Source organism: Salvelinus sp. IW2-2015, linkage group LG26 (assembly GCF_002910315.2).
Source record: "Salvelinus sp. IW2-2015 linkage group LG26, ASM291031v2, whole genome shotgun sequence".
Taxonomy (NCBI): Eukaryota; Metazoa; Chordata; class Actinopteri; order Salmoniformes; family Salmonidae; genus Salvelinus; species Salvelinus sp. IW2-2015.
The window spans coordinates 16,676,976-16,740,543 of record NC_036866.1 but is presented as its reverse complement, the minus strand read 5'-3'; the positions used below and the strand labels follow the sequence as shown (position 1 = coordinate 16,740,543).

General features: G+C 43.0%; 1 protein-coding gene across 1 annotated transcript; it reads left to right on the top strand.

The window, feature by feature from the left end:
- The first annotated feature begins 6,245 nt into the window (after nucleotides 1–6,245).
- On the top strand, nucleotides 6,246–32,911 carry LOC111952507 (large neutral amino acids transporter small subunit 1). Its single transcript, XM_023971240.2, has 10 exons — nucleotides 6,246–7,046; nucleotides 10,171–10,296; nucleotides 20,539–20,644; nucleotides 21,865–21,909; nucleotides 23,224–23,347; nucleotides 23,564–23,667; nucleotides 23,961–24,057; nucleotides 24,286–24,435; nucleotides 30,081–30,258; nucleotides 30,370–32,911. The coding sequence occupies exons 1-10, from the start codon at nucleotides 6,485–6,487 to the stop codon at nucleotides 30,423–30,425; spliced, it is 1,548 nt and encodes a 515-aa protein (XP_023827008.1). The 5' UTR covers nucleotides 6,246–6,484; the 3' UTR covers nucleotides 30,426–32,911.
- The last annotated feature ends 30,657 nt before the right edge of the window (nucleotides 32,912–63,568 follow it).

Genomic DNA, 63,568 nt, shown 5'->3' with positions numbered 1-63,568 from the left:
GCTTTTGCACAGATTGGGCTCCATCCATGGCGGGACGACATGCAGGCGTTTGCACTCTAGTTATGAATGTGTCTCCCTCTGCCATATGGACGCGTTGTATGACATGCCGAAAGCAACAGTCGGCAAAAGAACTGAGCACATAACTCGGCGATATACGGGAGCAGGTAAATTTGATTGTAAACTACATTAATCCACATCCACTGCGTACACGACTGTTCACACATCTATGTGGAGATATGACCGATTCAGCGGAAATAATTCTTATTGGATAGTTTTTTTTTCAAAAGCCAACCATGCCCCCTTCCTCCTGCAGTACATGTTTCGAAAAGAAAACAGCATCAGTAAATGTCCCACACGAGTGATGACTGCTTACCTCCAAAGCTTGGAAGAGCACTTTGGGACCTACTTCCCAGTGATCCTGGCTCAGTTAAAATCGAACAGCTGATCGAGCTGTCATGTGACCAAATGCTGCAGACAACGCATTCACGGGTCACTACGGATGAGTGTTCGCGGTCCAAACACTTAAAAGACACACCCTATCCCCTCAGCCCTCAAATTAAGTGGAAACTTCTGATGACGTTGCATGACGTCTGACGAGTATACACTTGCAGGGCGAGGGAGGAAGGAATGATTTTTAAATGGACCACCCCGAAAATCTCCCCCCTGCCAGAATTACCCCTTCTAATTTCCTTCATTTTGTGGCTAGTCAAATACTTTCTGTGACACACATCAGTCAAATACTTTCTATAGAACAAACTTCACGTCAGGATAGGCAACCGAAATTAATAATTAATGTATGTGTGTCATATTAAACATAGAGGGAATAAAATGATGGCAAGCAATAAACATTTCAGAACAACTATGGCTGAATTATTATCCTTACACTTTCAAAAACACTAGTCGAATAAGACATGGCAAAGAGATGTATTTATAGACTAATACAAAATCAGTAGCGGATTTAAGTACGGCGGCATCTTGACCGGGTGCGGGCGCTGAAGGGGGGGTTCGCCCAGGGCGCCATACAAGCTAGAACCGCCACATACACTTGAAACAAATTGCCAAACCAAAAACTGCAGACAGAAATGCTTTCTGCAACTAAGATCAGTGACATGCAGGCTAAACTAACAACGGAGTGAAGAGAAGAAATCTCAACGAGCAAGCAAGTCGCAGCAATGAAGAACGTAAAGGGGGAGTGATTCTGGCAGGGGGGAGATTTTCGGCACAACACCGGAAATTCGTCACTAGTTCATCCAGCAAAGATTGTGTTTTCAGCCACCGGTAGCTTGTGAGTGCTTTATATACGCTACAGTCAATTACGAGCGCATATCTACTTATATTAAATATATAATTATTAATATACGTCTACTGTATGATAGCTAGCACATTTATTACCTAACTAAGGTTAGCCTGCCTAGCTGGAACTTCTGAATATTTGTTTTTATTTCTACAATTTCCAAAAAATAACCAAACATAACCAAACTGAAATCTCCGACTTCAGTGCGTTCAAGACAACTGGGAATCCGGAAAAAACGAGCGCCAACTGGGAAAAATCTATTTGAACGGTCATCCAACTCGGAATTCCAACTCGGAAACTCGGGCCTCTTTCTAGAGCTTTTTTAAAATTGTATTTATTTTTATTGAATCAAATATTACAGATAATCTGACATCATTGAGTCAATAATTAACAAGAACCTAAAGGACAAACAAAAACAGAAAAATGTGTTATGACAGCATAAGAGAATGAGACAATATGACTTATTCAGAAAATAATTAATTATAGAATACAACCGTAGACAAGCTTTTCTTATTATATAGTAATTTCAGAGACTCAATTAGAAACAAACTCTCAAAAACACTTTAAAACAGTTTTTTTTGGGGGGGGGATATAAAAATGTACCAACCAAAATCATGACATTAGTTATACAGTTCAAAGAGTTCAGAGTACAGTAAAAAAAATAAGTTAATAACGTCATTGCATTTAATATCAATAGTGTGACCAGTTTTACTCAATATGTACTCTTCCATTTCTCTCCCAAATCTAATAGTGTACAAACAACTGTATAACAAATGTATAAGCGTTTCAGGTCCATCACTGTAGAAAGTACATGTCATGTCTGTAAAACGTAACACCATTGTGTTGGAGGGGTATATATTGTGCAAAATCTTTAGGTGCACCTTTCTTAATAGAAATAAAAATAAATTAAGATACAAAGCCGTTTGCCATGAAATGTCTGATAGTTGTAAATTCCAAAAGGGTTTCCCTCTTATGTGTGATCTTTCTTTTGCTAGAAAAAATATTATCTTATGTGTTTATTTGTACACTTGGGACTTTTGAGTTCAATACCATTAATAAATAGACTAGGTTCTATTCAATGTGTATCTTGAAAACACATATGACTTTTCATTATCTGGGAAATACCTGAGGACATAGCATTAACCACAGAGCGATATTCTTTGTATGTAACAGGAAAGGCTTTGACTCTTAAAAAGACCTTGTAACTTAACATTTGGCCACCACTATCAAACATGTCACCTACAAAGATGATATTTTTAAAATAAATATGAAAAAGTAATTGAAAAATAATTTCCATGCCATAAAGGCTTGCTGATTACATTTTGATAACATTAGTGGCAGTTTGGTTATGTTGTAATTACAAGACAACCAAATTGTGAACCCCCAATTTTCTTACAAATATAATGAGGAATAATGAACCTGTCACGTTCCTGACCTTATTTCCCTTGTTTTGTCTTTATTTAGTATGGTCAGGGCGTGAGTTGGGGTGGGCAGTCTATGTTATTTGTTTCTATGTTTAGGTTTGTTCGTTTGGCCTAATATGGTTCTCAATCAGAGGCAGGTGTTTGTCATTGTCTCTGATTGGGAACCATATTAAGGTAGGCTGTTTTCAATGTTTGTTTGTGGGTGATTGTTGCCGTGTCTGTGTTTGTTCGCCACACGGTACTGTTTTCGTTCGTTTGTTGTTTTGTATTTTGTCAAGTGTTTTTCGTCTTCGTTGCTATAATGAAAATATGTATTCAAACCACGCTGCGCTTTGGTCCGATCCTTGCTCCTCCTCAGACGAGGAGGAAGACGAGCGTTACAGAACCCTAAAGATTCTATGCATTTTTCAAACACTTCATCTTAAAGATATTATTCATATCGACAAAATCACATAACTCCAAACCTTTTTTTCCCCTAGTTGCCCTAATAATTCCCCTAATAAAATAATATCTGCATTGCTACGTCTACTGTAAATTAAAATTGCTTTCCTTTTAATGCTGACGTATTCCTCTAACATTGAGTGAAGTTACTTTCAAAGAACTGAATTTGGAAGTCTGTCATAGATTAACAAAATATGATTGAACTAGATGTCTGTACAACAAATTAAGGATTGTAACTCTGAGATAATCTGAGATTAAAGGCATTTGCGAGAATAGAAAAAAACTCTGAAAAAAACGAGGTACCACATATAGACCAAAAATTAACCATGTAACAAAATGGTCATTATCAATGTGAATCTTGCCTGTCTGCGCCTGCTAGGTCATCCTGGGTTGGTTGGATCTATTGCTGAGGTCGTCAAATTATCACGTTCTTCCCAACGATTATAGGCGTATCCAGCCCTTTTCCCTTCCTTACGTGCCTTATCGACCAGTGGCCATAGTTTGTACCTTAGCTGCCTCAAGATGGAAGATCCTTCCACACAAAGCTTTCTCTTTCAGGATTTCTGCGTCACGGAATGCTCTCCACATCTTGTTTCTGAATGTGCGCATGGTGTATTGCATGATAACTGGCAGGGTTGTCTTGTCGTTTCGGGGGTATCCGACTCTGTGCACAGTGTCCACCAGGAATCCAAGTTTTTCCCTGTCTTTGGAGCGATCTTGGCCAAAACATTGAAAACCTCTTTCCTCACATCTTCATTGCGGGTCTCAGGAAGGCTGTATAGAGCCGTAAATTCCACCTCCTACTGTACCTTTCAGCCTCCTCACTTCTTTCTTGCAACTCTGTAACACGGCTTGTAATTTTCTTCACATTATCCTAATTTATGTTAACTTTCACCCCTTTCAGCTCATCACATATGTTGGTAATAGCCTCTGTTCTTTGATATCTTTTGTTTGAGGGCTGTAAAATGGGTCAACAGCGCCGTGGCCGCTTTCAGGATGTCAGCATTTGAAACGGTATCCTTCATAATCTCGCCCTTCTCCCTTGTGCAGCGCACTTTCGTTGGGTTAGGACTCTTGATAGGTGTGTCAGTTAAAGGAGTACAAAGTCCTTCAAAAGCAGCTTTTCTGACCTTACTAGAATCCCTCTTTGGCATTATCACTCGCAAAGCTAACGTTAACTAAACAAATAGCTAGCTATTTTTTTATAGTACAGGCAGTAATTTAGATATCTAGCTACTTGGCTAACCAGACAGATGCACAGAGAAAGTTTGCTTTTGGGTCTCAACCAGCACTTAAATCTTATTGATTTTGGTTCAAAAGTCACATTGTTAAATTCCTTTCATAATGTAAATATGTTTGTGGTTCAATAAATCAATGAAACATGTGGTACTCCATAACTGTCTCAGAGTTCACAGGGATGCTGCTGCTCTCGTCGCCATCTTGTGCGACCTCCTCCTAGAGCTTCAACTTTCCGACCTGTAGATCACTGAAATCATGATTTGACTTCGTATTTTTCTGAGTTCCCATTTGTCTTGAAAGCACCCTCAAAACGCATGGTACCCTTCACCAGCTCATATCTGTGTGAAGCTGGATTCAGTGCTCTCAGCTGCATTAACACCAGATATCAAACCAGGTTGGATGTGACAGCAGAGATGAGGTGAACACTGTTGACCAGGCCCCTTGACTTTGAGAATCTCCGAGGCGACATACATCAATCACACCCATCTCATTAGTGGTGGTGAGAAAAGATACATTAATTCAGACTAATTAGCAATTGACTGTTAGAGCCCCACATTAACATTATGTTTGAATACTGTTTGAATGTGTTTCAATTGACTGTCATAGCCCAAGTAAAAAAGTTCACATTGGCTGTTAATTATCTTTTTAAATTCCACATGGTTGGGGTTGAGAACATTTTCAGATATCAAAATAGGGTCTTGGGACAAAAAAGTTTGCGAACCACTGCTATAAACTTAGCAGGTACTTCTATGCACACAACGCGCGAGTTCACACAACATTAGGCCTACCTGACAGAGCCAGAAAAATAAAAACATGTACAGATGTTATCGCAGGTACAGCGAAATGCTTGTGTGTCTGGCTCCAACAGTGCAGTAATAATAGCCTACCGAGCAATACAAAAAAATATATAATCCAAAAAGTTAAAATAAATAAATAAGCTATCATGCACACATGAAGCACTCCAAACCAAAGACAATTAAGAAATGGACAGAAAACTGGTAAATATAATTAAATAAACCTTATCTCCTTTCACACAAGTGTAGCACAGTTTGTGAGCTATCCAAATAACGTGTCCACTTAAAGAAATAAAGCCATAGTGTAACGGCTGTCAATGTCGTTCTCCTCAGACGAGGAGCATGGATCGGACCAAGATGCGGAGTAGGAGGTATTCATGATTTTAATGGCAAACCAACAAACACTACAAATAAACAAAACAACAAACGTGACTAACCTGCAACAGTCCTGTGTGGCCCAAACGCTAACACAGGAAACAAACACCCACAAAACACCAGTGAAACCCTGGCTACCTTAGTATGACTCTCAATCAGAGACAAACGATACACACCTGTCTCTAATTGAGAATCATACCAGGCCGAACACAAAACCCAACATAGAAATACAAAACATAGACTGCCCACCCAACACTCACGCCCTGACCAATAAAGACATACAAAACAAGAGAAAACAGGTCAGGAACGTGACACATAGGCTAAATTAATGTAATAATATGAACTATGAGAAATGACTGGAAATGGCAAAGATTAACGGGATATTGGTTAAACATTAATAAACAAAGGACAAACAATTCACACCATGGAACAATTAATTCGCACGGATTGGCGGGAGATAGTGAGCGCATTTGTGGAGAAAGAGGCACGTACTGTTTCTTCGCCACAATGCCCTTTCTAGTATTACAATTCACTAATGCCTTGAGGGTACCAATAAAACCAGTTCAGCTAGTCTGGCAGTTTGGCCCTGTCTGAGACATCCTTTGAGGCCAAAGCATCACTAGAGGGCGCAAAAACTTTGGTCTCGCATTGAGCAGTATGTGGGGTGGATTTGTGACGCTGTCATGAAAGGAGAAAAGGAAGAGGCTGTCCTAGACAGACCATGAAGCTTTATACTAAAATCCTTTATACACAGAGTTCCGTTGACACAGCACAGAGCACGTGTTTCTGTGTCAGCATCGTGTCTTTGCGCTTCAGGAGCGACAGACAGGATCATAAACATTACATCGGAGAAGAAAAAAAAAACAAGGAGAGACACAGACACCAAGCAAAAAGCCGTGTCCCCACAGGAGCGAGCAATGTCAAGTTTAAAGAAAAGATATTCGAATTCGTCAGCCGAACGGGATGTGGAAGACAAGGAGGTTACGGAGAAGATGCTCTCTCCAGTCGGAGGAGAGAATGGAAACTCAAGCCGGATGGGAAGCCCGGATAAGGTACCCGGGGAAGAGAAGGTTGTCCTAGAAAGAACCATTACCCTGGTGAATGGCGTAGCTATCATAGTGGGTACCATCATCGGCTCGGGTATCTTTGTGACCCCGACTGGAGTGGTGAAGGAAGCCGGGTCCGTCGGACTGTCCCTTGTCGTTTGGGCAGTGTGTGGCGTGTTTTCAACCATAGGTGCACTGTGTTATGCTGAGCTGGGCACCACTATTTCCAAATCAGGTGGAGACTATGCTTACATCCTTGAAGTGTATGGTTCCCTGCCGGCTTTCCTGAAACTGTGGATCGAGTTGCTCATCATCCGCCCGTCATCGCAGTACATTGTCGCGTACGTCTTCGCTACCTACCTTCTCAAGCCAATCTTCCCTGACTGCCCTGTACCCGAGAATGGAGCGAAGCTGATCGCCTGTCTTTGCATCTGTAAGTAGCCATTCTGATTCAATTTACTATTCGCAAACTCAGTGCTACTATATCAGGTGGTTGATACACACGTTGCATCCTCCTTTACGCATGGCGCCACGTCAGGATTTCGTAGTATGCAAATGTATCTTCCAACAGACACTGTTTTATAAAAGTATTTTTAATGAAACTTAATTTTGTAATTTCCTGGACTATGTTGATATATGGTGCCAAAATCTTGAAAACAGGTAGCCTAGGCCTACTCACTGCGACACTGTTCTATTGGCAGTGCGCACGCCACTCACCCAAACGGAAACTCTGTAGGCTAGGTCTACTGTAGTTGAATGGAACTGTTGAAAAAATAGCGCGTTATTTCATCATCTTTGGTTGGTAGAGGTCGGCGTTTTGGCAGCATTACCCAGGCGCCATATGGTCTGATCACACTCACATGGACATTTTATTTCTCTCCAGATAATTAATAATTAAAATTAAAATAAGGAAAATAATGTAAATACAATACAAATATAAAACATCATCTACAATAAATGATTGTTTCCCCATAATATGCAAATAACATTAATTCAGTTACACATCTTGCGCACAGTATTCTCATGGACCCTTATTGCGCGGGGTATAAACGACAGTAATTATAAAATAAAAGAAAGGCGTGTGATGTGACTCACTATGTTCAATATCAGTATGATGAAGGGATGTATTAAGTTTTGACACTATACTTTATCACTTTGTTGATATCATATGCTCTGGTATACAAATAAGCAATCTTGTATTCTCCAACGAACCAATTTGGACAGCTTATAGGCCTACACATTCAGTAAGAGTTGTTCTATAAATGCTTTTGTGAGTCAGGTGGCACTGTGAAGTTCAACACGTAGATGATCCAGTCTGAACTGTATGATGTTGTAGTTTCCAACAGGCCAATATTCTACATAGTTTAGCGCATAAAACGCATTTGTAGTCTGTGTTTATTTTATGCCTGCTACGGAAGAGGCAGAATAATGCACGATCGTGAGGGGATAGAGAGAGCAGCTGTTGCTTCGCGAGGTACAGTATCTCTACCTGAAAATACATGATCTAAGTGATTAATAGTTGGCATTCAGCGGTCATAAAAGCAGGCCTTATTTACTTTGGAGTACTACAAAATAGTGATTTTTGTCAAACTGCATATGCAGCAGCTCTATAGGGATGAGATGACTTGGAATGAAATAAGAAAGTCATCAAATAAAACAAATGTAATACACACAACAACTGAAATATTTGATTAAAGTAAAGTAATGTGAATAATGATGGTTAATAAGTGATAAGCAGCGGTGAGCAGTCACTACCATCATGGGACTTTGTTTTATTGTTGCATTCTGTGTTACAGCATTCAACCCATATAATAGAAACCTATAATCGAACCAAAACCGAACAGACCTTAAAAAGCACTTATCGCTCAGCACTACTGTTGTGCAGTGTTGGATAGTAGTTAGCCAGTTGGGATTATGGGTGGATTAGTTTGAGCTCTGCATTAATTAGCCAACAAATCAAAAACATTCTCACATTGTGGAGATTGCTAGTTATCTCAAGCAGACTTTTCTTTCTGTGCTCCAATTCCATCTCTCTGTTACAGACTTTTGCCCCTTTTGTACCCATCTCTCTTGTAGCATACATTTCTCTGTTGGGAGTATGAATCAGTGGAGGCTGCTGAGGGGAGGACGGCTCATAATGAAGGCTGGAATGGAGTAGAATGGATGGAATGGAGTGAATGGTATCGAACACATGAAAACCATGTGGTTGATACCATTCCATTGACTCCATTCCAGCCATTATTATGAGCCGTTCTCCCCTCAGTAGCCTCCACTGGTATGAATGCCTGATTAAGGTGCAGGAATGTGTGTGTGAACGTCATATGGTATAGTGCCTGCTCTAGTCTCTAATCCCTTTTCTGAGCGTGTAATCCCCAACAGTGACCACATGATACAGACTGAGATAGAGTGGCAGCCAAGCCAGGGCACATATATAGATTAGAGATAGGGTTGAAGCCAAGATGTTGTTGGTCTAGACTCTAGAGTTGACATGGTCAATCAGGATAGCTAAGCTTCTATTATCCACAATACTGTTCCATGCAGTTTTGCTAATCCATTGAGTTGTGCTAGGCTAGGATGTTTGTCTGACCGTCTGTGTTATTGTTCCAGTGATTGATTTGGTGTTTAGTAGTTATTAGGTCGCCGTGCTTTAGTTTAATGTATAGTTCCACAGTAGTGAGGTTTAACACAGTGGCCCCCTGGCTGGCTCTGTCTGGCTTCTTTAGCGGGTTGTGGGTTGAAACCTCAGGTTCAGTCCATGTCATTTGTTTGGGAGGCTGAGACTGAAGCCTTTTTGCCTTGGTAGTCCCTTTACTCTGATCCCAGTGGCAGAAGGTCTGCTCTCTCATTCTCACTCTGTGTGAGTGTGTGTTTTCATGTCTGTGTGTGTGCCATTCTACCCAATCTATACTGTACTCCCACACAGGCCCTCTTTGTTCTGTTTGGTTCCCCATTGTTGCCCAGGCTGATTTTATTTATGTTTTTTTGAAGTGTTCGTTAGTTAATCTTTTTTAATGGGGAGTCAGAGGGACAGGGGGAGGGCCTTGATTTTATTCCAACAAGAATCTGTTTACTGGGTCTCTGAACTATTCCACCCTCTGTGCCACATGACACACCTCACAGCGGTCCAGCGCACTGATCATTTACATTTTAGTTATTTAGCAGACGCTCTTGTACAGAGTGACTTACAGGAGCAATTAGGGTGAAGTGCCTTGCTCAAGGGCACCTCAACATATTTTTCATCTAGTCGGCTCTGGGGGTTCGAACCAGCGACCTTTCGGTTTACTGGCCCAACACTCTTAAACGCTAGGCTACCTGCCGCCCGATCACATATATCATGTGGGCTGGGTGCTGGGGTTTCCCAACCCTAGCCTCAGGGTCCCGCTGTGCGTGCTGAGGGGATGCTACGCGAACATTTAGTACCTTCAGCAGGATTTATTGGGCTTACTGAGCTTAGAAAAGGTTGGAGAATTTGTAAAGATTTTATTTAGCTCATTCATGTAGACAGTAATAAAAAGGCATAACTCTCACACACTGTCTCTTTCTCTGTCTTTCCCCAGTGCTGTTGACTGCTATAAACTGCTACAGTGTGAAGGCAGCCACGCGGGTCCAGGATGCCTTTGCAGCTGCCAAGCTCTTTGCCTTGGGCCTCATCATCATTATTGGTTTTGTGAAGATTGGCAAAGGTAAGATACAGCCACACAAAATCACTAAAACACTCATCATAATGCACTTTACAGGAGGAGGTACACAGTGAAAACTAAACAGACAAGCCATAAAGTGCCATGCGACGGGAAAGGAAGTGGTCATTTGTAGCTCAGTTGGTAGAGCATGGCGCTTGTAACGCAAGGGTAGTCCGATTCCTGCTTCGGATAAAAGTGTCTGCTAAATGGCATATATTGTTATATATTATAAGTCAGGCCCAATAACGATGTGTCAGGTGATCCAGTGCAGGAAGTTGGCGTGGCCTTCATTGCCAATAAGGTGTTTCCCCATATATGGAGGGTGTCCCCAAGAGAGTGAAGTAACTGGCTTAGCCCAGGGCCCAGTTTTTCTAAAGTTATCTATCCGGAAATCGGCTATCGGATAGGATTAAATGTATAGAAATAGAATGTAAAGAACATGAGTCCCCATTCAAGTCAATGATTCATCCGTTCTATTCATTCTATTGTTATGCATTTAATCCTATCTGATAGGTAACTTTTAAAAAACTGGGAGCTGGCAAATAGAAGTCTTCTTCCTGTTGACTAGCAGGATCAAGCATTATCATGATTGATTTTATTTCAGTTTCATATGAGCTTATAAAACACTATATCTTGAAGAATCATGTGCACAATTTTTTATTTATTTTTTTAAATACAATTGACATGCATGCAAAATAATCATAGCAACATTATAGCAATCATAGCAACATTATACAAAATGGTAGCTGTAAAAAAAAATTATGAGCAGTATCAAATACGCCCTATAATTTCTAGACGCACAAAGGCAGCTTCATATCTCAGCAGCTTAAACATGAGTCAGTCTTTGAGAGCACAGGATGCTGCTGCTATCACAGAACCAGGAAAAACACCTCATGTTGCACTAAGTAAGAACAGAATGGATAAAAGAAATGGCAAACAAATAATCAATATTATACCCATCCTGTTCCCAACTCAAGGGTCCCAACTGGGGTCCTAAGGAAAGTTATCTTCATAAGATTATGATCATTAACTTTTAGCGATATAAGTCAAACAGACATCACCATTCAATCCACTAGTGTTTTGGTTCAATTAAGATGTTCAGCCCAAATGAGAGGCATAAAAAACAACGTTATCATGTTCCAACAGTAAAACACTACTCCATTGTCCTGTGGGAGGAAGGAGAGCTGAGGGCCAGTCAGTACTGATTGAGAGATCAGTGTGGACTGATTCAGTGCCCAGACTGGGCTTATGGGCCACCTTGAAGGAAAACAAACAAGTCTTCCAGTCAGACTGATTTAATGTTATGTAAAAGTAATTATGTTAGAATAATAGGTACTGTTGAAGTGCAAGGAATTGCACTTTTTAAAACCTTTGTCCTGGAGATGCTCGAGATTTTGTAACCTGATGTTTTACTGTAGCAAGTTAGCAAATGAGAATTCCTTTACAGAAGTGTGTGGTTAGTGCATGGGAGCAAATGAGTGATTCAAGCTTAACTAAACAGCTTCCAGAGAGGTGCCACCCTACTTACCAGAGGCATGCCCCCCCKCCCCCCCCCCTTCAGRGTACCAKSACTGCAATGTTTAAGATGCATACATTTGCAATGCTGCTCAGGGAACTGTTTCTGAGACTGCTAACCTTTCCCAGGTAACCCTGTGGCCTTAGAGGCCAGATACCCTCTGTTGGGTGAATATGTGTAGTCATGGCCTGCTGTGTAACCATGGCTGGTCCTGTTCTTTCCTGTTGGCCTCCTTGTTATCACATCTCTTTCCCTTCTCCTGGTTGTATATTTGGATGCATTTGAAGTTGAGCTGGCACATGAAGTTAAGGGTGAAGTGTATGAGAGAGAATTTCTTTGCAGGCCAGAGCACTGGGAAAAAACTGGTTTAATCAACGTTGTTTTCATGTCATTTCAACCCAAGAAATCAATGTGATGACGTTAAATCAACGATGAAAACTCATTGGATTTGTAAAAAGTCAATGTAAGGGCATTTTGTGTTCTTTTTCACCCAACTTTGAACCTAAATCCAACGGCATGGTGAAATGTTTTGTTGATTTCGCATTGAATTCACATTAGTTGACATCTCAACCGAATGTAAATCAAAACTAGATGTTGAACTGACATCCTTGTCCAGTGGGGGAGCTCTTGCTTAAAGCACCAGACTAGATTGAATCAACCGTAACATTGGTGGTGGACTTTTAGCTATTTTTGTCAGACACTATAATACGGCTAGGTAGATTTAATACTATCAATCATTCAGAGTTAAATATGGTTCCCCGGCTCTCTATCTTCTGTCTTCAACAGCAGCCCCACTCTCCTCCCCTCCATCTGCATGGTCCTGTCTGACTCTGCCAGTGGTCACAGACAGATGAATGGCAGGCTCTAAGGGGGAAAAATATATTTAAATAAAGAAGAGCTATGGGTGTCTGTGTCTGCAGGGTCAATATGTTAGTGCTGGGTGGGAGTGGAAGTTGGTGAGGGGCTTATGTCAGATGGGCGTTTTCTCACAATGCATTTGTAAATTAATCTCTTGTAGGCCCCAATGATCATTGGTTACTGTCTGCTTTTCACAAAAAGTTTCACAAAAAACAGCAACTTTAAACACTTAATTGTTTCTTGTTCATTCTTACACGGACTGATCTTTCTAATAGAGGACATTTTTGATGAAGGTTTTACTTGCAATGATCATGGTAGTGGTTGTCTTTACTTGAATGAACTTGTTGTAAGTCCCTATGTGTCAGAGCATCTGCTAAATTACTTAAGTGTGTCTATATCTGTATTTCTTTGTCTGTCGGGATGTGTGCGTGTGATAGTTTTATTGCCCTGTGACAAACTCAGTGTTGTGAAATAGCATGTATCGAATTATCACGGTCCTCCTGCTGCCAGCTCATGGCTGTGGTATGGAGGAGGCTCTTCCAGAGCTGGACTGCTCTGGTCTGGTCTTGTCTTATCTGGGTGGGACGCCACTGGGTTGGAGAGATACATCTAACGACAGAGGTCAAATGAACGCTCCTCTTGTCCTTTTTCTCTTTTCCTGACAGAGACATGCTCACTTCAGTGCATTTTAAACCACCTGTTGTCTATACTGGGCAGTCACCTAGGGTAAACGGATTAAGTATAAGATTCTGGGTCATTCCTTCATTTGGCAATAGGCTCAAGCAGGTTAATGGCAACACAATTGTTAAAAACTAATCTGATTAGGCTACTGCAATAGTCCAGTTCCTTTTCAATCAAAAGTGTTTTTGTTTGTCTTTTGGAGCCAGTCAGGAGGCTCTGTAGGGACATTCCTTGTCTGCGTGTCTTTAATGTGTATTTTTCATGTGTACATCTCGGTCTCAGTGCATCTCCCCTTGGCTGCTTATGAAATAGGCAGCACTGCAATAGTTTTGCCATCACATTTCTTTCTGCTGGCTCAGTTGAAGGAACGGTAGTCAGTATTGTAACGGGATCTCTTAATGGTTTATTTACAACCTGACCCAGCTGCTCATTGTGCTGCTGTGACCAACTTTAACCCCTCCCCAAATACAACACACATACGCCCACTTCCTGGCGGGTAGGAGCGATGGGCCAGTAACCAAAAGATTGCTGGATCGAATCCCCGAGTTGACAAGGTAAAAATCTGTTGTTCTGCCCCTGAGCAAGGCAGTTAACCCACTGTTCACCAGGTGCCGATGACGTGGATGTTGATTAAGGCAGCCCCCCGCACCTCTCTGATTCAGAGCGGTTGGGTTAAATGCAGAAGACACATTTCAGTTGAATGCATTCAGTTGTAAAACTGACTAGGTATCAAATCATAATCAAATTCCCACAGTCTCCCTGTAGCTAATCACGTAACTGCCAATCGTATCTACCTGTCAAGCCACTCCGACATTGCTCGTCCTAATATTTATATATTTCTTAATTCCATTATTTTACTTTTAGATTTGTGTGTACTGTTGTGAATTGTTGGATACTACTGCACTTTTGTAGTTAGGAACACAAGCATTTCGCTACACCCGCAATAACATCTGCTAAATAAACTCAGTAAAAAAAGAAACTTCCCTTTTTCAGGACCCTGTCTTTCAAAGATAATTTGTAAAAATCCAAATAACTTCACAGATCTTCATTGTAAAGGGTTTAAACAATGTTTCCCATTGAACCATAAACAGTTAATGAACATGCACTTGTGGAACGGTCGTTAAGACACTAACAGCTTACAGACTGTAGGCAATTAAGGTCAGTTATGAAAACTTAGGAAACGAAAGAGGCCTTCCTTCTGACTCTGAAAAACACTAAAAGAAAGATGCCCAGGGTCCCTGCTCATCTGCGTGAACGTGCCTTAGGTATGCTGCAAGGAGGCATGAGGACTGCAGATGTGGCAAGGGCAATAAATTGCAACATCTGTACTGTGAGACGCCTAAGACAGCGCTACAGGGAGACAGGACGGACAGGACGGGGTTTGTAGATCGTCCTCGCAGTGGCAGACCACGTGTAGCAACACCTGCACATGATTGGTACATCCGAACATCACACCTGCGGGACAGGTACATGATGGCAACAACAACTGCCCAAGTTACACCAGGAACGCACAATCCCTCCATCAGTGTTCAGACTCAGCAATAGGCTGAGAGAGGCTGGACTGAGGGCTTGTAGGCCTGTTGTAAGGCAGGTCCTCACCAGACATCACTGGCAACAACGTCGCCTATGGGCACAAATCCACTGTCGCTGGACCAGACAGGACTGGCAAAAAGTGCACTTCACTGACGAGTCGCGGTTTTGTCTCACCAGGGGTGATGGTCGGATTCGCGTTTATCGTCGAAGGAATGAGCGTTACACCGAGGCGGTGTGTCACAGCATCATCGGACTGAGCTTGTTGTCATTGCAGGCAATCTCAATGCTGTGCGTTACAGGGAAGACATCCTCCTCCCTCACGTGGTACCCTTCCTGCAGGCTCATTCTGACATGACCCTCCAGCATGACAATGCCACCAGCCATACTGTTCGTTCTGTGCATAATTTCCTGCAAGACAGGAATGTCAGTGTTCTGCCATGGCCAGCGAAGAGCCCAGACCTCAATCCCATTGAGCACGTCTGGGACCTATTGAATCGGAGTGTGAGGGCTAGGGCCATTCCCCCCAGAAATGTCTGGGAACTTGCAGGTGCCTTGGTGGAAGAGTGGGGTAACATCTCACACCAAGAACTGGCAAATCTGGTGCAGTCCATGAGGAGGAGATGCACTGCAGTACTTAATGCAGCTGGTGGCCACACCAGATACTGACTGTTACTTTTGATTTTGACCCTCCCTTTGTTCAGGGACACATTATTCCATTTCTGTTAMTCACATGTCTGTGGAACTTYTTCAGTTTATGTCTCAGTTGTTGAATCTTGTTATGTTCATACAAATATTTACACATGTTAAGTTTGCTGAAAATAAACGCAGTTGACAGTGAAGTGACGTTTCTTTTTTTGCTGAGTATGTGACCAATAAAAAGTTGCTGTTAACTATCCACTGATATTGTATTAAGAAGTTTTAAACTATTAGGCCACTGTTTTATCTTGACCAAATAATAGCTGGCTCCAAATTAGGAGAACCTAGTGCTGTGGGCCAAGCCAGTATCTCTCTTGACAAAGAAAACAAAGAAAAGGATTCCAATGTTAGCCTTATCTGAGTGGGGTTTGTAGATGTACCTTTTCTAGTGATAAAGATGGGGGCAAATAGTGAAAAACCATTTGGCAGTATGTCCAACCGGATTCACAACCGCAGACCATGCGTAACCACACCAGCCCAGGACCACATCCAGCTTCTTCACCTTTGGGATCGTCCGAGACTGTGGGTTTGCACAACCAAAGAATTTCTTCACAAACTGTCAGAAACCAGGGACCTGACCTGACTGCAGTTCTGCATCATAAACGACTTCAGTGGGAAAATGCTCATCTTCGATGGCCGCTGGCACCCTGGAGAACCGTGCTCTTCACGTATGAATCCCGGTTTCAACTGTACCAGGCAGACGGCGTGTATAGCATCGTGTGGCAAGCGGTTTGCTGATGTCAACGATGTGAACAGAGTGCCCCATGGTGGGGGTATGGTATAGGCAGGCAGGCAGGCATAAGCTACAGACAACGAACTCAATTGTGAATTTTGGTGCCATCCTTGACGATGCCTACTTCCTGCCATGGAGAGAGGAACGCCATGGGCATAAGGATTGTACCAAACTTTCTAACCTGCAACTCGGGACACCTGCATTTCACTATGGAACATGACGAGGGAGGTCTGAACTTCCTGGATGTACACGTCCACAAAACAGGTGTAGACATTGACCACAGTACCCCTCACCCTGAGGACCAACCTGTATAGTCTACCACACTCTCATTTGCACCACCAGCTGAATAGCGTTTTCTTCCTAATTGTCTTCCCCACGCCCTTTATGAACTTGTCCAATCCCTTGTTCTGATTATTCTGCTGAAGGCCATTGAAGGCCGAAAAGTTTATTTTAACCTTGCTTAAATAAAACAATGAATTCTTAATGGTGAGCGAGCGTTGAGCATTTTCCATTTCAATTATGAATACATTATTTGCACCTTGACTCACGCTGGTAAGAAGTGGAGGCCGCGCAACCAATATATTTGTGTCATAGAGTTTCAGTGGACTAGCTGACGTTGCAGAACTTTGGGAAGACCCTTACCATGTTGGGACGTCATGCAGGCTTTAGGCTTAGAGTTGGGGGACAATAAAGGTGGTAGGTCATGGTCCTACACGAAGAGGGACATGGGGGTTCTCACGGCCCAGTGTTTGTCCTGGTTAAGCATGGGCCCCTGTCTGAAACAACACTCTGGGAATTGTTTGTTCACAGAATGTCTGGCTCTTTGGGCCAGCTAGTACTGTTGGAATGTCCATCCCTGGTGTGTTCCCTCAGGCATACGCTTCACGTTTACCTTTTTTTAACAGGTAGCCCCCTGAGTTGTGGAATCAGTGAAATCCCCATTACTGTTGACGGTAGGGGATTAAAGTAGAGGTCGACAGATACCGATTATTGGAGGACAAAAAAAAAGCCGATACCGATTAATCAGACGATTTTTCTATATATATATTTATTTGTAATAATGAGAATTACAACAATACTGAATGAACACTTTTATTTTAACTTAATATAATATGTAAAATCAATTTAGTCTCAAATAAATAATGAAACATGTTCAATTTGGTTTAAATAATGCAAAAACACAGTGTTGGAGAAGAAAGTAAAAGTGCAATATGTGCCATGTAAAAAAGCCAACGTTTAAGTTCCTTGCTCAGAACATGAGAACATATGAAAGCTGGTGGTTCCTTTTAACATGAGTCTTCAATATTCCCAGTTAAGAAGTTGTAGTTATTATAGGACTATTTCTCTCTACCATTTGTATTTCATACACCTTTGACTATTGGATGTTCTTATAGGCACTATAGTATTGCCAGCCTAATCTCGGGAGTTGATAGGCTTGAAGTCATGTGCTTCAAGCATTGCGAAGAGCTGCTGGCAAACGCAGGAAAGTGCTGTTTGAATGAAAGCTTACGAGCCTGCTGCTGCCTACCACCGCTCAGTCAGACTGCTCTATCAAATCATAGACTTAATTATAACACACAGAAATACGAGCCTTTGGTCTTTAATATGGTCAAATCCAGAAAAGATCATTTTGAAAACAAAACGTTTATTCTTTCAGTGAAATACAGAAAAGTTCCGTATTTTAACGGGTGGCAACCCTAAGTCTAAAGGACTATTTATGACAAAACCTTCTATTATGACACAACCTTCAATGTTATGTCATAATTATTTAAAATTCTGGCAAATTTAGGAAGAAATGGTCTTCACACAGTTCGCAATGAGCCAGGCGGCCCAAACAGCTGCATATACCCTGACTCTGCTTGCACTGAACGCAATTTCCCTAGTTAATATTGCCTGCTAACATTAATTTATTTTAACTAAATATGCAGGTTTAAAAAAATATATATTTGTGTATTGATTTTAAGAAAGGCATTGATGTTTATGGTTAGGTACATTGGTGCAATGATTGTTCTTCTTTCACGTACAGTGGGGAGAAGAAGTATTTGATACACTGCCGATTTTGCAGTTTTTCCTACTTACAAAGCATGTAGAGGTCTGTAATTTRTATCATAGGTACACTTCAACTGTGAGAGACGGAATCTAAAACAAAAATCCAGAAAATCACATTGTATGATTTTTAAGTAATTAATTTGCATGTTATTGCATGACATAAGTATTGATACATCAGAAAAGCAAAACTTGGTACAGAAACCTTTGTTTGCAATTACAGAGATCATACGTTTCCTGTAGTTCTTGACCAGGTTTGCACACACTGCAGCAGGGATTTTGCCCACCCTCCATACAGACCTTCTCCAATCCTTTAGGTTTCGGGGCTGTCGCTGGGCAATACAGGACTTTCAGCTCCCTCCAAAGATTTTCTATTGGTTCAGGTCTGGAGACTGGCTAGGCCACTCCAGGACCTTGAGATGCTCTTCTTACGGAGCCACTCCTTAGTTGCCCTGGCTGTGTGGTTCGGGTCGTTGTCATGCTGGAAGACCCAGCCACAACCCATCTTCAATGCTCTTGATGAGGAGGAGGGTTGTTGGCCAAATCTCGCGATACATGGCCCCATCCATCCTCCCCTCAATACGGTGCCAGTCGTCCTGTCCCCTTTTCAGAAAAGATCCCCCAAAGAATGATGGTTCCACCTCCACGCTTCACGGTTGGTGGTGTTCTTGGGGTTGTACTCATCCTTCTTCTTCCTCCAAACACGGCGAGTGGAGTTTAGACCAAAAACTCTATTTTTGTCTCATCAGACCACATGACCTTCTCCCATTCCTCCTCTGGATCATCCAGATGGTCATTTGCAAACTTCAGACGGGCCTGTACGTTGCTGGCTTGAGCAGGGGGACCTTGCAGGGCGCTGCAGGATTTTTAATCCATGACGCGTAGTGTGTACTAATGCGTTTTCTTTGAGACTGTGGTCCCAGCTCTCTTCAGGTCATGACCAGGTCCTGCCGTGTAGTTCTGGGCTGATCCCTCACCTTCCTCATGATCATTGATGCCCCACGAGGTGAGATCTTGCATGGAGCCCCAGACAGGGTGATTGACCGTCATCTTGAAACTTCTTCCATTTTCTAATAATTGCGCCAACAGTTGTTGCCTTCTCACCAAGCTGCTTGCCTATTGTCCTGTAGCCCATCCCAGCCTTGTGCAGGTCTACAATTTTATCCCTGATGTCCTTACACAGCTCTCTGGTCTTGGCCATTGTGGAGAGGTTGGAATCTGTTTGATTGAGTATGTGGACAGGTGTCTTTTATACAGGTAACGAGTTCAAACAGGTGCAGTTAATACAGGTAATGAGTGGAGAACAGGAGGCTTCTTAAAGACAAACTAACAGGTCTGTGAGAGCCGAATTCTTACTGGTTGTAGGTGATCAAATACTTATGTCATGCAATAAAATGCAAATTAATTACTTAAAAATCATACAATGTGATTTTCTGGATTTTGTTTTAGATTCCGTCTCTCACAGTTGAAGTGTACCTATGATAAAAATTACAGACCTCTACATGCTCTGTAAGTAGGAAAACCTGCAAAATCGGCAGTGTATCAAATACTTGTTCTCCCCACTGTATGCGCATTTGTTAAATCATCACCCGTTTGGCGAAGTAGGCTGTGATTCGATGATAAATTAACAGGCACCGCATTGATTAAATGCAATGCCGGACAAGCTAGTTAAACTAGTAATATCATCAACCATGTGTAGTTTAACTAGTGATTATGTTAAGATTGATTGTTTTTTTATAAGATAAGTTTAATGCTAGCTAGCAACTTACGAGTGCAGCAAGGAGCCAAGGTAACAGGTGGTCAGCCTGCCACGCAGTCTCCTCGTGGAATGCAATCGGCCATAATCGGCATACAAAAATGCAGATTACGATTGTTATGAAAACTTGAAATCTGACCAAATTAAAATCGGCCAACCTCTAGATTAAATTTTAAACCACGCATGCTCACAGCCTTTTGAACAAGCTCTAAATTATATTAGTGATATTTTGTCTGCGTACATATATCTAGCCCTGCACTATTTGAACGGTTTCAAGTTGGTCATGGTGCATTTGTTATCTAGTGTTTTATCATTCCAGGACCCTGCTCTGACACAATTTATAGGGATACTGATTCTGTCCACTTTGTGTTCAATGATTCAGTCAACTTTGGTCTTAACTTTCCAACTCCCTTTCTCTCCTTCCAGGTGACACAGTGAACCTCCTACCAGAAAATTCTTTCAAGAATTCAAATTACGACTTTGGGAACATTGGTCTGGCCCTGTACAGTGGTCTGTTTGCGTATGGGGGCTGGTAAGTACAGAGAACTAGAACTTGACTGACATCCAGGACTATTGAACACTAGGCCAGCATTGTCCATTCTAATCCCATTGTAAACACCCTCTTAGAGTTCTTAAGTCAGTCCTCCTAAGTGAATTGAAAAGTCTGTTCAGACTAATCCCCATGCCTGGTGTTCACTCCCTCTTTCCCCGTCCCGCTTTCTCCTCACTAGCTCCCATCCAATTGGCAACATTTGCATGCAAATATTCTAAAATCTGCATAAATGAAATATGCAAATTCTTCCACAAGTGGTGTGTTTCCACTGAACTTGAATCTAATGTTCAATGTGTTTCCATTTGTATTTTCAACTCTACCGATAGTTTTAAATAGCAAATGCGCCTTGGTCTTGGCACAAAGCTCCAGTCTACATGAACTTATTTTAATTTAACTAGGCAAGTAAGTTAAGAACAAATTATTATTTACAATGACGGCATAGGAACAGCAGGTTAACTGCCTTGTTCAGGTGCAGAACGACAGATTTTTACTTCGTCAGCTTGGGGATTCGATCTAGCAACCTTTCGGGTACTGGCCCAATGCTCTAACCACTAGGCTACCTGCCGCCCCTGTAGCCTGATGGATAAGAGCGAGAATATTTTTATTTATCAAAATGGCAGTCAAGCATTGATCATCATGTCATCAGAATAAGACCCTTGATATGTTATTGGAAAGGAGCATCAAGCTCATATCTTGCACTTTCACCACCCTGTAAAGGTCATTACTTGTATAATCTGCATCCTACTTTAAACTGCATGGTTTCCCAAGTCGTAGTGGGAGGAACACACACCATGTCATCGTGTGGTTTCAAGTTGACTTCGATATGGTAGCGTTTACATCAATATTTGCGCATAAAGGCATTTCCACCGCCATTTCTCGCATAATTCATTTTACAGACAAAGATCCCACTATGTCAAATGAACAAATTATCTGCTGGCATTTACCAAATTGTACCAAAAATTCCTGTTTCCATCACAGCTTTACTTGCATAAAAACTGTGGATGGAAACTTGGTTACAGTCTCACTCTTTACTCCCGCCTGGTCTTTTTACCACTTATGTTTTGTTCATCTATGGTATATGAAAGCAATGATTTAATATCCTCTCACCCTCAATGAAATCACAGCGTGTCTACGTTACAATAGATTTACAGTGTTCTGTTCTGATTGTGTATCTAAACCATGTCTTCTTTATCTTGCAGGAATTACTTGAACTTTGTTACAGAAGAAATGATTGAACCTTACAAGTGAGTGTCCAAACTGTTCCATGGCTGCTGTCCAAACACTTAAAAGATACACCCTTGTCCACTTACCCTCGCCTTATGCCCTTGGGGGAATCCCCGTCACCATTTTGGAGGGTGGTCCAAATGATTAGCCAAGCAAGGGAAGTTTAACGTAAGACCCTCAGCCCTCGTTTTTAGTCGGCTTTGCGAGTGTACAATTATGTTCACGCCGGGCCTGAAACTCCCCATTATTCAAACCACGACAATTGTACATACGCTAAGAAAAGTCTGCGAAAACTTAATGGAGAAGTCAACAAAAACGAATGCAAATAAGTTAGACATTTAGCTACTACGTAAAAAGTAAATGTGTTTTGGAAATTGTAGAAATACATTTTTCCTTTTTCAGAAGTTCCAGCTAGGCAGGCTAATGTTAGTTAGCAAATTAATTTGCTAGCTATCATACAGCAGGCGTATATTAATAATTATATATTTAATATAAGTAGACATTGTCACAGGCCGGCTCATAGCCTGTGGCAAAAAATGAGGGGACACGAACAGGTATAGGCCAATCAAAAAGGTTCTTTATTATAAACCAAAAACTATTAACTTTAAACAAAGAAAAAGGAATGAGGTGTGAAAGTATCATAATGTAGGGTGTATGTAAAGTGCAGGGATGCGTGAATCTGTGTGTGTGAATATGACTGCGTGAAAACTATGTAAAACTACAAAGGAACAAACAAAACAGGATCATACCTGGAGGAGCAGAGAGAGAGACAAAAGTGGTTAGTGAAGCAGCTTAAATACCCTGAGCACAGGTGGCTCCAATCACTAACAACCCTCCTCTGCCTGCAGGAGGAACCCCCCCTGCAATGCAGAGGGGCCGTGACAACATGCACTCATAATTGACTGTAGCGCATATAAAGCACCCACAAGCTACCAGTGGCTGAAAACACAATCATTGCGGGATGATTGTGTGGTCCACTTAAAAATAATTCCTTCCTCCCTTGCCCTGCAAGTGTATACTCGTCAGACGTCATGATACATCATCAGACAGACAGTGACAACTTAATTTGAGGGCTGAGGGGATAGGGTGTGTCTTTTAAGTGTTTGGACCGCAGCCCATGTTCCTTGTAACATACTATAGGTCAAGAATGACTACCTATTCATTTTGAAAAGAATTACTGGTACATGCATGTTTTATGTTAACACGATTCCTGTGTCAGCCCGTTTCAAAGTTAGAATTACTTCAGATTTTCTTCCGACGTAGGTAAACAAAGGAAGTATTGTCAGAGGTGGCGTGTTAAACTCTATAACTCACTTCCCCCCCCACACCCACAGGAACCTGCCTCGTGCTATCATCATCTCCCTGCCCATCGTCACTGTGGTGTACGTACTGACTAACCTGGCCTACTTCACCACTCTGAGTCCAGAAGAGATGCTCAGCTCTGAGGCTGTGGCTGTGGTGAGTTCTCCCCCATACTGAACCGGCCTGTATTAGTCTCTCGTGACGGATTTATGGTGTCGAGATTAGCCTGTACATACAGTACAGAACCGTCTGTCTCCACTGGTACACACTCAATATCAGGTTACGTACATCACTGTATGTCTCAGTACACACAGCCCAGTGACTGGTAGACAGACTTTGTTTGCTGATATTGTTTGTGTTTCTGTCCTTCAGGACTTTGGAAACTACCACCTGGGCCCCATGGCTTGGATCATCCCTGTGTTTGTGGGACTGTCCTGTTTCGGCTCTGTTAATGGCTCTCTCTTTACATCATCCAGGTAACTCACAAACACACACACACTTACACCAGTGGAGGCTGGTGGGAGGAGCTATAGGAGGATGGGCTCAGTGTAATGTCTGGAATGGAATTAATGGAACGGTATAAAAAGTATAAAGCCATGTTTGACTCCATTCCAGACATTACGATGAGCGCGTCCTCCTATAGCTCCTCCCACCAAACTCCTCTGACTTACACTAATTAATTCACACACCAACTCCAATGCTATATACAAGTATGCTCTTTTGGTTTGTGTGTATGTATAAATACTATAACCCCTGTTCTCTTTGTCAGGTTGTTCTTTGTGGGCTCAAGAGAAGGCCACCTCCCCAGTCTGCTGTCCATGATCCACCCCGACCTGCTGACCCCTCTGCCGTCACTCATCTTCACAGTACGTAACCTCTCTCTGACCAGGTGCTTCTCAAAACTGCACCACCATCGAGGGCTCTCATCATTCAATATGCTAAGTAAAACATAATATTGGAACTTGTAGTCAAACATTGAGCCTGAGGATTGAAGCTCAGTATTATGGTCATTATTAGCAATTTTTCATGCCTGTCGACAATAGTCACTGCTGTGTGCTACGTTCACAAATCTCTCTCTCATACTTCCCTCACAGTGCCTCATGACGCTGCTGTACGCCTTCTCCAACGACATCTTCTCTGTCATCAACTTCTTCAGTTTCTTCAACTGGCTCTGTATTGCCATGGCGATAATCGGCATGATGTGGCTGCGCTACAAGAAACCTGAGCTGGAACGACCAATTAAGGTGAGAATATGTGTAATGTCTCTAACCTGTTTTCAACTGATCAGGCACCAAGGAGAGAGAGCTCTTTGTTTGCGGCTGATGCACGTTCATTTTCAAAAACTGTCACACTGGCGTTTTCCAGTCCTAATGCCAGGTTCAGCAGTTTACTTGTCTAACATCGGCTCACTTGCGCTGATGTGGGAGGGGTGGCAATATTTGAAGTATGTCCTTAAAAACACGTGCAAAAGTGAGAATTTCATGCAGCGATAATGGGAAGTTAAGACCCACAAAATGCAGGTCTTAACGGTAACTCAGTTGATAATGGCATGGATGGTGAGAGCGGAACAGAGGCCTATCCAGACATGACACACAGTGCCCATGGAGAGAGGAAACTGTTGGTTTCCTCTCATTTTGTTTAATATGATTAAAAAACAAGAATGCCTACCCTCCCCTTGATCAAGGCTGGTTTAGCAGCATCGCATAGGTGTGTCTTTTAATGCTGGCCATTAACCAGGTAGCCTATGAATAAAGGGCTTTTAAATGGTCTACTGAGAGTCCTTTGAAATATATATATATATATATWTTTTTTTTCTTCGTGTTTTCATTATTCACATACAGTGGGGAGAACAAGTATTTGATACACTGACGATTTTGCAGGTTTTCCTACTTACAAAGCATGTAGAGGTCTGTCATTTTTTATCATAGGTACACTTCAACTGTGAGAGACGGAATCTAAAACTAAAATCCAGAAAATCACATTGTATGATTTAAGTAATTAATTAGCATTTTATTGCATGACATAAGTATTTGATCACCTACCAACCAGTAAGAATTCCGACTCTCACAGACCTGTTAGTTTTTCTTTAAGAAGCCCTCCTGTTCTCCACTCATTACCTGTATTAACTGCACCTGTTTGAACTCGTTACCTGTATAAAAGACACCTGTCCACACACTCAATCAAACAGACTCCAACCTCTCCACAATGGCCAAGACCAGAGAGCTGTGTAAGGACATCAGGGATAAAATTGTAGACCTGCACAAGGCTGGGATGGGCTACAGGACAATAGGCAAGCAGCTTGGTGAGAAGGCAACAACTGTTGGCGCAATTATTAGAAAATGGAAGAGGTTCAAGATGACGGTCAATCACACTCGCCCTAGGACCTGTCTCTTATACACATCTAGATGTGTATAAGAGACAGGGCCTGGTCAATGACCTGAAGAGAGCTGGGACCACAGTCTCAAAGAAAACCATTAGTAACACACTACGCCGTCATGGATTAAAATCCTGCAGCGCACGCAAGGTCCCCCTGCTTAAGCCAGTGCATGTCCAGGCCTGTCTGAAGTTTGCCAATGACCATCTGGATGATCCAGAGGAGGAATGGGAGAAGGTCATGTGTACTGATGGCGCAAAAGCCATGACAGGGAGACATAGTGGAGTGGTAATGTGCGTGCAAGCAGTTGCTCCCGACGCCACTTGGGTACACTGCAGCATCCACCGAGAGGCTCTTGCTGCCAAGGGAATGCCTGACAGCTTGAAAGACGTTTTGGACACTACAGTGAAAATGGCTAAATTTGTTAAAGCATGCAATGATATAGGCAGCGACCATGTAACACTTTTACAACATACCGAAGTGCGGTGGTTATCAAGGGGCAAAGTATTGACACGTTTTTTTGAATTGAGAGACGAGCTTAAAGTTTTATTTACTGACCATCATTTTCACTTGTCTGACCACTTGCATGATGACAGGTTTCTCACACGACTGACCTGTCTGGGTGATGTTTTTTCTCGCCTGAATGATCTGAGTCTAGGATGACAGGGACTCTACTTAACTATATTCAATGTGCGGGACAAAATTGAGGCTGTGAAGAAGTCTGCATTAACAAGGACAACACACAGGTCTTTCCATCATTGTATGATTTTTTGTGTGTAAATGAACTCAAGCTTATGGACAATGTCAAATGTGATATAGCGAAGCACCTGTGTGAGTTGAGTGCGCAATTACACAGGTACTTCCCGAAACGGATGACACAAACAAATGGATTCTTTATCCCTTTCATGCCCTGCCTCCAGTCCACTTACCGATATCTGAACAAGAGAGCCTCATCGAACTTGCAACAAGCGGTTCTGTGAAAATGGAATTTAATCAGAAGCCACTGCCAGATTTCTGGATTGGGCTGCGCTCCGAGTATCCTGCCTTGGCAAATCGTGCTGTTAAGACACTGATGCCCTTTGCAACCACGTAGCTATGTTAGAGTGGATTATCGGCCTTCAATAGCATGAAAACTGAATACAGGCACAGACTGTGCGTGGAAAAAGACAGACTCTCACCAATACAACCCAACATTGCAGAGTTATGTGCATCCTTTCAAGCACACCCTTCTCGTTAACTTGTGGTGAGTTATTCACAATGTTTGATGAACAAATAAGGTTTTCTATGTAAGATGGTTAAATAAAGAGCAAAACTATTGATTATTATTATATTATTTGTTCCCTAGTCCTATAAGAGCTCTTTGTCACTTCCCACTAGCTGGGTTGTGACACACTCACACTCATTCTTATGTTTAATAAATGTATCGTATGACCCTGGTGCGAGAGGGGGTACGCAGCTGGAGGTTGAATGTTTGTAGGGGTACGGGACTATAAAAAGTTTGAGAACCAATGCTCTAGCCTATGTTTAACAATGTATTTCCAAATGGAAGCAATTCAATTAGAAAAATGTAGACTGCAAAAATGTTCAACATATTTAGCAAATATGGGGCAGGCTATTTAACGGACTAAGCTATAGCAGAATAATATTCGTAAATACATTACTTGAAGCAACCACATATTTAGCCATGGAGCACGCTCCGATTGGCCAGTGAGGGGCCATGCGTCGACACACCCACAACTTGTTTATTCATCAAAACCTACAGCGCGACTGCCAACAGTAAGATTTACCATTGCAAGGGAAGGGGGATGCCTAGTCAGTTGCACATCTGAATTCATTCAACCAAAATGTGTCTTCCGCATTTAACCCAACCCCTCCGAATCAGAGCAGTGCGGGGGGCTGCCTTAATCGATGTCCATGTCATCGTCACCCAATAGAGCCCAGAGAGAGAGAGGGAGGACGATAGAAGAAAGAAAAGAAGGAGCTTGAACTGGTTACTTGGCGGCGTAGATCGCAGTGTGACCTGCCATTGGCATGAGCTGCTGGCTAGAGAAGGTAGAGCAGCATGTGCACTGACAGTCGCCCTAGGACTGTTGGACACACAGAGACCCTTTGTGTGACTGTGGGTCCTCTGCCTGCCCCCAAAATGGACCTATAATGGCCTGAACCCATCTGTCTGGTTGACATGGCGATGTGTTAATGAGAGGAGTGGCCGAGAGAGGCAGTGAAGTGAAAGAGGCCAGCGCTGCACAGTTCAGATCTCTCTCGATCTCTATCTATCACAGATAAATCTGTCCTGTGTGTTTGTGTTGGGACAGGGTTTGGGACAGATGACCCCACAGTGGCTCTGTGCCACAATAAAGGAGGGGCTGGAGGGGTTCTTCAACATTGACCATTCAACTCTCTGCCTTTGAATATCTCGCTCTCATATACCCGCTTGCTGGTACTCATTTAGTTAGTTAGTGTGGATCAACATCAGACTGCATTTGGCAGCCTCTGAAAATGTCAGTTATTGGTCCAATGCTCCACATTCAGCTGGATGTGAGTCAGTGTTCTGATCGGAGTTTGACTATAGTGCACAAACACTCCCCTTCCCTCTCTACTCAGCATTTCACATCTAACCCTCCTCAGAGTTTTAACCTTTAGCATTTACCTCAGTAAGACTGATGAGAGAAGCCCATTTGCTATATACAGTCGTATGAAAAAGTTTGGGCACCCCTGACAATTTCCATGATTTCCATTTATAAATAATTGGGTGTTTGGATCAGCAATTTCATTTTGATCTATCAAATAACTGATGGACACAGTAATATTTCAGTAGTGAAATTAGGTTTATTGGATTAACAGAAAATGTGCAATATGCATCAAAACAAAATTAGACAGGTGCATAAATTTGGGCACCCCAATAGAAAAAATCACATCAATATTTGTTAGAGCCTCCTTTTGCTAAAATAACAGCCTCTAGATGCTTCCCATAGCCTCTAATGAGTGTCTGGATTCTGGATGAGTTTTCGGACCATTCCTCCTTACAAAACATCTCCAGTTCAGTTAGGTTTGATGGTTGCCGAGCATGGACAGCCGCTTCAAATCATCCACAGATTCTCAATGATATTCAGGTCTGGGGACTGGGATGGCCATTCCAGAACATTGTACTTGTTCCTCTGCATAAATGCCCGGGTAGATTTTGAGCAGTGTTTTGGGTCGTTGTCTTGTTGAAACATCCAGCGCCAGCGTAACTTCAACTTTGTGACTGATTCTTCAACATTATTCCAAGAATCTGCTGATATTGAGTGGAATCCATGCGACCCTCAACTTTAACAAGATTCCCAGTACCGGCACTGGCCACACAGCCCCACAGCATGGAACCCCACCAAATTTTACTGTGGGTAGCAAGTGTTTTTCTTGGAACGCTGTGTTCTTTTGCCGCCATGCATAACGTCCCTTGTTATGACCAAATAACTAAATCTTTGTTTCATCAGTCCACAGCACCTTATTCAAAATGAAGCTGGCTTGTCCAAATGTGCGTTTGCATACCTCAAGCGACTCCGTTTGTGGCGTGTGTGCAGAAAAGGCTTCTTCTGCATCACTCTCCCATACAGCTTCTCCTTGTGCAAAAGTGCGCTGAATTGTTGAACGATGCACAGTGACACCATCTGCAGCAAGATGATGTTGTAGGTCTTTGGAGGTGGTCTGTGGGCTCTCCGATATTTTTACTTGGCCTGCCACTTCTGGCCTTAACAAGAACTGGTCCTGTGGTCTTCATTTCCTCACTATGTTCCTCACAGTGGACACTGACAGCTTAAATCTCTGCAATAGCTTTTTGTAGCTTCCCTCTAACCATAATGTTGAACAATCTTTGTTTTCAGGTCATTTGAGAGTTGTTTTGAGGCCCGATGTTGCCACTCTTCAGAGGAGAGTCAAAGAGAACAACAACTTGCAATTGGCCACCTAAATACCTTTTTCCATGATTGGATGCATTGTTATGAAGTTCAAGGCTTAATGAGCTCACCAAACCAATTGTGTGTTCCAATTAATCAGTGCTAAGTAGTTACAGGTATTCAAATCAACAGAATGACAAGGGTGCCCACATTTTTGCATATCCTATTTTTCACATCTGATTTAATTTCATACAACTTAATATTGCTACACTAAACATCTTTGTCTGGACAATACCCCAGTACTCAGCTTTTATTAGAAAATGAATGGCATGCCACTGTGATCATTTTCTGTGACGACAGAGTAAATTATTATGCAGCCTCAGAGGGGTGCCCAAACTTTTTCATACGACTGTATTATCTTCTACTTTTAAAATATTGTATTTTAAATATTCTATTTAGTAGATGAAGATGCTTTGCGAATTACTGTCATACAATTTCACAATATTTTCCTATTTTAATTCCCTCAAGATGGGTTTAGTTTGAATCCAGTCATTCTCTGTGTGTTTTGTTAACGGTAGTGTCAGTGTGTCTGTCTGTCCTGGTTTATTTATTCAGTGTCACATTTAAATGTTTCCCCCAGGTGAATATCCTGCTGCCTATCAGCTTTGTCCTGGCTTGTATGTTCCTTATCGTGGTGTCCATCTGGAAAACACCTGTGGAGTGTGCCATTGGCTTTGGCATCATTGCCACTGGAGTGCCAGTCTACTACATTGGCGTTTGCTGGCAAAACAAGCCCAAATGGCTCCTTCAGTTTATCTGTAAGTTTCCGTTATGAATTGCTTCAATGCACTCTCTGGACCTATCTGCATGATTGTAGTCTGTTTCTGATTATACAGTGATTGTGACTTACGGTGTGTTTCTCTCTCCAGTCTCTTCCACGGCGCTTTGCCAGAAGCTGATTGGGGTGGTACCACAGGAATCCTGAAGAGGAGCTAAAGCGACGAAGCCCCTCGACATACAACCCCAGTGACCACTTTTCTACCCCTCACCCCTGGAGGCACCTGCTCCCAGTCTACACCCTCACTCAGCCCCCATCAATGTTTTTAGGTCTAATCATTCCTTCTGATCTCCTAGTGTTCTAGTGCAGGAGGGCCATGCTGCTAGACTGCTGTGCCCAGCACGGTCCCCCTCCACCCTGCTCATACTGTAGCTGTTGGGATACCTTCAGACAGGTTTTCACTGCAAACGTTGTTTCATTCTTCTTGATTTAGTTGATTTAGTATTTTTGAATGTCTTTCTACCGAACCACGGCTCACAAGTGTTGTATTTATGAGGATTATGTTACTTCTGTTTGCAGAGAAATGTCCTCTCGTTCAAACTATTCTTTTACTGAAGGTTTGGCATCCCTGTGTTCATGTAGTTGCAATCTGTGCTTTCAGTCAATTGTGATAGACATGTGTGGCCTGGCTTGGTGCTACTTCCTGGTAGGCCAAAGCTAGAATTGTTGTTCAGATTTCCAAGGTAGACTCACTGTTTCACAGTAGTTCTGCCATTTACCCAGTTAGTGAGTCAACTGCTTCCCAGAAGGGTGTCATGTCTGTTTGTTGCCATGGCTTCTATTTCAGCAGCTTACAGGCTGTTGAACGCAGACATTATGTGTTGTAGTCTGGGTTTGTTTTTTTGTATGATTTTGTTTTCAGCTTTTTTGGGGAAAGGTTTAATGTATCTGTAAAGGATAGTGAAATATACATTTGATTATACTAGTGCCTCTGATAAAGCCAAGGCTATTCAGTTCCCTGACTACAGACACACTTGAACTCATCTGAGCCCAGAGAAGCTGACGACTGAGGGTAGACAGGGAAATGGACGTGTAACAGTGACTGGAGCGTCAGTGTTATAATTCTTATATGATAGCACCCCTCCCCATCTACGGCAGAATAGACTGACTCACTGCACCTTGTGCACCATCTTGTAAATCCCTGCTTTGGCCGTTATTTTTTAAATCTTTGTAGATATGAATTTCTACTTTCATGAGGTAGATGCAGTGGAGCTTTTTTTTAATGCTGTCAATTAACTTTTTTTTGTATATCCAAGGACGTCTTAGTTTCCCGTGAGATTTCTGGTTCACAAATAGACCATGCGTGGGACATAATTATTATAATTATAGTTATTTTTACAACTATTCCGAGTATACAAATTACAGAGATCCTTTTGCTTGTGTGTAGATTTGTCATTAAATCACCAGTAGCCTTCCGACTGTACCATGTCTTACCTCAGTGGACCTATAGTATCACAGGAATATAATATAGCTGGTTGTAAGTCTTACAAATATAACATCATGTTTTTTTTAATGCTGATGTAATACAAACTTGTGAACATAATAGTTGCCTGCTTGAGCTCAATCCAGACTACATACATTACGAGCAAGGATTTAATTTGTTCTTAGATCACAATGATCTTGTGGGTATCATCAGATGCACATGGGTATTGTTGCTATTAACTACTGTTATGTCGAAGAGTTTTAAAACAGGACAGGTTGTAACAAAGGCCCCCAATAGGAGCACTGATGTCACAGTGACTACTTTTTACCTGTGACAAGTCTGGCTAATAACCTCAGAATTTTGGGTTAGAATGGGCTATTGTGGGTGTGTATATTTCTTAGAATAGGGTCACAGCTGTAAAGATGATTTCATTGTTTTAGGGTGTCTGTTTCTGTGCTTGTGTGTGTCTACTGTACATTGTCACTACTGTCAGCAACTATCAACTTCATAAAATGATTTCCACATTTAAGTGTGATGATGAGATTTGTGCGGTAAAGGTTTAATGAGGTATGGACCATGGTGTGGTTTCCCCGTCAAAAAGTGGGTAGGCACGCAGGGCATAGCAGAGCAAAGGTTAAAAACACAGTCTTTGGATACAGATGCCTCAGAGGGTGGGACAGGGGAGACGTAGGACTGGAGGTGGATGGTTGACGAGATTATTAATTCATTGTATTCTTATTTTTTTGCTGAAAAAAACTGTTCAGCGTACTGTATTAACAAAAATCATCCTGCAGAAGCTTGTTCAGACCTGTTTATTTGAATGTGTTCCTCCACATTGTAGCACAGTAAAGCTTGGTAAAGCCAATGACATGCGTTGTGCTATAGACCACGTGGTCACTGTGGTAACCATACAGCTCATGAGTCTGACCTCCCATTGGTTTCCTGGAGGATGTGTCATTGTATGTAGAACAGCAGAATAGCTTGCTAACACTCCAGCCATCAGAAGATGTTAACTAATTTAAATAATACTGTAGAAGGTTTTATTTATTTATTGTAGGAACTGTTAGTCCCCACATTTTTTACAGGGCATTTGTGAAAGTGCTTTATGAATAAATCTTGTTTTTTTTCCAAACATGTATGTATTCTCATTTTTTTTTTGTCTCCTTTATTCTGTGTTCTTATCATGTTAATAAAATATGTTTCAATGCGATCCTCTTTGTAACTGATTTTTAGATGCATTTGTCCAGACTACTTGTCTGGACAAACCCACTGGGCACAAACATCCGTTCAACATCTAGTTTTGTAGAGTTGTCAACTAACGTGACTTCAACTTCAAATCAACAAAAATATAAACCATGTCATTGGATTTAAGTTTAAAGTTGGGTAAAAAACTTTGATTCAATGTCGTCACATTGCATTTTTTTGTTAAAGTGACATGGAAACAGCATTGATTAAAATCTAATTTAAAATTGTATTTCTCACATGCGCCAAATACAACAGGTGAAACACTTACTTACAAGCCCTTAACCAACAATGCAGTTTTAAGAAAATAGAGTTAAGAAAATATTTACTAAACAAACTAAATAAAATAAAAAGTAACACAATAAAATAACAATGAGGCTATATACAGGGGGTACCAGTACAGAGTCTGTGTGGGGGTACAGGTTATTCGAAGTAATTTGTACATGTAGGTAGGGGTAAAGTGACTATGCATAGATAATAAACAGCGAGTAGCAGCAGTGTAAAAACAAGGGGGGGGGGGGGGGGGTCAATGTAAATAGTCTGGGTGGCCATGTGATTAATTGTTCAGCAGTCTTATGGCTTGGGGGTCGAAGCTTTAAGGAGCTTTTGGACCTAGACTTGGTGCTCCAGTACCACTTACCGTGCAATAGCAGAGAGAACAGTCTATGACTTGGGTGACTGGAGTCGTTTACATTTTTTTGGGCCTTCCTCTGACACCATCTAGTATATAGGTCCTTGATGGCAGGAAGCTTGGCCCCTTGATGTACTACCCTGTGTAGCGCCTTACGGATCGGATGCCGAGCAGTTGCCATACCAGGCGGTGATGCAACTGTTCTGGATGCTCTCGATGGTGCAGCTGTAGAACCTTTTGAGGATCTGGGGACCCATGCCAAATCTTTTCAGTCTCTCTTCACAACTTTCTTGATGTGTTTAGACCATGATAGTTTGTTGGTGATGTGGACACCGAGGAACTTGAAACTCTCAACCCGCTCCACTACAGCCCCGTTGATGTGAATCTGGGCGTGTTCGTCCCTCGTTTTCATCCCTCACACCACACGTGTCCCTCGCACCACGCGTGTTCGTCCCTCGCACCACACGGCGAGGTCGCTGACCTCCTCCCTATAGGCTGTCTCATCATCGTCGGTGATCAGGCCTACCACCGTTGTGTCGTCAGCAAACTTAATGATGTTGCTGGAGTCGTGCTTTGCCACGCAGTCGTGGGTGAACAGGGAGTACAGGAGGGGACTAAGCACGTGCCCCTGAGGTTCCCCCGTGTTAAGGATCAGCGTGGCAGATGTGTTGTTGCCTACCCTTACCACCTGGGGTGCGGCCCGTCAAGAAGACCAGGATCCAGTTGCAGAGGGAGGTGTTTAGTCCCAGGGTCCTTAGCTTAGTGATGAGCTTTGTGGGCACTATGGTGTTGAACACTGAGCTGTAGTCAATGAACAGCATTCTCACGTAGGTGTACCTTTTGTTCAGGTGGGAAAGGGAAGTGTTGAGCGCATTAGAGATTGCGTCATCTGTTGGGGCGGTATGCAAATTGGAGTGGTTCTAGCGTTTCTGGGATGATGGTATTGATGTGAGCCATGACCAGACTTTCAAAGCACTTCATGGCAACAGACCTGAGTGCTACGGGTAGGTAGTCATTTAGGCAGGGTACCTTGGTGTTCCTGGGCACAGGGACTATGGTGGTCTATTTGAAACATTTAGGTATTACAGACTCGGCCAGGGACAGGTTGAAAAGGTCAGTGAAATCTCTTGCCAGTTGGTCAGTGCTTGCTCGGAGTACACGTCCTGGCAATCCATCTGGCCCTGTGGCCTATGTTGACCTGTTTAAAGGTCTGGCTCACATCAGCTACGGCGAGCGTGATCACACAGTCATCAGGAACAGTTGGTGCTCTTATGCATGCTTCAGTGTTGCTTGCCTCTATGTGTGCATAGAAGTAATTGAGCTCGTCTGGTAGGCTTATGTCACTGGGCAGCTCGCGGCTGGGCTTCCCTTTGTAGTCTGTAATAGTTTGCAAGTCCTGCCACATCCGGCGAGTGTCGTAGCCTCTGTAGTAGGATTCAGTCTTAGTCCTGTATTTATGCTTTGCCTGTTTGATGGTTCGTCTGAAGGCATAGCGGGATTTCCTATAAGCGTTTGGGTTAGAGTCCCGCTCCTTGAAATCGGCAGGTCTACCATTTAGCTCAGTGCGGATGTTGCCTGTAATCCATGGATAGACTAAGAGTTGGTAACAACAATTGTAACAAGGCACACCTGGCCTTGCCACCTTGTTCAACTACTTAAGATATTGGCTGGAATCTAGGTTATGCCTTTAGAAATCGAAAGAATGAACAACTAAGGAAGATTCTTTTCACCTCTCTCATTGACTACCCAAACCCTGGCCTGGTCTGTCGAGTCTGCTTCGCGAACCGTTCCCAGAAATATCGTAATGTTGGGCCTCTAGGTTTAGAAACTCTGTGACCCAGCGTTCTTTTGCCTTATTATTCTTTTGATTTGAATGTGAAAACATAGAATGTCAGTAGTGAACAAAAAGGTTAATTAAAATGTTTCATTTTTTGGACAATATTTTAGAAGGTTGAGGTCATCAGGTGACATCACACAGACCTCTCACCTCTCACACTCTCCTCTGCAGCCAAATTACAATAACTACAGTAATTGCACAATCCTTGTTCCAATTGTGCAATAACTGATACAGCTAAAACCCTATCAGCATGTAATTCCATAGTAACAACTATGCAACTACTATGTTATTACTGTGATACATAGTAACTTTCCATATAAAAAAAAAGCTTTAATATTGCAGTTGAAGTCGGAAGTTTACATACACCTTAGCCAAATACATTTAAACTCAGTTTTTCACAATTACTGACATTTGATCCTAGTTAAAATGTCCTGTCTTCAGTCAGTTATGATCACCACTTTATGTTAAGAATGTGAAATGACAGAATAATAGTAAAGTGATTTATTTCAGCTTTTATTTCTTTCATCACATTCCCAGTGGGTCAGAAGTTCACAAACACTCAATTAGTATTTGGTAGCATTGCCTTTAAATTGTTTAACTTGTGTCAAACATTTTGAGTAGCCTTCCACAAGCTTCCCACAATAAGTTGGGTGAATTTTGGCCCAGTCCTCCTGACAGAGCTGGTGTAACTGAGTCAGGTTTGTAGGCCTCCTTGCTCGCACACACTTTTTCAGGTCTGCCCACAAATTTTCGATAGGATTGAGGTCAGGGCTTTGTGATGGCAAATCCAATACCTCGACTTTGTTGTCCTTAAGCCATTTTGCCACAACTTTGGAAGCATGCTTGGGGTCCTTGTCCGTTTGGAAGACCAATTTGCGACCCAAGCTTTAACTTCCTGACTGATGTCTTGATGTTGCTTCAATATATCCACATAATTTTCCTCCCTCATGATGCCATGTATTTTGTGAAGTGCACCAGTCCCTCCTGCAGCAAAGCACCCCCACAACATGATGCTGCCACCCCCGTGCTTCACGGTTGGGATGGTGTTCTTCGGCTTGCAAGGCTCCCCCTTTTTCCTCCAAACATAACGATGGTCATTATGGCCAAACAGTTCTATTTTTGTTTCACCAGACCAGAGGACATTTCCCCAAAAAGTACAATCTTTGTCCCCATGTGCAGTTGCAAACCGTAGTCTGGCTTTTTTATGGCGGTTTTGGAGCTGTGGCTTCTTCCTTCCTGAGCGGCCTTTCAGGTTATGTCGACATAGGACTCGTTTTACTGTGGATATAGATACTTTTGTACCTGTATCCTCCAGCATCTTCACAAGGTCCTTCGCTGTTCTTCTGGGATTGATTTGCACTTTTCTCACCAAGGTACGTTCATCTCTATGAGACAGAACGTGTCTCCTTCCTGAGCGGTATGACGGCTGCGTGGTCCCATGGTGTTTATACTTGCGTATTATTGTTTGTACAGATGAACGTGGTACCTTCAGGCGTTTGGAAATTGCTCCCAAGGATGAACCAGACTTGTGGAGGTCTACAATTTTGATTTTCCCATGTTGAAGGTAGGCCTTGAAATACATCCACAGGTACCTCCAATTGACTCAAATTATGTCAATTAGCCTATCAGAAGCTTCTAAAGCCATGACATAATTTTCTGGAATTTTCCAAGCTGTTTAAAGGCACAGTCAACTTAGTGTATGTAAACTTCTGACCCATTGGAATTGTAACACAGTGAAGTAATCTGTCTGTAAACAATTGTTGGGGAAATTACTTGTGTCATGCACGAAGTAGATGTCCTAACCGACTATAGTTTGCTAACAAGAAACACGTTTTAATGACTCCAACCTAAGTGTATGTACATTTCCGACTTCAACTGTATATAATACATATATATTGTTTTTGTAAATATATTTTCCTTTATTATTTTCCCCTAACCCTACCACCCCTCCCCTGTTTGGAGTAAACTAATGGACAGCAACACATAGGCTTCTACGTCCAGCTTATACATACTATATACATTTTTCGGACACAGTATATTTTACAATAGTTTAAAATTTTACAATAATCTTTTGTTTGTTTTTAGTCCCATCCTCCAGCTACCCTCAACCCATCCCATCTAACTCTGAAGACCATCCAGTTTCAATTTCTATTTGCTATATATTTTTCAACTGTGCTGTTTCACAAAAGTTCTGAATCCATATACTTTTTACAGACACAGTATATTTTACATTAGTTATCTTGTTATTTTTAGTCTCAGCCTTCAGCCTTCAGCTCCACTCAACCCCTCCCATCTATCTTTGAAAACCATCCAGTTTTGATGTCTAGTTGACATATATTTTTCAACTGTGCTGTGATGTTTCACTAAAGTTCTGAACCTTTCTATTCTCACTTTTTTACAGATTGTAAGTTAAAGATTTTTTTTGTTGCTAAGAGTATTATATTTTTATTCAATTGACTATGACATTTTATATCCCCCAGCAGTGCTATTTGCAGAGTTAGCTCCAGGTAAATGTTACAATTCTTCAGCCATTCCTGAACCTGTGAACAAAAACAAGCTACATATAGACAGCAAAATCTGTACCCCCATATATACAGTGGGGAGAACAAGTATTTGATACACTGCCGATTTTGCAGGTTTTCCTACTTACAAAGCATGTAGAGGTCTGTCATTTTTATCATAGGTACACTTCAACTGTGAGAGACGGAATCTAAAACAAAAATCCAGAAAATCACATTGTATGATTTTAAAATAATTAATTTGCATTTTATTGCATGACATAAGTATTTGATCACCTACCAACCAGTAAGAATTCCGGCTCTCACAGACCTGTTAGTTTTTCTTTAAGAAGCCCTCCTGTTCTCCACTCATTACCTTGTATTAACTGCACCTGTTTGAACTCGTTACCTGTATAAAGACACCTGTCCACACACTCAATCAAACAGATTCCAACCTCTCCACAATGGCCAAGACCAGAGAGCTGTGTAAGGACATCAGGATAAAATTGTAGACCTGCACAAGGCTGGGATGGGCTACAGGACAATAGGCAAGCAGCTTGGTGAGAAGGAAACAACTGTTTGACGCAATTATTAGAAAAATGGAAGAAGTTCAAAGATGACGGTCAATCACCCTCGGTCTGGGGCTCCATGCAAGATTTTCACCTCGTGGGGCATCAATATCATGAGGAAGGTGAGGGATCAGCCCAGAACCTACACGGCAGGACCTGGTCAATGACCTGAAGAGAGCTGGGAACCACAGTCTCAAAGAAAACCATTAGTAACACACTACGCGTCATGGATTAAAAATCCTGCAGGCACGCAAGGTCCCCCTGCTTAAGCCAGTGGCAGTCCAGGCTGTCTGAAGTTTGCCAATGACCATCTGGATGATCCAGAGGAGAATGGGAGAAGGTCATGTGGTCTGATGAGACAAAAAATAGAGCTTATTGGTCTAAACTCCACTCGCCGTGTTTGGAGGAAGAAGAAGTATGAGTACAACCCCAAGAACACATCCCAACCGTGAAGCATGAGAGGTGGAAACATCATTCTTTGGGGATGCTTTTCTGCAAAGGGGAAAAGGACGACTGCACCGTATTGAGGGGAGGATGGATGGGGCCATGTATCGCGAGATCTTGGCCAACAACCTCCTTCCCTCAGTAAGAGGCATTGAAGATGGGTCGTGGCTGGGTCTTCCGGCATGACAACGACACGAAACACACAGCACTATGGCAACTAAGGAGCTGGCTCCGTAAGAAGCATCTCAAGGTCCTGGAGTGGCCTAGCCAGTCTCCAGACCTGAACCCAATAGAAAATCTTTGAGGGAGCTGAAAGTCCGTATTGCCCAGCGACAGCCCCGAAAACCTGAAGGATCTGGAGAAGATCTGTAGGGAGGAGTGGCCAAAATCCCTGCTGCAGTGTGTGCAAACCTAGTCAAGAACTACAGGAAATGTATGATCTCTGTAATTTGCAAACAAAGGTTTCTGTACCAAATATTAAGTTCTGCTTTTCTGATGTATCTAATACTTATGTCTTGCAATAAAATGCAAATTAATTACTTAAAAATCATACAATGTGATTTTCTGGATTTTTGTTTAAGATTCCGTCTCTCATAGTTGAAGTGTACCTATGATAAAAATTACAGACCTCTACATGCTTTGTAAGTAGGAAAACCTGCAAAATCGGCAGTGTATCAAATACTTGTTCTCCCCACTGTATATATATTGTCACGCCCTGACCTTAGAGATCCTTTTTATGTCTCTATTTGGTTTGGTCAGGGTGTGATTTGGGGTGGGTATTCTATGTTCTTTCGTTCTATTATTTGTATTTCAATGTTTTGGCCGGGTAGGGTTCTCAATCAGGGACAGCTGTCTATCGTTGTCTCTGATTGAGAACCATACTTAGGTAGCCCTTTTTTCCACTTGTCTTTGTGGGAAGTTGACTTTGTTTGTGGCACATAGCCTTAAGCTTCACGGTTTGTTTTGTAGTGTTTATTGTTTTGTTCGGCGTCTTTTCTAATAAAAAGAACACGTATGCTCACCACGCTGCACCTTGGTCCACTTCCTTTGACGGCCGTGACATATATATATAACATTCTATTGGTTGCAATAATTTTGTATAATCAAATTAAACAATTCTGTTTTGAATCAAACGTCATTTTGTAAATCAGTTCATAAACCATGTGTTAATCGGTACATCGCAAATATCTTCCCTACTATTTTGCAATCTATATGGCACAGCTGTTAATTTTTAGGTGATTATAATTAAACTGGTATACTTTTATTTATCACAAGTTCCTTACTTTCTCCCCCTTCCACTTGCCTCTTCCATTTTTGCATTAATGCTACAATTAGTTGGTTGTAATTTTGAGTAGAGCAGACATTTCCATATATTTTGATAGCCGCATGTGTGACATAACTTCACCAGTCCTATTTATGATATCATTTACAAAGTTAATGCCTTTAAAAATATATATTGAGTTTAAACATAATATTTGTTGAAATATATGTGTTGTCTTTTCTAGTGGATTAAACTGAAATTGCAACCAACTTTCCATGGCTTGTTTTAAAAATAGCGATATTTTGGAGATGATTTTATTTTAAAATAACAGAAAGAGAGGTTGTAATCTGAATAAAGGGAAAAATAGAGGCAATTTAATGTTGTTACCCATGCTGGTATTTGAAAAAATTGTCACGCGGGACTAGGTGGGTGAGGGAATCAGACGCAGAGAGTTCCACTGGGGAAAAGTGCTTTTTACTTCGGCACACATTTACATTTACATTTAAGTCATTTAGCAGACGCTCTTATCCAGAGCGACTTACAAGTTGGAAAATGATAAGCCCAACAATACAGGGCGCAGACAACAACGTGACAACCCAAAAACACAGGGTGCCAAGGAAATAGAAAATAAATCCACCTCTACCTAAAACGCACACACGTAACATAAAGACAATCCCGCACAAAACAAGGGCGGGTCCACCTACTAAAAATAGGGAAGCTTATTAAACCAAACAACAGAAACACAGGTGAAACTAATTAGACAAAACAAACAGACAAACCAAAAAGGGATCGGTGGCGGCTAGTAGGACGGTGACGACGACCGCCGAGCACCGCCCGAACAGGCAGGGGAGCCAACAGTACCCCCCCCCTCCTGACGTGTGGCTCCCGCAGCGCGCCGCCACCGGCCTCAAGGACGACCCYGAGGGCGAGGCGCCGGGCGATCCGGGTGGAGGCGGTGGAAATCTCTCAGGAGAGAAGGATCCAAAATGTCCCCCACCGGAACCCAGCATCTCTCCTCCGGACCATACCCCTCCCAGTCCACGAGGTACTGTAGGCCCCCCCCCCCGGCGTCTCGAGTTCAGAATGCCACGTACTGTGTACGCCGGGGACCCCTCGATGTCCAGAGGGGGCGGAGGGACCTCAGGCACTCACCTTCCTGCAGGGGACCAGCCACCACTGGCCTGAGGAGAGACACATGAAACGAGGGGTTAATACGGTAATACCTAGGAAATTGTAACCTGTAACACACCTCGTTTATTCTCCTCAGGACTTTAAACGGCCCCACACACTGCGGCCCCAGCTTCCGACAGGGCAGGCGGAGGGGCAGGTTTCGGGTCGAGAGCCAGACCCGGTCTCCCGGTGCGAACACGGGGGCCTCACTGCGGTGCTGGTCAGCGCTCCTCTTCTGCCGTTCTCCCGCTAGTCTTAGCGATTCCTGGACGGCTTTCCAGGTGTCCTTGGAGCGCTGTACCCATTCCTCTACCGCAGGAGCCTCGGTCTGGCTCTGATGCCATGGGGCCAGGACCGGCTGGTAACCCGACACACACTCAAAAGGGGACATGTTCGTTGAGGAGTGGCGGAGGGAGTTCTGAGCGAGCTCAGCCCAAGGAACATACTTCGCCCACTCACCAGGCCGGTCCTGGCAATATGACTGCAGAAACCGGCAGGACTTAGAAAACCGATCCACAACGACCAGGATCGTAGTACTTCCCAGGGATGGGGGAAGGTCGGTAAGAAAGTCCACCGATAAGTGTGTCCATGGCCGTTGTGGAACGGGGAGGGGCTGTAACTTCCCTCTAGGCAAGTGCCGAGGAGCCTTGCTCTGAGCGCACACCGAGCAGGAGGAGACATAAAATCTCACGTCCTTAGCCAACGTGGGCCACCAGTATCTCCCTCTAAGACTCCGCACTGTCCTCTCGATGCCAGGATGACCCGAGGAGGGGAGAGTATGAGCCCAACGTATAAGTTTATCCCGGACCCCCCTCGGCACGTACTGAGCCCCTGCTGGACACTGAGGAGGGGCCGGCTCTAACCGTGAGGCCCTCTCTATCTCCGCGTCCACCTCCCATACTACCGGCTGTCTCTTATACACATCTAGATGTGTATAAGAGACAGGAGGAGGGGAGAGTATGAGCCCAACGGATTAGCTTATCCCGGACCCCCCTCGGCACGTACTGAGCCCCCGCTGGACASTMAGGGGGGGSCGGCTCCAACCGTGAGGCCCTCTCTATCTCCGCGTCCACCTCCCATACTACCGGTGCCACGAGACATGAAAGCTGTCTCTTATACACATCTAGATGTGTATAAGAGACATCTCTATCTCCGCGTCCACCTCCCATACTACCGGTGCCACGAGACATGAAGGTGGAATGATGGGAGTTGGCTCAACGGACCGCTCCTCGGTATCATAGAGGCGGGACAGCGCGTCGGCTTTGGTGTTTTGGGAGCCTGGCCGGTACGAGATGGTGAACCGAAACCGGGTGAAAAACATGGCCCATCTAGCTTGACGCGGATTTAGTCTCCTCGCTGCCCGGATATACTCGAGATTACGATGGTCAGTCCAGATGAGAAAAGGGTGTTTCGCCCTCTCAAGCCAATGTCTCCACACCTTCAGAGCCTTGACTACAGCTAGCAACTCCCGGTCCCCCACGTCATAGTTCCGCTCCGCCGGACCGAGTTTCCTCGAAAAGAAGGGCGGAGCTTGGGTGGCACGCCCGAGCGCTGGGACAGCACGGCCCCGACCCCCGCCTCGGACGCGTCCACCTCCACTATGAACGCTAAAGAGGGGTCCGGATGTGCCAACACGGGCGCATTGGTGAACAGCTCCTTCAGACGACTGAAAGCTCTGCCCGCCTCTGCTGACCAACGCAAGCGCAACGGTCCTCCCTTCAGCAGTGAGGTAATGGGAGCAGCCACCTGACCAAAACCCTGGATAAACCTCCGGTAGTAATTGGCAAACCCTAAAAACCGCTGCACCTCTTTCACCGTGGTCGGAGTCGGCCAATTACGCACGGCTGTAACGCGGTCACCCTCCATCACCACCCCGGAGGTGGAAATACGATAACCCAGGAAGGAAACGGCCTGTTTGAAGAACACACATTTCTCCGCCTTGCAATACAGGTCATGCTTCAGCAGTCGCCCAAGTACCTTACGCACCAGAGACACATGCGCCGCGCGTGTGGCAGAATAGATCAAGATGTCATCGATGTACACTACCACTCCCTGCCCGAGCAGGTCTCGGAGAATCTCATCTACGAAGGATTGGAAGACGTCTGGAGCATTTTTTAACCCATATGGCATGACGAGGTACTCATAATGGCCAGATGTAGTACTAAATGCGGTTTTCCACTCATCTCCTCCCCGGATACGCACCAGATTATACGCACTCCTCAGGTCCAGTTTTGTGAAGAAGCGCGCCCCGTGAAATMATTCCACCGCRGTAGCYATGAGAGGTAGTGGGTAACTAAACCCCACTGTGATYGAATTTAGACCTCGATAATCAATGCACGGACGCAGACCTCCCTCCTTCTRCTTCACAAAAAAGAAMCTRGAGGAGACGGGTGATGCGGAGGGCCGAATGTACCRCTGTCCCAGKGATTCAGCAACATATGTCTCCATAGCRYCTGTCTCCTCCTGGGACAATGGYTACACGTGACTCCTAGGAAGTGCAGCGTTCTCCAGGAGGTCTATCGCGCAGTCCCCTCGACGATGGGGTGGTAATTGGGTCGCCTTCRTTTTACTGAAGYSGATAMCCAAATCGGCATATTSAGAGGGAATGCYCACGGTGGAAACCTGGTCTGGACTCTCCACCGTAGTCGCACCAACGGCAACTCCTATACACCTGCCTGAACACTCCTCTGACCACCCCTTAAGAGCCCCCTGTCGCCAGGAAATCACCGGGTTGTGCTGAGCTAGCCAGGGAATTCCCAACATCACTGGAAATGCAGGTGAATCGATAAGGAACAGACTAATCTGCTGCTTATGACTCCCCTGCGTTACCATGTCCAGCGGCACCGTGGCCTCCCTGACCACTCCTGACCCTAATGGTCTACTATCTAAGGAGTGCACGGGGAAAGGTAGGTCTAACGACACAAGGGGAATCCCTAGCCTTAACGCGAGCCCCCGATCCATGAAATTCCCAGCTGCGCCTGAATCGACTAGCGTCTTATGCTGTAGAGAGAGAGAAAAACCAGGGAAAGAGGTTAACACATACATATGACCGACAGGAAGCTCTGGGTGAGTCTGGTACTGACTCACCTGGGGTGATCGAGTAGTGCTCCGCCTGCCCTCCCGACTCCCAGACGAGGTCCTGCAGCACCGATTGGCCGTGTGTCCTCGCCGACCACAACTGGTGCAGGAGAACACTCCTCCTCCGGTCCCCCTCGAAGCCGCCCCTCCTAACTCCATAGGGATGGGAGCAGGAGGGCTGAGAGGTGGAAATGACAGGACCTGTTCCGAACGCCCGCGGGCAGGCAGCAGGTTGTCGAGACGGATGGCCATGTCGATGAGCTCATCCAGCGTGAGGGTGGTGTCCCGACACGCTAGCTCCCTGCGGACGTCCTCCCTGAGGCTGCATCGGAAATGGTCTATCAAGGCCCTGTCGTTCCACCCTGCTCCTGCGGCCAAGGTCCTGAACTCCAGGGCAAATTCCTGCGCGCTCCTCGTCTCCTGACGCAGGTGGAACAGCCGTTCACCCGCCGCACGACCCTCTGGTGGGTGGTCAAATACATCCCTGAATCGGCGGGTGAGCTCGGGGTAATGATCCCTCGCCGAGTCTGGACCATTCCACACTGCGTTTGCCCACTCTAGGGCTCGTCCAGTCAGACAGGAGACGAGGGCGCTCACGCTCTCCTCTCCGGAGGGAGTAGGGCAAACGGTCGCCAGGTAAAGTTCCAGTTGTAGGAGGAAACCCTGACACCCAGCCGCCGTTCCATCATACTCCCGTGGGAGCGCCAGCCCGAAGAGCCCCGGAGCCGGATGCGGTAGCAGGAACAGGAGGTGCTGGAGGAGGGGGTGCTGGAGATGAGGTGGGAAGGCCACTCCTCTCCTATCGATCCATCCTCTCCATCATAAGATCCATTGCAGAACCAATCCTGTGGAGAACACTGGTATGGTGGAGGACCCTTTCCTCCATCGATGGGAGAGGAGGTGCGGCTGCTCCTGCTGATTCCATTGTGAGGTGCGGGATTCTGTCACGTGGGACTAGGTGGGTGAAGGAATCAGACACAGAGAGTTCCACTGGGGAAAAGTGCTTTTTACTTCGGCACACAAAATGATAAGCCCAACAATACAGGGCGCAGACAACAACGTGACAACCCAAAAACACAGGGTMCCAAGMAAATAGAAAATAAATCCACCTCTACCTKAAACGCACACACGTAACATAAAGACAATCCCGCACAAAACAAGGGCGGGTCCACCTACTAAAAATAGGGAAGCTCATTAAACCAAACAACAGAAACACAGGTGAAACTAATTAGACAAAACAAACAGACAAACGAAAAAGGGATCGGTGGCGGCTAGTAGGACGGTGACGACGACCGCCGAGCACCGCCCGAACAGGCAGGGGAGCCAATTTTGGAGGAAGTCGTGACAAAAATCTAATAAAGATGATAAACCATTATGTAGTTCTCTTAAAAGACAAGAGATGTGTTGTAAATGGAGCGTTGTGCATTAAAAAAAAGTTGTTTAGTGGTCTGTAATCTTTGTAAAGGGGATTCTATGTTCTTGCATTTAAACTGTAACAGATTAAACATGGGTGGTGTATACTGCCCTACAAAGCAAAATAGCAGTAACTGCACATTTGGTAAAAAAATGTGTTATTGACATTTTTGATCATTTAAATACATGCTTTATCTTTTGGAGAAAAGGTTACAGTGAAACCAAGGAAAAAAGTTTTTCTACGGTTTACCTTTCTATTATTTATTGTTTGCTGATTCAAATGTGAAACTATATAACACTGATATCCACACACAAATCTATGAACACAAGTTTTGTAAAAAAATATATAACGGAAATGTATTCCAGGGTGTACCAAGCAGAAGGCAGAAACTGCCTCTCTTGAAGCCTCTCTTGAAAAAGCCAAACCTTGACCCAGAAAATATGAAAAACTATCGGCCTATATCGAATCTCCCATTCCTCTCAAAAAATTTTGAAAAAGCTGTTGCGCAGCAAGTCACTGCCTTCCTGAAGACAAACAATGTATACGAAATGCTTCAGTCTGGTTTTAGACCGCATCATAGCACTGAGACTCCACTTGTGAAGGTGATAAGTGACCTTTTGATGGCATCAGACTGAGGCTCTGCATCTGTACTCACGCTCCTAGACATTACATGGGCTTGCTCCTACCCTATCTTTCCGGTTTGGTCCTGCCGTACCTACCTACAGGTACACTAAGGTCACAAGACGCAGGCCTCCTAATTGTCCCTAGAATTTCTAAGCAAACAGCTGGAGGCAGGGCTTATCAATAGTTATCTTATCATGAACATATCAAGACTGTTTCAAGGACATATTTTTTACATCTACGTAACATTGCAAAAAATCTGAAACTTTCTGCCCAAAAATTATGCAGAAAAATGGAATCCATGCTTTTGTCACTTCTAGGTTAGACTACTGCAATGCTCTACTTTCAGGCTACCAGATAAAGCACTAAATAAACTTCAGTTAGTGCGCAACACGGCTGCTAGAATCTTGACTAGAACCCAGAAATTGTATAATACTACTCCAGCGCTAGCCTCCCTACACTGGCTTCCTGTGAAGGCAAGGGCTGATTTCAAGGTTTTACTGCTAACCTACAAAGCATTACATGGTCTTGCTCCTACCTATCTTTCCAATTTGGTCCTACCGTACATACCTACATGTACGCTATGGTCACAAGACGCAGGCCTCCTTACTGTCTCTAGAATTTCTAAGCAAACAGATGGAGGCAGGGCTTTCTCCTATAGAGCTCAATTTTTATGGAATGGTCTGCCTACCCATGTGAGAGACGCAGACTCGGTCTCAACCTTTAAGTCTTTATTGAAGACTCATCTCTTCAGTAGGTCCTGTGATTGAGTGTAGTCTGGCCCGGGAGTGTGAAGGTGAACGAAAGGCACTGGAGCAATGAACTGCCCTTGCTGTCTCTGCCTGTCCGATTCCCCTCTCTCCACTGGGATTCTCTGCCTCTAACCCTATTACAGGGGCTGAGTCACTGGCTTACTGGTGCTCTTCCATGCCTTCCCTAAGAGGGGTGCGTCACTTGAGTGGGTTGAGTCACTGACGTGATCTTCCTGTCCGGGTTGGTGCCCCCCCTTGGGTTGTGCCATGGCGGAGATCTTTGTGGGCTATACTCGACCTTGACGCAGGATGGTAATTTGGTGGTTGAAGATATCCCTCTAGTGGTATGGGGGCTGTGCTTTGGCAAAATGGGTGGGGTTATATCCTGCCTGTTTGGCCCTGTCCGTGGGTATCGTCGGACGGGGCCACAGTGTCTCCCGACCCCTCCTGTCTCAGCCTCCAGTATTTATGCTGCAGTAGTTTGTGTCGGGGGGCTAGGGTCAGTCTGTTATATCTGGAGTATTTCTCCTGTCTTATCRGGTGTRCTGTGGGAATTTAAGTATGCTCTCTCTAATTCTCTCTCTCTCTCTCTCTCTCTCTCTCCATACAGCAGGAGCGGTAGAGATACTCTGAATGATCGGCTATGAAAAGTCAACTGACATTTACTCCTGAGGTGTTGACCTGTTGCACCATCGACAATCACTGTGATTATTATTATTTGACCCTGCTGGTCATCTATGAACATTTGAACATCTTGGCCATGTTCTGTTATAATCTCCACCTGGCACAGCCAGAAAAGGACTGGCCACCCCTCATAGCCTGGTTCCTCTCTAGGTTTCTTCCTAGGTTCTGGCCTTTCTAGGGAGTTTTTCCTGGCCACCGTGCTTCTACACCTGCATTGCTTGCTGTTTGGGGTTTTAGGCTGGGTTTCTGTACCGCACTTTATGACATCAGCTGATGTAAGAAGGGCTTTATAAATAAATTTGATTGATTAATTGAATTGCTGTCTCGGGTCAAAGGTCATGTCAGAGGTCAGGGTCTCTAACCACATCTCCAATGATTAGACTACAATTCATTTGGCTGGAAATGTAACAACGTTGAAGTCCTTTTTCTCAGTTTAAATCAATGAGCAGTTACTGCTCTTTTACTTGATAGGGCAGTATACTGTTGTTGTGTTTGATGCTTCAGGCTTACAATCAATACTCTGGATGTCTTATATGACTTGGCATTGATGGATTTTGGTGGGAATGTTCAGAAGATGGCCACATTGGCTTTTGCCACACTTCATTTATAATAAGAACACTGTGTACCCGGTGAAATGGGCTTGTTGGAAATGACATGGGTGAGTTTTGTAGGCATCAAGTTGATCCATGTATTCCCAACCTTGAAGATACTTGGAAATCTAAAGCATGGCATTGCATGGCAGTTGTCGCCACATTTCACATCCAGGCCCTAGTTGTCTCTCTGCCCCTACTGACCAAGGGTCTCTCCACCATTGTCACACATTGAAGTGATGATGAACATGATGCTATGCCTGTAAGAGAGAAAATAACCCAAAATATGAGTGTATATGTGTATTGCATTCAAGCAGTTGTGGCCTACAAGTGCAGGTTATCTTGCTAAGCATTCACGTGGCATCGGAGCAATGAGTTTGCATTCCTAATATTTAGAGAAAATTTGATAAACTGGATTAAATATGTTGCATGAAATGATGACATGCCAATGCCAGTCACACAGGTCAGCAAAGAGAGCGGACATTGAAGCATTTCTCATTAGAGTGCATAGAGTGAATTCACTGAAGTGCAATAGAGGTTAGTCCATGTATGTACTATACAGTGTGTCCATACTGATAATCTCTCTTTAATTGATTGTTATAACACCCTTTCTCAGGGCTGTATATTGAGTGGGGACCTGCACTGATCAGTTGATTGGACTGTCTTCTCCATAACCCAACAACACAAAGACAGTTGAGAGGGAGGAAACAATTGTAGGATCAAGCTCTATCCCACACTGTGAGCTTGCTGGTGAAACGTTGCCTGCTGCACGTGAGGGGGAAATGAGATAGGGTTCAACAATAGCCACCCAATATTGACTCTGCAGGAAGGGGATTGTCACAGGTGTGAGGGGCAGAAAGAGTTTCTCTGATTTTCACTTCCCTGTGTCAACACAAACAGAGGGTGCTCTGGGGATCAAACATTGTCTGTTTACTGGGATTTGTTACAGTCTGTTGTTGAGCTCTGTTGTTGGGCTGATTTGAAGGGGAGACAGAGGAGGAGGCCAGTCTCAGTTCCAGTCCCAGTGCACCAGGAGTCTTCCTGAGATCTGGGGTTGAACTGGAGCTGACTGAGACTGAGAGGCGTTTCATATTTTGTTATTTCTCTCCTCCTCTCCTGTATGTAAACTCCAGCACAACATTTCCTCTGAGGAACACCCAGTGGGCAGAATTGGCAGGTGCTACAGTCTGGTATCTCCACCATGAATAGGCCTTCCCTTCATATCCTCCTCATATCCAACCACCTACTCTCAAAATTTAACCTGCCTTGCTCATCACACAAGGACAAGGCAATCTTTCTGGATGCAATTAATGAACACCATTAGACTTGAAAGGGGTGTCTGTCATCATAAGATGAGTGTGTGTGTGTGTATGGAAGGGAGAGAAAGTGATATTGTTTAGATGAGTAATTGAGCGTGAGCACCTCTTACCTTGTGTCTGGGCAACAAGGCAATAACAGGTAATTTCCTCTGTGTGTATGGGTCTATATGCGATAACATTCATATTTAAGAAATGGAACAGTTATCATGTCAGATAACACTATCACTTCTGATCTCCCCTCTTTATTCCAGCCCCTTCCCCTCAGTCATGGCCAGATAAATGAGCCTGTTAGCTCTGAGAGGACAGATACCAAGGACCAGCGCTGATCTATTGACACAGGTTGTACTGACTCATATGTACGTGTGTGAGCACAATTATTCTCAATAATTATCCTCACTCCTCGCAAACAAACACTCAGAAAGAGGAAACAAGCTCTTTGAATCTGAAACAACAAGTTAATGGAAACCCGATGGTTTGCAAAGCAGATTTCTGCCCATCTTCATTGGAGGATGTAGGGGAGGCATGGAGAACAGTCTCCCCCCCAAGGGCACCCACAGGGCAAGGTGAGCGGAGCATGTGATGAAATGTGTGACTAGCATAGTTCCACAGACAGAAACGTTTCCAGATACTCACTCATACACATCCATCCCACACACACACACAAACTCTGAGTTAACACACATCCACTCTGAGCACAAACACTCTCTCACACAAATCTCACAATGTCGCCTTCACAGGAAAAGGTTAGAAGTCAGTTAGGAGGCAGAAACAGAGAGCAGTCATGTGGTCTATTGGGAAGAAAAGGGGAAAGAATATTCACTTTCTTTTTTATAAGGCGTTTTCAAGTTATTTGAAATGGATTGATGGACAGTCATATATGTTTATTGAATGATTTCAAAATCATGCAAAGGAGCTCTACCTAACTAGCCTGAACTATCATTACAGGTAATTTGTCGTCCTCCTACCATTCATAGTTTCATTACTTGTGCTGCCGCACTGTGCCAGTTTAGTGTACCGCATCAAATAATGCCAGGTCAACTTCATAGATGTGTTAATAAGGATCGGCGTTCCGTTAACGGGACAGTTGTAAATCATGCAGCGCGTTATGTCAAGATCGCAGATTTTAGAGAAACAACAAATGTCGGTACATATAAGTGTCCTATATCGGCTGAAAGCTTAAATTATTGTTAAAATAACGGCACTGTCCAATTTATAGTAGTTATTACTGCTAAAAAATGCCATGCTATTGTTTGAGGAGAGCTCCTAACAACAAAACACTTTTTTCACTGTGATAGGTTTGATACATTCACCTCTGAAGGTGAAATGTGTACTTACATTCTGAAATTTTGCTCTGATTTATCATCCAAAGGGTCCCAGAGATAACATGAAGTGTCGTTTTGTGGGATAAAATCATTTTTCATATCCTAAAAAGGTCCATATAGCATGCACAATCGATTTTGTATTTCCACTCGTTCAATTTGCAAAGAAAGGAATCTGTGAAAATCTCACCCTAAACATTGTTTCAACGAGTCAAATCACGTTCATATGTATTCCTCAGAGATCCTAGAAGGTAACAAGACTTCACTATATCATTAGGGGTGTAGTATATCCTATAGCACACCATATTTGGTCAGAGAGCGACGCCTTCATGGCATGCCGATGACGTGGGCGGCCATCACTTGAACAACTGTATCTTTGTCAAATAAGCACCAATCGGGGTCAAACAAAGCTAGCTAGATAGCCAATGAGCTGGGCTTTACGGAATCCGGAATCCATGTATATGTCGTAAAATTGAGCTACTAACCTTGTACGACAGCATGCCTTTTCATTTTGGACAAACATTATGAGGATATTCAGAGCTATGAAGTTATGAAAACTGGTTGTTTTGGAAATATTGAACTTATAATATGGCTACAAATACTTGGAAAGCTAAATCAAAGTCCAAGTATACAGATTTGACGATCTTCTTGCAGAAAATTGTAATATGAATGCGAATGTCTCCTTCACGATTTGCCCAAATGTACCTGGGGACTTCACACTAAAAGTATTGTAGTTCACTCATACTTTAAGTTATCCATCTGAAACTTTGCACAGACACTGCTGTCATCTTGTGGACACTATCGGAATTACAACCAGAGTAATGGCTAGAACTGTGACCTTTCTCTTGCATTTCAAAGATGGTGGTAGAAAAACACTGGTTGGTTTTTTCTTTGTATTTTCTTCTACCAGATCTATTGTGTTATATTCTCCTACATTCAATTCCCATTTACACAAACTTCAAAGTGTTTCCTTTCAAATGGTACCAATAATATGCATATACTTGCTTCAGGGCCTGAGCTACAGGCAGTTAGATTTGGGTATGTCATTTAGGTGAATTTTGAAAAAAAGGGGGCTATCCCTATAGTGATGTGTCACATAACGCATTGTGATAGTGTTATCACATCATATTACATTATCACACATACATCACCACGACTTCATCACATAACACACAGAGACACAGCCATGGGCACGCAGACACAGTGGCAGTTGTGATAGATGGTAAATCCCGGGGTCTCCTACATTCAGTTCATTCAYACTGCCACAGAGGAAATTCCAAGAAGATTCTGATTGTTTCAATTTCCGCTGGGCCTAGGGAGACATCTTTATATCCTCCTCACAAACATTGGATCTACAGTATTTTGTGTGCATCTCTCTGTGTGTGTTGTTCATACATACCCTACCTTAGTGTTACTTTCTTTGTCTGTAGATCTTGTGTTTAAAAGTAAGAAAAAGGAGGGTGACAGATAGACTACATGACCAAAAGTATGTGGACACCTGCTCATTGAACATCTCATTCCAAAATCATGGGCCTTAATATGGAGTTGATCCCCTTTGCTGCTACATTAGCCTCCACTCTTCTTGGAAGGCTTTGACGGAACATTGCTGCAGGGACTTGCTTCCATACAGTCACAAGAGCATCAATGAGGTTGGGCACTGATGTTGGGGGATTAGGCCTGGCTCGCAGTCAGGGGCCAAATCATCCCAAAGGTGTTTCATCGGGTTGACGTCAGGGCTCTGTGCAGGCCAGTCAAGTTCTTCCACATTGATCTCAACAAACCATTTCCGTATGGACCTCGCTTTGTGCATGTGGGCATTGTCATGCTGAAACAGAAAAGGGCCTTCCCCAAACTGTTGTCACAAAGTTGGAAGCACAGAATCGTTTAGAATGTAGTTGTATGCTGTAGCGTTAAGATTTCCCTTCACTGTAACAAAGGGGCCTAGCCCAAATCATGAAAAACAGCCCCAGACCAATATTCCTCCTCCACCAAACTTTACAGTTGGCACTACGCATTCGGGCCGGTAGTGTTCTCCTGGCATCCGCCAAACCCAGATTTGTCAGTCGGACTGCCAGATGGTGAAGCGCAATTCATCACTCCAGAGAACAAGTTTCCACTGCTCCAGAGTCCAATGGCGGCCGACGCTTGGCATTGCGCATGGTGATCTTAGGCTTGTGTGCGGCTGCTCGGCCATGGAAACCCATTTCATGAAGCTCCCGATGAACTTGGTAGTGAGTGTTGCAACCGAGGACAGATGATTTTAATGCCCTACGGCATTCAGCACTCGGCGGTCCCATTCTGTGAGTTTGTGTGGCCCACCAGTTTGCGGCTGAGCCGTTGTTGCTCCTAGACGTTTAAACTTCACAATAACAGCACCTACAGTTGACCGGGGCAGCTCTAGCAGGGCCGAAATTTGACTAGGTGATTTGTTGGAAAGATGGCATCCTATGACAGAGCCACGTTGAAAGTCACTGAGCTCTTCAGTAAGGCCATTCTACTGCCAATATTTGTCTATGGAGTTTGCATGGCTGTGTGCTCGATTTTATACACCTGTCAGCAACGGGTGTGGCTGAAATAGCCATATCCACAAATTTGAAAGGGTCTCCACATAGAGTTGTGGCCAAAAGCTTTGAGAATGACACAAATATTAATTTCCACAAAGTTTGCTGCTTCAGTGTCTTTCGATATTTTTGTCAGATGTTACTATGGAATACTGAATTATAATTACAAGCATTTCATAAGTGTCAAAGGCTTTTTTGACAATTACATGAAGTTGATGCAAAGAGTCAATATTTGCAGTGTTGACCCTTCTTTTTCAAGACCTCTGCAATCTGCCCTGGCATGCTGTCAATTAACTTCTGGGCCACATCCTGACTGATAGTAGCCCATACTTGCATAATTAATGCTGGGTGTTTGTCAGAATTTGTGGGGATGTGTTTGTCCACCCGCCTCTTGAGGATTGACCACAAGTTCTCAATGGGATTAAGGTCTGGGGAGTTTCCTGGCCATGGACCCAAAATATCAATGTTTTGCTCCCCGAGCCACTTTTGCCTTATGGCAAGGTGCTCCATCATGCTGGAAAAGGCATTGTTCGTCACCAAACTGTTCCTAGATGGTTGGGAGAAGTTGCTCTCGGAGGATGTGTTGGTACCATTCTTTATTCATGTCTGTGTTCTTAGGCAAAATTGTGAGTGAGCCCACTACCTTAGCTGAGAATCAACCCCACACATGAATGGTCTCAGGATGCTTTACTGTTGGCATGACACAGGACTGATGGTAGCGCTCACCTTGTCTTCTTCGGACAAACTTTTTTCCGGATGCCCCAAACAATCGGTACGTCCCAAGGATCCCCAATAGCACTACACTTAAGGTGATAGGCCCAGAATATTTGTTTTAACTGTTACACTTCAATGATACAACTGTAGACCAGGGCATGACTCAAAGGGAAAGCAAGGAAATCCGTTAGAGCAGTGGCCAAAAATACAATCAAGATTAGCTTCCCAATTAGATGGTTGGTGTGAGAGCCTTCAGGGTGCACATGGTCTATGCTTGTCACAGGTTTTCCACAGTCAAGAGATGTTTCTCTCATCTGCAGAAATGTTACATTCCACACCCCCAGAAGGAATATGGAGGGTACGTGAGTGATTTGGACTCCACTCCTGACCAGCTTAATTAATCATATTACAACACGGAAGAGATGTGTGCTTTCTAAGAGTTTGAACTTGAGCATACTTCTTTGCAATGGCAGAAACAAAACGTCTCAGGGGAGAGAGGGGTAATTTGAGCCAAAGGGGTAGGTTGAGCCACCCTTGTTTCGAGGAAACCATACACAAAATGAATAATTTTACCAAATATTTAGGAAGAGGTTATCATTTTATGTGACTGTGAAGGAAGAAACCACATGGAAAAAGTGGTAAACAAGTTAGGTAAAAAAACGATTTTCACCAAGTTATTGTGTCAGAGATTTCATGATGCTTGTACTTGATTTAGATTTTTATTAGAATCGCCATTAGCCGACGCCAATGGGGACAGCTAGTCTTACTGGGGTCAGACGCATAACGAAAAACAATTTACAGACAAAAGACTTTACATACATTTAAAAACATTAGCATGTTGTGTGTGTGTGAGTGTGTGTGTGTGCATCTATCAGTTACACATACAGTTGAAGTTGGAAGTTTACATACGCCAAATACATTTAAACTCAGTTTTTCACAATTCCTGAAATTTAATCCTAGTAAAAATTCACTGTTTTTGGTCAGTCAGGATCACCACTTTATTTTAAGAATCTGAAATGTCAGAATAACAGTAGAGAGAATGATTCATTTCAGCTTTTATTTCTTTCATCACATTCCCAGTGGGTCAGAAGTTTACATACACTCAATTAGCATTTGGTAGAATTGCCTTTAAATTGTTTAACTTGGGTCAAACGTTTTGGGTAGCCTTCCACAAGCTTCCCACAATAAGTTGGGTGAATTTTGTTCAATCCCTCCTGACAGAGCTGGTGTAACTGAGTCAGGTTTGTAGGCCTCCTTGCTCGCACACACTTTTTCAGTTCTGCCCACAAATTTTCTATAGGTTTGAGGTCAGGGCTTTGCGATGGCCACTCTAACATCTTGACTTTGTTGTCCTTAAGCCATTTTGCCACAACTTTGGAAGCATGCTTGGGGTCCTTGTCCATTTGGAAGACCCATTTGCGACCAAGCATTAACTTACTGACTGATGTCTTAAGATGTTGCTTCAATATATCCACATAATTTTCCTCCCTCATGATGCCATCTATTTTGTGAAGTGCACCAGTCCCTCCTGCAGCAAAGCACCCCCACAACATGATGCTGCCACCCCCGTGCTTCACGGTTGGGATGGTGTTCTTTGGCTTGCAAGCTTCCCCCTTTTTCCTCCAAACATAACGATGGTGATTATGGCCAAACAGTTCTATTTTTGTTTCATCAGACCAGAGGACATTTCTCCAAAAAGTACGATCTTTGTCCCCATGTGCAGTTGCAAACCATAGTCTGGCTTCTTTATGGCGGTTTTGGAGCAGTGGCTTCTTCCTTGCTGAGCGGCCTTTCAGGTTGTCAATACAGGACTCGTTTTACTGTGGATATAGATACTTTTGTACCTGTTTCCTCCAGTATCTTCACAAGGTCCTTCGCTGTTGTTCTGGGATTGATTTGCACCTTTCGCATCAAAGTACGTCCATCTCTAGGAGACAGAACACGTCTCCTTCCTGAGCGGTATGATGGCTGCGTGGTCCCATGGTGTTTATACTGCGTACTATTGTTTGTACAGATGAACGTGGTCCTTCAGACATTTGGAAATTGCTCCCAAGAATGAACCAGTTCTTCAATTTTTTTTCTGAGGTCTTGGCTGAAATTCCTTTGGATTTTCCCATGATGTCAAGCAAAGAGGCACTGCGTTTGAAGGTAGGCCTTGAAATACATCCACAGGTACACCTCCAATTGACTCAAATGATGTCAATTAGCCTATCAGAAGGTTCTAAAGCCATGACATAATTTTCTGGAATTTTCCAAGCTGTTTAAAAGGCACAGTCAACTTAATGTATGTAAACTTCTGACCCACTGGAATTGTGATTCAGTGAATTATAAGTGAAATAATCTGTCTGTAAACAATTGTTGGAAAAATGACTTGCGTCATGCTCAAAGCAGATGTCCTAACCGACTTGCCAAAACTATAGTTTGTTAACAAGAATTTTGTGGAGTGGTTGAAAAACGAGTTTTAATGACTCCAACATAAGTGTATGTAAACTTTCGACTTCAACTGTACATGTCAGTACATACACAAAAAAAGTAGGTCACATATCTAAACCAAAGTAGATACATTTTTATTGTTCTATACATCAGTTGGGGTCTCTATAAGTTTCAATATGAGATCCTAAACCTAGCATAAAAGCGCATCCTTGTAGCTGTGTGGGCTAATAGTCTAAATGTTTGCCTTGGGGTAAGTTGAGCCAATGGCTATGGGGTAAGTTGAGTCAATGGTTGAGCCAATGACAAGTTGAGTAAATTGAAGTGTTTTCTTTCCAGGCGTAATACAAGGCATTTTCGCTGGGATATGAGGTAACAACAGGGCCTATGTTAAAAGTGTTTAAAAGAGTAAAAGTATTTGTTAGGTGTTTAGTCTGTTAAAATATTAAATGATTAAAAGACAATAAGCAATTGTGAATATGTTGAATTGTGTTTGGGAAATAAAGTTAGACTTGATTTTTAAAAGGTATTGGCAATATTTAATTAAATATAGAATTGTGTAGGTGTCTTAACTTACCCTGTCCAGTGGCTCAACTTACCACGTACCCGAGGTAAGTTATGCCAAGAGAACACTTTTTTTCAAAACTGTAATGTTTGCATGAATTATGATTATTTTCAGGATTACACACCAATATATGTAGATATGTTTGTTAGAAAGAATACTATATTTCCCCTTGATGGAGTGATGCTGAATGTAAAAATTGGCTCAACTTACCCCTTTCTCCCCTACATGCAAGTTTAAACATTTTATTTCAATAAACTGAACTCATTGCTTACTGTCCTTCCAATGGTCTGCAGGAATACCTTTTCCAGATTGATATCCCTTTAATTAGGCCTAACAATAATGTTTATTTCCCATATTCCCAGAACTCTAAGACTTGCTTATTGATGTGTTATTCTTACAGTCCAACGGATGGTGCTTTTGTATATTGTATTTAATACACATTTCTACGTCACTTTCTGTGTTGTTGCCGGAAGTGAACTACGCTTGTCAGTGAAAATACACTAAGTAAAAGATAATCTATTATATTGACTATGATGCTTTATTGTTTTAAATTATTCCCCAGCTGTTCCAAATGGGACGGGAAAAGAGTGTGGAGGGTTGATAATTGGGGAAAGTGTCCCAAACATACAGGTCTCTAAGCTGGGATGTGGAATGATTTTGTATTTATAGCTCTTTGTCATACCACACATTACATGCTTCCAGATGATAATACCAACCTTCTTTTAATGCCCTACTATTTATTTTTATTTTTATTATTACTTCACCTTTATTTAACCAGGTAGGCCAGTTGAGAACAAGTTCTCATTTACAACTGCGACCTGGCCAAGATAAAACAAAGCAGTGCGACACAAACAACAACACAGAGTTACACATGGAATAAACAAAAATACAGTCAATAACACAATAGAAAGTCTATATACAGTGTGTGCAAATGTAGTAAGATTAGGGAGGTAAGGCAATAAATAGGCAATATAGGTGAAATAATTACAATTTAGCATTAACACTGGAGTAATAGATGTGCAGATGATGATGTGCAAGTAGAGATACTGGGATGCAAAAGATAAAATAAAATAAGTATATAACAATATGGGGGTAACGTAGTTGGGTGTGCTATTTACAGATGGGCTGTGTACAGGTGCAGTGATCGGTAAGCTGCTCTGACAGCTGATGCTTAAAGTTAGAGAGGGAGATATAAGTCTCCAGCTTCAGTGATTTTTGCAATTTGTTCCAGTATTCTTAACCCACATTGTGTGCCTCTAGGTAACCCTGTCGCTTGTTCATGCTGCGTTCGTAACCAAGTGTGAAGTGGGAATTTACCACAAATGACTTGGAAATATCCACTCAAATGGCCTTCCAACTGATAATTACTAGTGGGAAACTTGTCTATTATCCCAGAGCTCCGACTTCTATATCGAATCTCCCATTCCTCTCAAATTGTTTTGAAAAAGCTGTTGCTCGGCAACTCACTGCCTTCTTGAAGCCAAATAATGTACACAAAACACTCCAGTTTGGTTTTAGACCCCATCATTGTACTGAGACTGCACTCGTAAAGGTGGTAAATTACCTTTTAATGGCATCAGACCCAAGGCTCTGTGTCTGTCCTTGTGCTCCTAGACCTTAGTGCCGCTTTTGACACCGTCGATCACCACATTATTTTGGAGAGATTGGAAACCCAAGTTATTGACTTGTTTAGATCTTATCTGTCAGAAAGTTAGCAATTTGTCTCTTTGGATGGTTTTTCCTCTGACAAATCCATGGTAAGTTTTGGTGTTCCTCAAGGTTCTGTTTTAGGACCAGTGTTTTTTACACTATATGCTACCTCTTGGTGATGTCATATGGAAACACAATGTCAACTTTCACTGCTATGCAGATGACACACAGCTGTACATTTTGATGAAAAATTGTGAAGCCCCAAAATTGCCTATCTTGGAAGCCTGTGTTTCAGACATAAGGAAGTGGATGGCGGCAAATGTTTTACTTTTAAACAGAGATGCTAGTTCTAGGTCCCAAGAAACAAAGAGATCTTCTGTTTGATCAGACAATTAATCTCGATAGTTGTACAGTCTTCTTAAATAAAACTGGCGTTACTATGGGCCCTGATGTCTCTTTTGATGAACATATCAAATCCGACTACCCGGATAAAGCACTAAATAAACTTCAGCTAATGCTAAATACAACTGCTAGAATTTTGACTACAACCAAAACATTCAATCACATTACTCCAGTGCTAGCCTATCTACACTGGCTTCCTGTTAAGACTAGGGCTGATTTCAAGGTGTTACTGCTAACCTACAAACCATTACATGGACTTTCTCCTACCTATCTCTCTGATTTAGTCCTGCCGTACATACCTACACATACGCTATGGTCACAAGATGCATGCCTCCTTATTGTTCCTAGAATTTCTAAGCAAACAGCTGGAGGCAGGGCTTTCTGTCCTATAGAGCTAAATATTTATGGAATGGTTTGTCGATCCATGTGAGAGACACAGACTCGGTCTCAACCTTTAAGTCTTTACTGAAGACATTCATAGTTGACCAGTAGGGTCAAATAATAATCAGAGTGGTTATAGATGGTGCATCAGGTCAGTACCTCAGGAGTAAATGTCAGTTGGCTTTCCATAACCGAGCATTCAGAGGTTAAGACAGCAGGTGCGGTAGAGAGAGGGAGAGAGAGAGAGAGGGTGAGAGAGGGTTGAATCAACAGGTCCGGGATAGGGTAGCACAGTTTTTACTGGTGTCCTGTTTGATCTCATGTCTTCAGTAGGTCCTATGATTGAGTGTAGTCTGGCCCAGGGGTGTGAAGGTGAACAGCAAGGCACCGGAGTGACGAACCACCCTTGCTGTCTCTGTCTGGCCGGCTCCCCTCATTCCACTGGGATTCTCTGCCTCTGACCCTATTACAGTCATTGGCTTGCTAGTGCTCTCCCATGCGGTCCCTGGGAGGGGTGCATCACTTCTTAGCAGTTTTTTTTCAATTATCTCGCCTAGAATGGGTTGAGTCACTGACGATATCTTCCTGTCCATTCTTGTGCCCTCTTGGGCTCGTGTGGTGGGGGAGATTTTTGTGGGCTATACTCTGCCTTTTGTTAGGGTTGTAAAGTTTGTGGTCTGTTGATATCCCTCTGGTGGAGTGGGGGCTGTGCTTTGGCCCTGCCCTGTCCCTATCAAGCTTCCTGTGCTGATTTGAAGCAGAGAACCGTTGAGAAACCAACTGGCAACAACAGTTTTACACAGGATGATGACAGCCAATTAGAACGTGGCAAGTTAGTGAGGAGTGTGATTGGGGATGGGAAACGGTGTGGGGAAGATGGCGGAAGCGGAAATGGAGCTTGAATCGAATGGTGAAAATAAGGATGAATGACTCTGTCCACACATTTCAAGGCTGGGTTGAGACAATGACTTATCAATGACCAAGCCCAGCTCAGATAATCACTACCATTGTGTCGCTGAGTTGTCGTAGTGCTGCTGCAAATGTACATTGTCCCAGAGGTGTTGGCATACATAATGTAAGTAATTTAATTTATGTCACTCTAACTGCCCTGAATGCCTCTGTTGATCCTACAGCTATTGTATGCAGTAATCGAGTGCCTATGAACCAGAGTTATACTGTTATCACTGAGGCGGTGTGCCCTAGTAAGAAGTCCATTGTGTGAAACTCACCCTGCACTATCAGCTCAAACATCAATAACATTGTCATGTCTACTTCTGATAAGCTTCCCAGTAAAGCAATAAAAACAATCAAGCACCCCAGAAAAGTGCTAAAAATAGCCCACATTAACATATGTAGCCTAAGAAACAGGGTTCAAGAAATCAATAACTTGCTAGTAACAGATGACATTCAAATTCTGACTATCTCTGAAACTCACGTAGATAATACCTTTGATGATACAGTGGTAGCAATACATGGTTATAACATCTACAGAAAATACAGAAATGCCAACTGGGGCGGTATTGCAGTCTATATTCAGAACCACATTTCTGTAAAGCTTAGAGAGGTTCTCATGTTAAATACTGTTGAAGTAATATGGCTACAGGTTCATCTGCCTCACCTAAGCCCATTCTTGTGAGAAGCTGCTATAGATGACCAAGTGCTCAGTCAGTATCTGGTTAATATGTGTGAAATGCTTGATAATGTGTTATCAACAGAGAAGTATATTTTCTGGGTGATTTCAGTATTGACTGGCTTTCATGAAGCTGCCCACTGAAGAAAAGCTTAAAACTGTAACCAGTGCCTGCAACCTGGTACAGGTTATCAGTCAACCTACCAGGGTAGTTGCAAACAGCACAGGAATTAAATCATCAACATGTATTGATCGCATCTTTACTAATGCTGCCGAAATTTGCTTTAAAGCAGTATCCAAATCCATCGGTTGCAGTGATGACAATATAGTAGCCATATCTAGGCTGGGCCTAATATAGTGTATAAAAGGTCATACAATAAGTTTTGTAGTGATTCCTATGTTGATGATGTAAAAAATATTTGCTGGTCTGTGGTGTGTAATGAGGAGCAACCAGGCACTGCACTTGACACATTTCTGAAATTCCTCATTCCAGTTACTAATAAGCATGCACCCATTAAGAAAATGTCTGTTAAATCCCCTGGGATTGATGTGGAATTGAAAGATTGTATGGTTGAGGGGGATGAGGCAAAAGGAATGGCAAATAAGTCTGGCTGCACAACCATTTGGCAAACATACTGCAATTTGAGGAATCATGTGACTAAACTGAATAAAAAGAAGAAGAAACTATACTATGAAACATAGATAAATTATAAAAAGAATGATAGTAAAAGCTTTGGGGCACCTTAAATGAAATTTGGGGCAAAAAGGCAAACTCAGCGCCATTATTCATTGAATCAGATGGCTCATTCAGCACTAAACCTTCCTGATATTGCCAAATACTTTAATGATTTTTCATTGCCAATTTTAACAAACTTAGGCATGACATGCCAGCAACAAATGTCGACACTACACATCCAAGTATAACTGACCAAATTAAGAAAGACAAGCACTGTAATTTTGAATTCTGTAAAGTAAGTGTGAAAAAGGTGAAAAAGATATTGTTGTCTATCAACACTGACAATGTCACGATCGTCTTGAGTGGAAGAAGTGGACCAAGGCGCAGCGTGTGGAAAATACATTCTCTTTTATTTGAGAATAAAGAAAAAACAGGAAACAAACACTATTATAAACCTAAACAAAACAACAAACGATCGTGAAGCTATAAACGTAAGTGCACACACAAGCTACAAACGTACAACATAGAAAATTACCCACAAAACCCAAATGCCTATGGCTGCCTTAAATATGGCTCTCAATCAGAGACAATAAACCACAGCTGCCTCTAATTGAGAACCAATCTAGGCAGCCATAGACATACAAACACCTAGACAAGACTCTGACCCATTAAACATACAAACCTCTAGACAAACCATAACACATACATTCCCCATGTCACACCCTGACCTAACTAAAATAATAATGAAAACAAAGATAACTAAGGCCAGGGTGTGACAGACAAGTCACTGGGGTTTGACAACTTGGATGGAAAATTACTGAGGATAATAGTGGACGATATTTCCACTCCAATTTGCCATATCTACAAAAGTAATTCCGCTACCCGAGAATAGTAAAAACCCCTTTACTGGCTCAAATAGCCGACCAATCATTTTGTTACCAACCCGTAGTAAACTTTTGGAGAAAACTGTGTTAGATCAGTTACAATGCTATTTTACAGTAAACAAATTTACAGACTTTCAGCACACTTATAGGGAAGGACATTCAATAAGGACAGCACTTACAGAAATTACTGATGATTGGTTGAGAGAAATTGATGATAAAAATATTGCGGGAGCTGTCTTGTTAGACTTAAGTGCGGCTTTTGACATTATTGATCATAGTCTGCTGCTGGAAAAACGTATGTGTTTTGGCTTTACACCCCGTGTATATATTGTGGATAAAGAGTTACCTGTCTAACATAACACAGAGAATGTTTTTTAATGGAAGCCTCTCCAACATAATCCAGGTAGAATGGTGAATTCCCCAGGGCAGCTGGTTAGGTTCCTTACTTTTTTCAATCTTTACTAATGACATGTCACTGACTTTGAGTAAATCCAGTGTGTCTGTGTATGTGGCTGACTCAACACTGTACACGCCAGCTACTACAG

What these genes read in the sequence shown, in the direction of transcription:
- LOC111952507 (XM_023971240.2), top strand. Translation starts at nt 6,485, where the DNA reads ATGTCAAGTTTAAAGAAAAGATATTCGAATTCGTCAGCCGAACGGGAT. An exon ending in GAAATGATTGAACCTTACAA is followed by an intron (nt 21,910 to 23,223) that starts GTGAGTGTCCAA and finishes CCACACCCACAG; the next exon opens with GAACCTGCCTCGTGCTATCA. An exon ending in AGCTGGAACGACCAATTAAG is followed by an intron (nt 24,436 to 30,080) that starts GTGAGAATATGT and finishes TGTTTCCCCCAG; the next exon opens with GTGAATATCCTGCTGCCTAT.